At 33.8% G+C, this 68885-nt stretch overlaps 8 protein-coding genes across 15 annotated transcripts in view; 1 reads left to right on the top strand and 7 right to left on the bottom strand.

Moving 5' to 3' along the window:
- Positions 1 to 6317, top strand: part of LOC7486388 (MAP3K epsilon protein kinase 1) — a 13934-nt gene extending 7617 nt beyond the window's left edge. The window contains exons 15-24 of the mRNA XM_002307144.4: positions 336 to 515; positions 611 to 694; positions 928 to 1019; positions 1110 to 1193; positions 1745 to 2637; positions 2925 to 3313; positions 3408 to 3542; positions 4273 to 4679; positions 4889 to 5003; positions 5859 to 6317. Of these exons, the coding sequence (XP_002307180.3) occupies positions 336 to 515; positions 611 to 694; positions 928 to 1019; positions 1110 to 1193; positions 1745 to 2637; positions 2925 to 3313; positions 3408 to 3542; positions 4273 to 4679; positions 4889 to 5003; positions 5859 to 6035 (2556 nt within the window). The 3' untranslated portion in view covers positions 6036 to 6317. The remainder of the gene's footprint in view (positions 1 to 335; positions 516 to 610; positions 695 to 927; positions 1020 to 1109; positions 1194 to 1744; positions 2638 to 2924; positions 3314 to 3407; positions 3543 to 4272; positions 4680 to 4888; positions 5004 to 5858) is intronic.
- Positions 6318 to 7365: 1048 nt separating this feature from the next.
- LOC112323244 (MAP3K epsilon protein kinase 1) lies at positions 7366 to 11441 on the bottom strand. Of its 2 annotated transcripts, XM_024601604.2 has the most exons (5): positions 10808 to 11441; positions 10579 to 10713; positions 9431 to 9837; positions 8826 to 9317; positions 7366 to 7969 (listed from the first exon to the last, which is right to left on the bottom strand). In XM_024601604.2, exons 1-4 carry the CDS (start codon positions 11201 to 11203, stop codon positions 9173 to 9175), a joined length of 1083 nt encoding a protein of 360 aa, XP_024457372.1. In that variant the 5' UTR covers positions 11204 to 11441; the 3' UTR covers positions 7366 to 7969; positions 8826 to 9172. The 2 variants fall into 2 exon arrangements, with proteins under 2 accessions (XP_024457372.1, XP_052308973.1); XM_052453013.1 differs by lacking the exons at positions 9431 to 9837; positions 10579 to 10713; positions 10808 to 11441 and having other exon boundaries at positions 8826 to 9084.
- A 132-nt stretch (positions 11442 to 11573) lies between these two features.
- Positions 11574 to 16496, bottom strand: LOC7492084 (eukaryotic initiation factor 4A-3). The gene is made up of 8 exons (XM_024601603.2): positions 16104 to 16496; positions 14609 to 14849; positions 14396 to 14476; positions 13852 to 13959; positions 13637 to 13756; positions 12821 to 12988; positions 12190 to 12276; positions 11574 to 11950 (listed from the first exon to the last, which is right to left on the bottom strand). The coding sequence occupies exons 1-8, from the start codon at positions 16406 to 16408 to the stop codon at positions 11837 to 11839; spliced, it is 1224 nt and encodes a 407-aa protein (XP_024457371.1). The 5' UTR covers positions 16409 to 16496; the 3' UTR covers positions 11574 to 11836.
- Positions 16497 to 19187: 2691 nt separating this feature from the next.
- On the bottom strand, positions 19188 to 22878 carry LOC7492083 (probable metal-nicotianamine transporter YSL7). The gene is made up of 6 exons (XM_002306353.4): positions 22098 to 22878; positions 21403 to 21566; positions 21211 to 21308; positions 20982 to 21116; positions 20689 to 20878; positions 19188 to 20590 (listed from the first exon to the last, which is right to left on the bottom strand). Exons 1-6 carry the CDS (start codon positions 22495 to 22497, stop codon positions 19481 to 19483), a joined length of 2097 nt encoding a protein of 698 aa, XP_002306389.2. The 5' UTR covers positions 22498 to 22878; the 3' UTR covers positions 19188 to 19480.
- A 1422-nt stretch (positions 22879 to 24300) lies between these two features.
- On the bottom strand, positions 24301 to 31181 carry LOC7492082 (4-hydroxybenzoate polyprenyltransferase, mitochondrial). Of its 6 annotated transcripts, none has more exons than XM_024602137.2 (10): positions 30702 to 31181; positions 30434 to 30569; positions 30108 to 30229; positions 29910 to 29979; positions 29631 to 29780; positions 28827 to 28962; positions 28629 to 28725; positions 28301 to 28494; positions 27824 to 27938; positions 24301 to 24703 (listed from the first exon to the last, which is right to left on the bottom strand). In XM_024602137.2, the coding sequence occupies exons 1-8, from the start codon at positions 31082 to 31084 to the stop codon at positions 28425 to 28427; spliced, it is 1164 nt and encodes a 387-aa protein (XP_024457905.2). In that variant the 5' UTR covers positions 31085 to 31181; the 3' UTR covers positions 24301 to 24703; positions 27824 to 27938; positions 28301 to 28424. The 6 variants fall into 6 exon arrangements, with proteins under 6 accessions (XP_024457905.2, XP_052309261.1, XP_052309260.1 ...); XM_052453301.1 differs by lacking the exon at positions 24301 to 24703 and adding an exon at positions 27121 to 27348 and having other exon boundaries at positions 27824 to 27930; XM_052453300.1 differs by lacking the exon at positions 24301 to 24703 and adding an exon at positions 27122 to 27348.
- Positions 31182 to 31836: 655 nt separating this feature from the next.
- LOC7486384 (4-hydroxybenzoate polyprenyltransferase, mitochondrial) lies at positions 31837 to 34521 on the bottom strand. 2 transcript variants are annotated; one of them, XM_002306351.4, is made up of 8 exons: positions 34099 to 34517; positions 33787 to 33922; positions 33472 to 33593; positions 33275 to 33344; positions 32973 to 33122; positions 32426 to 32561; positions 32222 to 32318; positions 31837 to 32121 (listed from the first exon to the last, which is right to left on the bottom strand). In XM_002306351.4, exons 1-8 carry the CDS (start codon positions 34434 to 34436, stop codon positions 32052 to 32054), a joined length of 1119 nt encoding a protein of 372 aa, XP_002306387.2. In that variant the 5' UTR covers positions 34437 to 34517; the 3' UTR covers positions 31837 to 32051. The 2 variants fall into 2 exon arrangements, with proteins under 2 accessions (XP_002306387.2, XP_024457907.1); XM_024602139.2 differs by lacking the exon at positions 32973 to 33122 and having other exon boundaries at positions 34099 to 34521.
- A 7058-nt stretch (positions 34522 to 41579) lies between these two features.
- On the bottom strand, positions 41580 to 54313 carry LOC7492079 (uncharacterized). The gene is made up of 24 exons (XM_002306350.4): positions 54086 to 54313; positions 52948 to 53552; positions 52686 to 52810; positions 52457 to 52551; positions 52144 to 52371; positions 51555 to 51645; positions 51018 to 51069; positions 48396 to 48553; positions 48109 to 48179; positions 47824 to 48018; positions 47628 to 47666; positions 47385 to 47492; positions 46708 to 46797; positions 46468 to 46543; positions 46030 to 46126; positions 45884 to 45953; positions 45614 to 45790; positions 45415 to 45537; positions 45054 to 45137; positions 43568 to 43752; positions 43223 to 43361; positions 43077 to 43133; positions 42263 to 42334; positions 41580 to 42125 (listed from the first exon to the last, which is right to left on the bottom strand). Exons 2-24 carry the CDS (start codon positions 53517 to 53519, stop codon positions 42018 to 42020), a joined length of 3012 nt encoding a protein of 1003 aa, XP_002306386.2. The 5' UTR covers positions 53520 to 53552; positions 54086 to 54313; the 3' UTR covers positions 41580 to 42017.
- Positions 54314 to 58690: 4377 nt separating this feature from the next.
- LOC7486383 (glutamine synthetase cytosolic isozyme 1-1) lies at positions 58691 to 63632 on the bottom strand. The gene is made up of 13 exons (XM_002306349.4): positions 63461 to 63632; positions 63324 to 63363; positions 63131 to 63234; positions 62766 to 62814; positions 62540 to 62646; positions 60444 to 60531; positions 60064 to 60192; positions 59888 to 59962; positions 59756 to 59809; positions 59593 to 59630; positions 59311 to 59470; positions 59137 to 59197; positions 58691 to 59050 (listed from the first exon to the last, which is right to left on the bottom strand). The coding sequence occupies exons 1-13, from the start codon at positions 63532 to 63534 to the stop codon at positions 58959 to 58961; spliced, it is 1071 nt and encodes a 356-aa protein (XP_002306385.1). The 5' UTR covers positions 63535 to 63632; the 3' UTR covers positions 58691 to 58958.
- Positions 63633 to 68885: the final 5253 nt, after the last annotated feature.

Below are 68885 nucleotides of genomic sequence, written 5' to 3'. Positions count from 1 at the left end.
AATCCAATGGAGAAGAAAACATCCTGTTATACAAACTTGTAATCTGATGATTGATAAACTGGCTCCAATCTCTAAAATTTCTCTTTCATGTAATGGTTTGACCATCCTGATGATTTAGTGACATTGTGAAGCCAATTGATGCATACCATGCTGTTGTGGGTTGGAAACTCACAAACCTTTGCGAATTTAATCTTTAGATAATTTTGCTCATCAATTCCTGTTGTCTAATCATAGTGGATTATTAAAATAAAAATGACATTAATATTAGTTCTAGCATACTCATTGATTTTTTTCACCATGGATTGGTTGTAATGGTTATTGTTTTTGCTTGGTAGGCTGTTGAGTTTAGCAGGTTAGTTGGGTCATTAAGACCTGAGGAATCAGAAGATGTGATTACGTCTTCATGCCAGAAACTTATTAGCATCTTTCACCAGCGCCCCGAGCAGAAAATTGTTTTTATTACCCAGCATGGTTTGCTTCCTCTAATGGAATTACTTGAAGTTCCTAAACCTCGTGTAAGCCAGATAGCTATGCATTTCATTTTGTTGCTGCTGCTTGCTTTGAGCATTGCAGCTTATAATACAAGAGAAAATTGTTTCCTATTTTTCAGGTTATATGCTCTATCCTTCAACTTATAAATCAGATCGTGAAAGATAATACTGATTTCCAGGAAAATGCTTGTCTTGTTGGCTTGGTAAGTGAAGTATATCTCTGAGATTTTGTGTTCTCTTGTCTGAAGTAATTTGCTAAAGTTTGGAGTTACTGCAGGCAAGCATTCAGTATTGCTTGTGAATGGATTGGTCCATTCCATCCTTAATTGGGCCTTGCACTATGTTTTTACTTTTCTGTACTAACCCTTCTTCCAGAAATGCTTGGGTTAGAATATTACTTTCATCAATCTTTTTTTTTGCCAATTTTATGTGCCAGATCCCTGTGGTTACGAGTTTTGCAGGACCTGATCGCCCTCGTGAAGTTCGCATGGAAGCAGCTTATTTCTTGCAGCAGCTATGCCAGTCAAGGTGGAGATTTTCTCTTTTCATAATCCTCTTGCATTGATTTGTTAAACAAGCAAAGGGATTGGGATTGACATTGTTGGCTTTCTTGTCCAGCTCCTTGACATTGCAAATGTTCATTGCTTGCCGAGGAATACCTATCCTGGTGGGTTTTCTAGAGGCTGATTACGCGAAGCACAGGTGTGTAATTTCTTTCTGGTGTGAGTTGAAAAATTATGTTTTGCAAGGCCAGGTATTTTTTCCTTTAAAGATGACAAAAGAATTAGTATTTGCTTGAAAGTTTGAAATGGTGCTTTTGCATGCAGAAAGATAGGCGGTTTGGCTGCATGGTATGGATTTTATGTCACAATGCATGAGTATGAAGCTGGTGAATTTCATTAGAATTCATTTCTTAGCTATATTTTATTCATGCCCCTCCTCTTGTATCAAACCCCACCTTGGAATAGAAGTACCGACTATTCTATAATAAGCATTTTCCCAAGAAAAGCTTGATTTGTGCTGCTCAATATCACATTCTAAATAATTTATTGTCTTTGAAATCATATCTGGTCTCTGATTAGTAGACAAGGATGACACTGTACAAAAACTCTACAACTGACTGCACAAATTTCCAAATGCATATGGTTTTGTCATGCCAATTTTTGGAGCGTGCTTGTTAGTCGACACATAATTTCCTTTGAGTGGTCTTCACATCATCTTATAAATACACTGATTCAGAACTTTGCATCCAGGGACATGGTTCACCTAGCTATCGATGGCATGTGGCAGGTCTTTAAGCTTCAGAGATCAACCCCAAGAAATGATTTCTGTCGCATAGCTGCAAAAAATGGAATACTGCTCAGACTTATCAACACGCTTTATAGCTTGAATGAGGCAACTAGGCTAGCTTCAATATCTGTGGGAACTGGATTTCCACTAGATGGTTTATCTCAACGACCACGATCTGGTCCCTTGGATTCCAATCATCCTATTTTCATTCAGAGCGAGACAGCTCTTTCTGCATCTGATCAGCCTGATGTCTTTAAAGTTAGACATGGAATGATTGATCATTCCTTGCCTTTTGGGACACAAGAACCATCACGTGCTTCAACTTCACATTCCCAAAGGTTGGATGCCATTCAACCAGATGCCAGATTTTTTGGGACAGACACAGATGGATCTCAGGCTAGCAATGAAACAATCGAAGCTATAGCTGCTTCCAAGTTGTCAGATCCAGCAGCTTTAGGAAAAGCTCCAAACATGGCCACCAAAGAACCTTCAGGTGCTGTTTCTAAAGAGCGAGATAACTTGGACCGGTGGAAAAGTGATCCATCTCGCCCAGAAATTGACCTTAGGCAGCAGCGAGTCACTGGTTCCACACAAAGGACATCTACTGACAGGCCTCCAAAGTTGATAGAAAGTGCATCAAATGGTCTTACTTCTATGATATCTGCCCAGCCAGAGCAAGTTCGTCCTCTTCTAAGCTTGTTGGAGAAGGAACCCCCCTCTAGGCATTTCTCTGGTCAGTTGGAGTATGCACGTCACCTCACAGGGTTAGAGAGACATGAAAGCATACTGCCTTTATTACATGCATCTGAGAAGAAAACAAATGGTGGATTAGAGTTTCTGATGGCAGAGTTTGCAGGTAATTGGTTTTGTTCATCTCTCTCTCCTTTTCTTTAACATTTGAATTGTTCAAAATGACTTCATGTTATTTGAAGTTTTAATGGCATATGGCTCTTATCTCCATTCACTGTTGGTATTAACAACACAAATTTTGAAGTCTATTTTAGGGATTTTTAGTGATAATCTCTTCCCGTTTCTCGCTTGCAGAAGAATTTGAATTTCCAGCAATATTATTATGGAGCTGCCACTATATGAATTTCCATTGAGGAACACTTATATTAGTAACTTCTCTCCTTATGGTTGCAGAGGTATCTGGGCGTGGAAGAGAGAATGGAAATCTAGACTCCATTCCTAGAATTTCACACAAGACAGTGAGTAAGAAGGTTGGATCTCTTGCACCTAATGAAGGCGCTGCTTCCACATCTGGTATTGCATCTCAAACAGCATCTGGTGTACTGTCTGGTTCGGGTGTTCTAAATGCTAGACCTGGGAGTGCAACATCATCTGGGTTACTTTCCCAGATGGTATCAACTATGAATGCAGAGGTTGCAAGGGAATACCTGGAGAAAGTGGCAGACCTTCTGCTGGAGTTTTCTCAAGCTGATACAACTGTAAAATCCTATATGTGTAGCCAAAGCTTGCTTAGTCGTCTTTTTCAGATGTTCAACAGAATTGAGCCCCCTATTCTTTTGAAGGTGCATAAGAGAGTGCTCTACCAGCTTCAAGCTTAAACTTGTTGGAGTGATTTTTTTATGCTGTCTCACTTTGCTGCTCTTTATTGATATCCAGATACTTGAGTGTATCAATAACCTGTCAACTGACCCGAACTGCTTAGAGAATCTTCAGCGCGCAGATGCAATTAAGTACCTGATCCCAAATCTTGAACTCAAAGACGGGCCTCTTGTAGATCAAATTCATAGTGAGGTTGGCCTTCCCAACTTTCTTGCTATAATCTAAGCAGTTTGTGACTATGCTACAAGCTGCTCTTTACTGTATCCTTTTGATTTACTACATGAACCTTTCCTTATCTGCCGTTCCATTTTAGTTTTGTTTGTACTTCTATTTTACTACCGCACTTGTTGACATTTTGATAGTAGTCTTTTCTCGTGATGGTAAATAGTCTTTCACTAAATTACTGGTAAGAAATTCTCTAGGTTCTTGGATCATCTCTTTTCTAAACCCTGTTCCTGACATTGCTATTCTTTTGTGTGTGTAGTCAACTAGAGATTGAGTGTTAGGGAGCCCATTTCCAAAGCTTGTAGTAGGTTGCATCACAATGAAACTTTCATTCTATGCTTGCTAAAAGTATCATGTTGCAAGTTCTTGTCTTTCTCTATGAAGAAAGGAACTGGCAGGTGCACTGAATGAAAGCTTTAATTCTATGGTAACCAAAAGTATCACTTATCAAAATCTTGCCTGTATCTGAAATTTGGGAACAGTGTGGGTGTGTACATGTGAAATGTAAACTTAAATTTGTGTCAAAATCTGCTTAGATCATCTTTATCTCTTGTTATCTAGGTTTCATTGATAAATTGGTCAGGATTGTTTATGTTGTACAAGTTCTTTAGCAGTGGATTTAATTAGGTACAAGATTTTTAATTAGTGCGAGTATCCTAATTCTCACAATTCTTTTTCTGAATTTTATAATTTGAAGGTCCTCAATGCACTTTTTAACCTCTGCAAGATAAATAAGAGGAGGCAGGAACAAGCTGCTGAAAATGGAATCATTCCACACTTGATGAATTTTATTATGTCAGATTCTCCTTTAAAACCTCATGCATTACCTCTACTGTGTGACATGGCTCATGCATCACGTAATTCAAGAGAGCAATTGAGGGCTCATGGTGGATTGGATGTATACTTGAGCCTGCTGGATGATACGGTTTGGTCAGTGACAGCATTGGACTCTATTGCTGTTTGCTTGGCTCATGACAATGACAACCGCAAAGTGGAACAAGCATTGCTAAAAAAGGACGCAGTTCAGAAATTAGTGAAGTTTTTCCAATGCTGCCCGGAACAACAATTTGTGCACATATTGGAGCCATTCTTGAAAATTATAACGTATGAATTTTCATTCTTTCTATTCATTTCTTAATTAACAATTTAGGCTGTACTCTTAAGTTTAACTCACAAATGTTAACCTATTGATCTATTAAATTGTGAAAAATGAACTACGAATGAAAAACTGGAATGCTGCATATCCTTTGGGATGTGTACTGCTCAAATCATCAGCATTTTGGCAGCATTTCATTTGTATTTATTGAATGCAGGAAATCATCTCGGATAAATACGACGTTAGCTGTTAATGGCTTGACACCTCTGCTCATTGGGAAACTGGATCATCAGGATGCCATTGCTCGTCTTAATCTGCTTAAACTAATAAAGGTGAAATTTTTCAACCTCTCACCATCCCCTATCGCTTATGTCTTTGTAAATATTTATTCGCTTGTGAGTCATACTGTGCTTGATGAGATGGATGGAGTCAATTTACCCAAGCCCAGAAAAGAAGATCATCATTTGGTTATGGTTCCAATAAGTGGGTTCTTTGATAGAAGGATTAGAGGTAGCCCTACGTGTGTTTTTCATATTTTAGTGGCAACCATCAAGATTTGAACATCACACTTGTGGTTGCAAGCACTGGTTTTACCACTGCACAAAAGAATAACCTCTAACATGTAGATCAATGTTGCTTGAATTGTTGATTTTGCTGTTGCTATGGCTCTTCTCTTGCTAGGTAGACACATTGTTTATCTCACTTAGATTTGTTTAAGAAGTGCTTGTTAATGTATACCAAGGGCTGGCTCCTTTCCAGTTTATAAACCCTCCATTTTCCACAGGTATTCTTTTGGATTACTAACACGTTGTTGGTAGAAATCCAATGATTAGCACAATGATGGTCAAAACACCTCGTTTTAAATCATCTTTGTCTCTCCTCTCTCACCATGTTTGATATTTATGCTTTTCTTCCCATCTCTGTCACTTGAGTAGGTGTTTTGATTGTAATTTTTATAGGAAATCCCAATTAAAAGTGTGATATAAAAATTTATGGCTAGCGATAATGATGCATGAGGTATTTTATTGAAGAGCCTATAGCTTACCTTTTTTTCATGAAACTTCTCTTTTCTATTTGCTCCTCACTTCATTCATTCTAACATCTGTTTTTGTGCTGAAAGCTGCATCTGAAAGCAGGTGCTTGCTTGTTTGATCATATTAATTGCTCACTGAAATTTGTTTTGTCAGTCTGTGTATGAGCACCACCCCCGTCCAAAGCAGTTGATCGTGGAGAATGATTTGCCCCAAAAACTCCAGAACTTGATCGAGGAACGTAGGGATGGGCAAAGCTCCGGAGGCCAAGTGCTAGTTAAACAAATGGCTACTTCGCTACTTAAAGCACTTCATATAAATACCGTTCTGTAAATTCGTGTCTCATAGCTTCTTCTCCTCCAAATGTACATGGTTTTTTAGGAATTGTTTTTTGTTAGGGTTTTCTTCCCCTTGAAATATGGTTTGCTTGTGTATATTTCTTTGCATTGAGTCTATTATGCTCCGTTTGTTTGTTTTTGCAGTTGAATCCGTGTTTTGCATTAACCACGTGTTAATCCTGTTTGGTTACCAGTGCTTATCATGTGATTTTGTATGGGTTAACCGAAAATATTTTTGGATCTTAGTAAAAAAAAGAGTTGCAATTTATAGCTGTCATTTCTTCACCTCTCATTATTGTTCTTCATCGTATGACTTCGTTTTCTGGAGAAAAATATAGTAAAGGCTCTTTCTTGCATAATAGCTTCGGGTCTTCCCTCGACTTGCTTTTATGATTTTCACTCCAGGGTCGGGCTGCTATAAGTGAGTGCTGCTGCTTTTAATTCCGAACCTGTCAACAAATAATTTAAGTTTTAATTAATTAATTAAAATATAATAATTAATTGTAAGAAAAAAAAAACATATAAAAATAAATTAAGTTTTAAATAATAAAACATAAAACATAAGTTGAGTCGATTGACTGAATTTTAAATTTTAAAAATTTCCACCCACCATGATATTTATTTATTAGGTTTTTTTAAAAAATTTTATTTTAATCCATATTATAGATAGCAACCATCAGCATCTTGACATTTCCTAATAGAGTGAGATATGTCGAGGTCGGATGCTACTCAAGCATTCAGTTGTGAATTGAATGAGCGTATATTATGTGATCTTGAACCAGTGAAAACCCTTTGCCTTTTTTTGACACCACTCTTTGGTTTAGCAGGACGTGAGTGTTGGGTTATACAAATATGGGATAAAATCCCACGCTCAAAATTGATTATTTAGGTTAACTTTTAATTAGTAATCTTTTCCGTAAAATTTAATAAAATATCAAAGAATTTTCTTTAAATTTCTCTACAACTTAGAACATGTTTGGGCACCGCGTTTCCAAAAAATTCAAATTTTTTTGTTTTGCTAAAATTTAATATGGTTTGTACGTTTTGGATCGTTTTGATGTGCTGATGTCAAAAATGATTTTTAAAAAATAAAAAAACATCATTGGCATGCATTTCGGCATAAAAAGTTATTTGAAAAGCAACCGCTTAGAGTTTGGAAGCCTTAGTGCATCACTTAGTTGAAGAATCAAATTTCACCTGCATCGTGTACCAATATGTCTAACATCTAGCTGAAGAACTATACCCAGAAACATATGCAAGTAGCCTAAATCCTAATCTAGAATACATCAGTAGCTTTCACAGGCAAAGCCACGAGAAACTAAGCATGAGGTCCAAAGTGATAGAGTTATCCAATTGTGATGTAGTGCAGCAGGATCCAAAAGAATCCAAATCTTAATTTCCAGTCCATCGAGGAGTAAATAACTTAACTGAGCTTAATCCCAACAAACATTTGTTTTATCGACAACCTAAAACAACTGTTCCCCCATCTCAATAAGCCAACTGGACAAAATTGAAGAAAACTAGAACAGAAACCTGTCATAGGCTGAGACAATTCTTTGTTCGTGTACATCCCTTGTAACTGTCAAGCAAGGCATTTCAAAGTGTACAGTCAGGCGGTAGCCCTCATCAGAGTGGATTCCTCGTATTTGGGATCTCACCTTTTTTGAGGATGGAGAGAGCATATTCAGCAGTGTCAAAAAGGTCTTCAATGTTATGTACTGATGTCTCCTCAGATCCCAGCATAAAGATCGCACGAACTTCAGCCTTCTTAGCCAGTCTTTCTGCTAAATTAAGAGGCAAACTTGGCGAGTTAAGACTTCGCAGTATCTGACGATAAAGAGATATAACACGTCCTCTGTTCCTTGCCAAATCCTCTGCTGTCGCCCATATCAAACCTTTTGCCATCCGCTCAGTTCTTCAATTATCAAGCTAAGAAACAAAGTAACCCCACTTAGTTATTTCATACTGTAATAAGAATAAAAACTAGATTAACTATGACATTGAACTACAGCGCTACCCCCTTTCATTGCTTTAGACAACCACTCGTCTTTAAAACTAGAAATTGTCAGCTTGATTTTACTAAGAAAATTAAATCTTTGCTCATTTTTTGTTTAAAGCTCATGGTAAGGTAAAGTCCCAACAAAGCAGATACTCGAAAGAAAGGAAAAGAAGCCAATCCACGCACTGATCAAGCAAAAAGAGAGCATCCTCACTCAATGATCATACACTACAAAATAAAAAATAACAAATTGCAGTAAACTGCAATAGTTCCATCCTTTTCCATGCTACGGCCGAGAACCCATCTCTACAAACTAAAATTTAGATCGCAACAAATCATTAAACAATTCCATCTTGGCTCATTTTATTGTTTAGAAGTAACCCAGCTTCTCATGCCGAACTCCACCATAAGACACCTTACGAGAAGGAAAACTAAGCAAGTAAAAGCACACAAACCCCAAGAAAAAGCCTAAAACATAAGATTAACACAAAGAAGAAGGAGAAACGAATAAAGGAAATCACATATGCGCGCGCGCGTCATTGTTGATAAAAGAAACATAGGAGTAGCCCGGCCCTTGACAGACCGAAGTGAAAATCCCAAATGTTAAACAAGAGACGGATTTCTCAATTTTTAGACAGTAACTTTCTTTCTGGGTTTACCGATCGATCTAGGTTATTATTATTATTCCCAAAAAAAAAGTTTCGATCTTGAATTAGTTAAGGTCGGCCAAAGAAATAAATAGAATAAAAGAGAGAATTTTATTTCTTCTTGAAGAGAGAGACTTACAGCGAGGAAGCGAGAAAAAGCAGAAGAGGAGGGGAGGAATCTCTGAGCTTTGAGCTTTGAGCTTGTGCGTGAGAGAGAGAGAAGGTGACCTCTGGATAAAAGTGAGGGCGTGTGTCCGTGTTTTTATTTTTTTATTTTTAATAAAAGTGATTTTTGGATGGGGCCATGGAACTAGACTTCTCTCTAGCTTGGAACCTCTGTGATTTCCTTTCCCTCAACAAAAGCACCATCTTCTTGATTTATGAAACCAAAAATATCTAATGAAATTTAATCATTAAGTATCTCATGTATCATTATCGCGAGAGGGGACGGTGAGGGGTTGCAAAATTCCACCCACCTTCATTAGTTTAAGCATCCTGATGGTCCAGACTCACAATGAGCAGAGGTGTCAAGCCATTAACAGCTAACGTCGTATTTATCCGAGATGATTTCCTGCCTTCAATAAATACAAATGAAATGCGGATGATTTGAGCAGCACGCATCCCAAAGGATCTGCAGCATTCCAGTTTTTCACAATTTAATAGATGAATAGGTTAACATTTGTGAGTTAAACTCAAGAGCACAGCCTAAATTGTTAATTAAGAAATGAAAATGAAAACTCATACGTTATAATTTTCAAGAACGGCTCCAAAATGTGCGCAAATTGTTGTTCTGGGCAACATTGGAAAAACTTCACTAATCTCTGAACTGCATCCTTTTTTAGCAATGCTTGTTCCACTTTGCGGTTGTCATTGTCATGAGCCAAGCAAACAGCAGTAGAGTCCAATGCTGTCACTGACCAAACCGTATGATCGAGCAGGCTCATGTATACATCCAATCCACCATGAGCCCTCAATTGCTCTCTTGAATTACGTGATGCATGAGCCATGTGATACAGTAGAGGTAATGCATGTGGTTTTAAAGGAGAATCAGACATTATAGGATTCATCGAGTGTGGAATTATTCCATTTTCAGCAGCTTGTTCCTGTCTCCTCTTATTTATCTTGCAGAGGTTAAAAACTGCATTGAGGACCTTCAAGTTATAAAATTCAGAAAAAAAATCATGAGAACTAATATGTTCGCGCTGATTAAATCCACTAATTAAAAAACTTGTACCTTATTAAATCCACTGATAAAGAGCTTGTACAACATAAACAATCCAGACCGATTTATCAATGAAACTTAGATAACAAGTGATGAAAATGATCTAAGCAAATTTTGACACAAATTTAAGTTTACATTTCACATGTACGCACCCACACGGTTCCCAAGTTTAAGATACAGGCAAGATTTTTGATAAGTGATATTTTTGGTTACCATAGAATGAAAGCTTTCATTCAGTGCACCTGCCAGTTCCTTTCTTCGTAGAGAAAGACAAGAACTTGCAACATGATACTTTTAGCAAGCATAGAATGAAAGTTTCGTTGTGATGCAACCTACTACAAGCTTTGGAAATGGGCTCGCTAACACTCAATCTCTAGTTGACTACACACACAAAAGAATGGCAATGTCAGGAACAGGGTTTAGAAAAGAGATGATCCAAGAACCTAGAGAATTTCTTGCCAGTAATTTAGTCAAAGACTAGACACCATCACGAGGAGAAGACTACTATCAAAATGTCAACAAGTGCGGTAGTAAAATAGAAGTACAAACAAAACTAAAATGGAACGGCAGATAAGGAAAGGTTCATGTAGTAAATCAAAAGGATACAGTAAAGAGCAGCTTGTAGCATAGTCACAAACTGCTTAAATTATAGCAAGTTGGGAAGGCCAACCTCACTATGAATTTGATCTACAAGAGGCCCATCTTTGAGTTCAAGATTTGGGATCAGGTACTTAATTGCGTCTGCGCGCTGAAGATTCTCTAAGCAGTTCGGGTCAGTTGACAGGTTATTGATACAGTTAAGTATCTGGATATCAAAAAAGAGCAGCAAAGTGAGACAGCATAAGAAAATCACTCCAACAAGTTTAAGCTCGAAGCTGGTAGAGCACTCTCTTATGCACCTTCAAAAGAATAGGGGGCTCCATTCTGTTGAACATCTGAAAAAGACGACTAAGCAAGCTTTGGCTACACATATAGGATTTTACAGTTGTATCAGCTTGAGAAAACTCCAGCAGGTCTGACACTTTCCCCAGGTATTCCCTTGCAACCTCTGCATTCATAGTTGATACCATCTGGGAAAGTAGCCCAGATGATGTTGCACTCCCAGGTCTAGCATTTAGAACACCCGAACCAGACAGTACACCAGATGCTGTTTGAGATGCAATACCAGATGTGGAAGCAGCACCTTCATTAGGTGCAAGAGATCCAACCTGCTTTCTCCCTGTCCTCTGTGAAATTCTAGGAATGGAGTCTAGATTTCCGTACTCTCTTCCACGTCCAGATACCTCTGCAACCATAAGGAGAGAAGTTACTAATATAAGTGTTCCTCATTGGAAATTCATATAGTGGCGGCTCCATAATAATATTGCTGGGAATTCAAATTCTCCTGCAACCGAAACGGGAAGAGATATCATATGTTTATGGAATAGCACTCTCCTCTGGGGTCATGACCATTGAGAGTTCTTTTTCGGGGAGTCTCATTGGGGTTTGTATTACCAAAATTGAAAATACCGTCCATTTTTCACTGGAGAGATCGTTGGTGGTTAACAAGTATAAGAACAAAATGAATCAACATTCAAATGAAACTCGGTTTCAATTGATCCTTCTTCCATTATTGGGAAGCAAATGGAGTACTGGTTGAGGGATACTGGGGAAAAGAATTTCACAAGCAAGAAAAAAAAGGTTCATAAATTACTAAAGAAAAAATTAGTTCATCAACATACAATCCATCTAGTGTATAAATTCAATAAGAGAGCATCTTAATCACAATCTTATCAAAAGAGTTAAGCTAATCTAGCATTCTTCTTGTCACACAAAACCACCCACAATTTAAACAACGCCAAGCTTTAGTGTACAAGCTCATCACAAAGATGGGAAACCACACAACACGAACACCATCCACGGGCAAATAACACCAATCACTGCATGTCTTATATCAGATCACCGATGTTCATAGGCATTTCGTCAATCTGGGTGCTGTAATACTGTTCAATATCTCTTAAAATCCTGATATCATCACTTTTGACGAAGTTAATAGCAACACCCTGCAAACCAACAAAACACATTTAATTGACATTAAACAATCAGCTAGCAAAGGCTAGTCATCAAAAGGCAATACTAGCAGCAGGGATGAGCATCCACAATGTAGAATCTCTTCAAACGAAAATCAAAGGGTGTTTAGACCTAGGAAACAATAATTCAGTGAAGTCTTTTCTTTGTAGAGAGTTCAGTTCATGTTATAAGGATGCATCTCATAGCAGAAGTTTATAAACCAAACATATACCTTCCGTCCAAAACGACCAGAACGACCAATTCGATGAATGTAAAGCTCTCGATTGTTTGGAAGGTCATAGTTAATCACCAGAGAAACCTGAAGAGATAAATGCAGACAGTATGAATAAGATAGAACCAAACAGCAGTTTGCCCTTTCTGAATACAAATAAAAAAAACAATCTACAAATGAATGCAAGACTGACCAAAAAGAATGAAAAAAAAAAAAACCCCAAATTAATCAGATTATGAAAAAGCAAGCTCACCGATGTTGCATTAACTAGTTAACAAGAGATTTTGTAAGAATTCCCTATTATTACACAGCATTAAGATGATGCTAAAATGAATATCATTATTTCAGTGGTCAATGCAAGTGTGAAAACACATTTTAGTTGGCGCAGTAACAACAGAGCCAATGAAATGGTATAGTAAAAAAAGAAAAAAAATAAAGGAACAACACAATTTGGTCTTTCCAACCTCAGTCAAACCATCAACCTCTAAATTAGGCAATATGAGATGATAAAGGCATTAAACTCCCATCTTAACATCAATTCTTTTCATTTCAGGAAAGGAAAGCATCATGTACATGAAATAACTGCACCCAATGAAGACACTATAGATGAAGAGGAAGACAGGGAACTTGCCTGTTGAACATCAAGCCCCCGAGCCCAAACATCAGTTGTGATCAGTACACGAGTTTCACCAGACCGGAAATTAGACATAATTGCATCTCTCTCCTTTTGAGGCATGTCACCATGCATTGATGAGACAGTGAAATTAAATTCAACCATCTTGGCAGTTAGCCAATCAACCTGTCCCAAAAGGTAAAAAACTATTAAGATTACTTGTCAACAAAAAAAATAAAAAAAATAAAAACATCATCCAAAAGCAGGCACAAAAATTGGAAACAAGGGAACAGCCAACCCATAACACAGTAAACATCCATTACTAAACTAGATAACGTTTCCTTTACTAATTTAAATAGCATGAAAACCTAGTTTCCCTCAATTTCTGTGCCTTAATACACAATCACACATCAAATCCCAGTTTCCTTACATAGAGCAGAAAATAGGTATTGGAACTATGAAGAACATCCTTTTGTCATTCTGCTTCAAGAGATGTAGTGAATAACTTTGACATTGAAATGATGGTTTCTGTAAATAAGTTTGCATCTCACATTCTTAAGCAACTGGTTTTGTCCTAACACCTTCCGTACAGACAACATGCATATCACCAGCCAAATAATAGAACAGTCCATGTATCATTCAATGATGTGCAATCAAATGACAGTCCAATTGCTTTGTGTTGATGCTAGTATAGAAAGTCTAAAATCAGCATTTTCATCGCCTTGACTTTTTCCATGATCAACTACTTTCTATTTCAAGATGGTAACACCCAAGAAGGGAATTCTTCATAAGATACTGCTATCAAAAAGGAAATTATATAAGATAAAGCTTTACCTTTCGCTTTGTATTGCAGAAAATAACAGCTTGAGTGATGGTAAGAGTATCATAAAGGTCAGTCAGAGTCTCAAATTTCCATTCTTCTTTTTCCACGGCAACAAAAAATTGCTTGATGCCCTATCACCACAGAAACACAACAAAAGGAGAAGTTCTCATCAAATACCAGCTTTGCATCCATTGCAAGTTTATATAAAGCTCACATAATTGCTTACCTCCAGAGTCAACTCATCACGTTTCACAAGAATCTTTACAGGATCTGTCATGAACTTGCTAGTAATCTCCAAAATTTCATTAGGAAGAGTAGCAGAAATCAAGACAACCTGCAATAGTAATCACAAATTAGAGCAGGGCTCATAACCAATAGCTATAAGCTTGCCTATTATGCAAGAATGCACAATTAAACATAACATCAGCACAAGATTACACTGACACCAGCATGACAAAAGCTGCTTGCAGTAACTAGTAACTAATGCCCTTTCACCAATGAAAATGTTATGATCATCCCATATAGATGTACAAAATTTAATGTTTACAAACAAAACACCGGGGAGAAAGATGTGAGCAGAGTTAAATGAGGATAGGCTACTGACTACTAAACTAGTTTAATAAAATTCTTTTCCTCATTTTCTTTGATAATGGAGGGGTGGAGAAAGCGAGCCAAAACAAAATACCTTGACAGAAAAAAATTTGATGGGACCAGTAGTTAGCTAACATAAAAAAATCAATATATTACAAAAATATGGAGAGAGCACACACCTGAAGCTCGGGTGGGAGATATCTGTACACGTCATAGATTTGATCCTTGAACCCTCTGCTCAACATCTCATCAGATTCATCCTGCAGACAAATATTAGAACAAAATTCAGCCAGTAATCCCTCAAGGCACGGATTGCCATGCTATACCTTTAAGGACTGCACAAACAAATGCAGAGCAAATTGACATTTAAAGGAAGAAATCATCAAACTCACAAGAACTAGTACTCTGATGGCTCTTGTGCGTAATGACCTCCTCTTGATCATGTCACAGACTCTGCCAGGAGTCCCAGAAACTACATGAACTCCATGTTCTAGTTTTCGAATATCCTCGCCCACACTTTTTCCTCCAATGCATGCATGTACTTGTATATTAATGTTTTCACCAATTACAGTTATCACTCTCTGTGTCTGCTCTGCCAGTTCCCTTGTAGGTGACAATATCAATGCCTGGACCCTGTAAAATCAAGCCAACGTAAGCATGGCAGAGACATAAACTGCAATGTCAACCTGAATTAAACCAACCTCAAAAAGAAGAACCAGTAGTCCTTTAATTACTTGCAACAACTACAATAAGACTAAAGTTTCATGTTTTCAACTTGAACAATCTTGGAGGTTGTTTTGTTTCAAGCTTAATTTCCATCAGAACAATACCAAAATCAACTTAACCATGACAAAATTAAAAACCTTAGCTAAAATCATTGAAAAACTTCAGCACACATGAACCTAACAAAAAAAACATAACAAGAGAAGGGACAAATAAAATCATGGATTTTGCAGAATTAGGGTTCCCTTGGAAACAGCAGAGCATAAACAATAACACCAAACAACCAACTTAAAGTAGAACAAACAAAACCTTATCCATAATGACATTTAACATTAGAAATAATTCGTCAAACATGACTACAGAAAAAACCCATATTAGAGATAGAGAAAAAACACCACTAATTTCTACAATCATTGAAAAACTTCAGCACACATGACCCTAACAAAGAAACATAACAAGAGAGAGGGACAAATCAAATCTTGGATTTTGCAGAATTAGGGTTCACTTGGAAACAGCATAGCATAAAAAATAACATCGAACAACCAACTTAGAGGAGAACAAACAAAAACCTTATCCATAAAAACAATGACATTTAACATTAAAAATAATTCGTCAAACATGACTACAGAAAAAACCCATATTAGAGAGGGGAAAAAAACCCACTAATTTCTACAGTCAGGAAAAGCAAAACCTTAGCTATTCAAAATTTATCACATAAAAAATAGGGCTTGCCTAATGAAACATAATCTCTGACCTAATCACCCAACACTAACATAACCTTGTTAAAAAACTTTGGGATCACAAAAATTAGGTTTCGGTGAAATCTCTGATTTTACTACACATGAAAAACGAAGTCCACAATAAAAAACAACCGGGGAATTCAAAATTTGGTGAAAACACCAACCTTAGCAGTCTACAAATATGTCTTTTAAAATCAGGGTTTCTGTAATAAAACGCAATTTCAAGTCCCATTGCACGTCTAAGAGAAATCAAGTATTTCTACAATTAGTGTTAACAACAACCCTAATTATCTAGGAAAACAAATTAGGGCTCATCTAATCAAACACAAATTCTAACATAATTACACAAAATAACAAAACCCATATCACAAAATCTCCAATAATCAAAGCTTTTAAAAAAAACCACAAAAGGGCAAAATCTTACTCTCTGCTAGCAGTATCAACGAGCTGACAAACAGTAAGAGCAATCATAGAAGTCTTTCCAGTACCAGATTGAGCTTGCGCTATAACATCACGGCCTTTAATTATCGGCATTAAAGCTCTTTGTTGTATTGCTGATGGCTTTTCAAATCCATAATTATAAATCCCTCTCAATAAATCTTCTTTTAATCCCATCTCATCGAAACTTGCCACAGGTTCTACTCCCTCCGTCGTTTCAAACACCAGCTTTTCATCCTCCGCCGCCGCCCTCCGCGCGCTGCGCCCCGCTGGTACTACGCTTGTTGCCATCGCCGCTGATTTCAGAGAGAGGAGAGGAGAAGAGAGGAGAGGTTTTGGGCTAAAGCGAGTTGCGATTTATGAGGACTATTAATACGGTGTTTTATTTTTTATGTGTATGTAGGGGAGAGACTAGAGAGTTCGAAACTTGTTCAATGACAGAAATGAGCTTGGCCCATGAAGTTTATTTCGTGTGGGCTGGATTATATATTTCTTTTACAATACGTTTGTAACCGTAATTAAATTCAATTACATATATTATTATTATTATTTAAATTCAGTTAATAATTTTTATAATTTTTATATTGAAAATAAAATAATAAACCATATAATTAAACTCTATTTTAAATAAATTTAGAATTAATTTGAATTAACAACTATTTTTCTCTCAATTTAAATATCATTTTTATTACATAAATAATTTATTTTTGTTATAAAGAACCTTATATTTATTTAAAATGACATAAAATATAATTATTTTAAAGAATATATAAACAAAAATATCTCATATTAATTATTTATTTATATATATTTGTTGAGAAAATTTTAAAAAAATATTTGTTAAAAAAATCTTTCAATCAAATTTTTTCATTGGAATGTTGAGAAAAAAATTCTAGAAATTTTACAAGACCTATAACTTTTGTAATCATTATCACCAAGGACCAATATGTAAATCTAATATAACTATTATGAGCATAGATGAATGATTTTTAACTCTAGGGATTAAATTATCACTTTTCAATCTCAAGGGATCAAAGTGATATTTGTTCATAGTTTTCAATTCTCTCTAGCAACTTCGTGCGTGTTGTGTGCTATGCTGCCATAGTCACGATAAAAGGTGTGTTTGTTTTAGCTTTTGTGGTTGAGTTTGAGGTTGGGTATAATCTATTTATGCACAAAACTCAACCATAAAAACTACTTTTTATTGTTTTTTTTAGCTTTTTCATGAGTTCCACACACAAAACTCCACCTCCACCTTAAAAACAAACACTCTCGAAAACATGAAGTCAAAAGAAAACTCAGAAGTCCAGAAAATAAGGAAACTTGGCCCATCTTAACAAATTTACAGCAACAAAATCAATGCCAAAAAACAAGTTAAACCATTATGGAGCTAAGAAAGTCAGGGTAATGATAACCAAGAGAGCAATTAATGTTGAAGAAAGCAATGAGTGAAGATGGAGGAAAAGACAGGAAAGAGAAGGTGGGTGATGTTATGAACCAAAATTTTATCTTTGATTAGGTGTTTTTTTTTTAATATTATAAATAACTAAAAGTTTTGATGTGATGGTATCGGAAATAATTTTTTAAAATAAAAAAAATATATTATTTTGATGTATTTTCAAGCAAAAATATATCTTGAAAAACAACCATAACCACACTCTCAAACACCCCGAGTATCCTTTGCGAGTTAACAATATCATGTTGTCTCATTTATTGTTAATCACTGCAAAAACTAACATGTGATGTAAAGGCTGGAGATAGGTGCCCATGCTAATTACTGCGAATCATGGAACTCCCGTCGAGGAATAATACGGCGATTATAACAGGAGGAGGGTGGCTAGCACCATGGTTTAGGGTGGTGTCTAGAAAATGCTTTGGTTTTGCAGATTGAAAATTCAAGCAAGTATGCAGGTATTTGTAACTTGGAGCTTCTCTTTTTGGTCTTTTTTTTTTTTTTGTTACCATCCTTCTATTGGAGCCTAGGGTCCGATTAGGGCTCCAGGGTGCGGTTGGGACGAGGGTTCTCCTCCTCCTCTCACTGTTAGAGTTGCTAACCCTTAGAATTGGTAGTGCCTTATGGCATAAGCCTGGCTGGCTGGCGGGAATGTGTTTGGGAGTGTGGTTGTGATTGTTTTTTAAAGTACTTTTCACTCGAAAATGTATCAAAATAATTTATTTTAAAAAAATTATTTTTGACATCAGCATAACAAAATGATTTAAAAACATTAAAAAAATATTAATTTCAAGTAAAAAAATAAAAAAATTTAAATTCTTTTAAAAAATATTTTTAAAACATAAAATTAAACAAGACGTTAGACTTGGCTAACTGGCTGATACCGTTGGGCCTATTGCTAGTCTTAGTTTGTCTTCTTCCCTGCGTTAGGCGTGGAATGCCTTTTCCTTCTTCAGCCTCGGTTGAGCTTGCTAGGCTTAGCAAATTGCAGCCCAGCGAGAGACATGGTCCGATACGAAGTACATAAAATCCAGGTCTATCAATGTTGTATAGGTTTGGGAACCAGTTAAAACTTTATTTTTAAAATTTTATTTTTATTTATTTTTAGATTGTTTTGATGTGTTAATATTAAAAATAATTTTTTAAAAAAATATTATTTTAATATATTTTCAAACAAAAATTACTTTAAATTACAACCAAAACACACTCTTAAACAATCTATTTTAAATACAAACATGGATCTAATTTTCTTATTTATGTTAATCTTCAAATTAAACCAACTATCCTAAATAGTTATTTTGAAGAATAAATATAAGGTTAAATTACAGTAAACCCCTAGGATATCTTAAAATTACAAGGATAGCTAAAGACTGAGAATTATATATTTTTTTAAATTATTTTTTACTTTGAAGAAGAAAAATAATATTATTTAAGAGATAAAAAAATCTTTTTTAATTAGATACGAATTAAATTTGAACTTCAAGTTACCATACAAGTGACCTATAAGAAGTCATATTATTTTTTGAGAGCAATAATAGAATACCTAGTGGTAAATTTCATATCTTATTTTTCTTTGGAATTTAATTATATTATATTCGTTAGAATTCTAGCACCATCGAACAAGGAAGCAGTGCTTAATATTTCACTTAAAAATACAAATCTAATTTAAACTAATGGCAAAGAAAGGCTACAGCATGATTTAAATTTTAGGCAGCTAGCACATATGAAACTGAAAACTGAAAGCACTTGTGAAACTGAAAACTGAAGAACATCTGTCTAATTTAGAAAGGAGCTATAACTACAGAAAGGGTGATAAATGAAGAAGAAGAGAGCTGCTGCAATATTTACAACAAGTGAAACGGATCCTGCAGAGTCAAAATATGATCATAAACCCGTTTTTAACATCGCCATTAACCACTCAAGAAGCCATCAACCTTGCCATTAACAGCAGCTGTTAGGAACTTGATGCACATTGGAGGATTGACACCGGAAAGTGCAAGAATGGCCGCTGGGATACCCCACAAAGACTCGCCACAAATGAGGCCAGATGCGACAGCAGGACCAAAGTCACTGGCTTTTTGCTTGTTCCTTAACTCCAAGAGGAAGAGAATCAAACTTCCAACACACATGTCAATGGCAAAGTAGCCACCAAGATAGAACGGAATTGCCAGGCACATTGGGCTAGGAATGAACCTGTAGATTCTGTACTTGGTTTCGTATTTCCTTAACAACTCGGTCACAAGGTTAATAATCATGGCGGCGAAGAAGAATATGATGGAGAGTTTAAAGCAATTCTTGGGGAGGGAAGAAACACCTTCAGTACCAAGCATGGCAATCCCACGATAGACTCCACCATAAGGTGCAGGGTAGGCGCTACCTTCCTCACCGACAGGGTACGCCTGATAGAAGACCCAGAAGACTAATGGGGTTAAAACACAACCCATGGCGGTGCCTATGACTTGACTGAAGAACATAGAGCGAGGAGACGAGAGGGTGAGGTATCCTGTCTTGAAGTCTTGCATAAGATCAGATGCTGTTGAGACAATGCTCATCATCACACCACAAGAAGCAAGACCAGCAATGATACCACCATTCGGGAGGCCAACCCAAGCACTAAAGATGATGATGGCAAATTTGCCATAGTTGGAGGCAAGAGACCAATCTGTAAGACCGCATCCGTAGGCATTGCAGAAGGCTAAAACTGGGGCAATCACATAAGCAGCCAGAATTTGGTACCATTTCAATTGAGGAAAGATATGTGGCACTGCAATGATAGAAACGATTGCTAGAAGGATGTAGCCGCCACCAGCTACCCAATTTGGGATCTGGTCTTTTAAAAAGAATTCGGTTCTACGCTTTTCGTCATACTTCACAAGCTTAGAGTTCTCATCATCACCATAACCAGGAACCTCAGAGCCTTTCTTCTTGATATTAATTATTAGACTAATTGTGGTTTTGGAAAGCATGAAGATGACATGGAAAAGACCGTCGCCCAACATTGTGGCAATAGCCATAAAAACCTGAAAAAACGGATGACAGGATTAAAAATTTCTGAAACACGATAGCCCAACTAGAAAATGACCATAGCAGAATAACAGCTTGAATTAAGGAAGAATACCCTGTATCCCTGGATTCCATGGAGACTTGACGGTTTTTCGTCAGCGCTATACCAGTCACCTTTCTTAGTCTCAATAATTGGCCACAGGATTCCCCATGATAGGATGGCTCCAAGAAGCAAGGAAATGTTTACCATGTAAGGACAGATCATTCCAACACCAACATATGTTGCTGAGAAATCAAAGTAGAACCTGTTCGACAAATTTTAACTTGTCAGTATAAAGGATCATGAAGATATCACCCACACTTTGTTGTGCGGAACCGAAGATGCAATAGTGACCCTGAAAGACCTACCTGCGGGCGAAGGCTTGGGGTCCAAAAGTGGGGAAGCTAGCGAATCCACATCCATCTGCAGCAGTCCAAAACCACTGGAAACCGGCCCACAAAAAGCTGCCGGCGAAATATTTGAACAAGACAGAAACTTGCTTCCTGTACATGCATTAGAAAATGTTAGCAATCACCGACATAATACCATAGAATTCACAACCTCACCTTCCCCATCTCACCACTCAATAATGCTTACTTTGCTAGCTTGGCTCCTTTAGGTGTGTGAAAGCTGTTGATAAGGTATGCAGTGGCTGTTCCACTAGGATATGTTAGCTTGTACTTCAAGATCATCAGCTGCAAGATTAATTTAAGAATATCAGATGAATAATAAAAAGAAAATAAATACTAATTAAAAAACAAACCATAATTTACTGTATTTAATCGTTACCTTCCTCAGAGGCACAATAGAGAACAGGCCAACAAAGCTCACAGCAAACAGAAATCCAATCATCCAACCAAGATGGAGTTCTTTCATGTTTGCAGGTGTATTCCCTCCTTCTGATTGATTAGCTATCCTTGGTGTCATACCAAGCAAGTAACTTGCAGTCCCACCTAACAGTTATTATGCCACAAAATTAGAGAGAATTGATCAAAATTAGAACTGAAAGAACAAGATGGAATACATTGGGACTTTATGAAAATCATTCTCTAGGATTCTTTTTTATTAGTAGACACGGCTTTTCATAATCCTAATATCAACAAGAAAGCAACAATTAAAGATTTAAATGGAATGAGAATTTTTTCAAGTTTTGGTCCACAAAAATCCCATCAAGATCTAAATCAATAAAGGAACAACTAAAAGATCCAACATTTACATTCATTGTCCACAAACAATCATGCAGCATTTAATGTTTATCATCACAATCTGAAATCGCCATTGATTTACAGGTGTTTGGAACTCCAAGACCTGATTTTATTCGTCTATTTTTATCAAAGATTTGGTTCCAAACGTGCTGTTAGTGAATGAGGAAGGTGATATTTGGTCAAAAGTGATAGAATCTAATGTGATCTACGATGAAAGATGATGGAAAAAAAAACACAGAAAGAAACAAATAAATAACAAAAGGGCACGTAGAAACATACTGCTGAATGCAATGCCAGAAGAGGCAACCACGCATGTTTGCACCACGGTATTTTCTTGTCTAGTGAAAGGCTGCTTCAAGATTCCAGCTTTTCCAAGCAATGAAGTCCAGAATTTAAGGATGGCAAAACCCAACAAGCCGGCCGCAACATTAAGTGAAGGGATCACACCAGTTGTGAGATTAAGCTTGCAAACAATGAAGTTGAACACAATACTCAAAACCAGGCTTGTTAACATGGCCCTCAAAGTAATTTGCTTTGCCCATGGAGGAACTTCTGTGTCCTTGAATCCCTCTTCAACCATAACCTCCTCTTTCTCATCAGCGGAAGAGACCTGGTCTTCTCCATCAAAAGGGTTTGTGTAATTCTCTCGATGATCTCCACCACTCCTTCTTCTCTCCATGGTTTCCTTCCAAGGATAATATCTCTATACAAAGTGCAAACTCCTTGTGTTCTCTCTTTGTATAGAGATATAAATTACGTTATCTCCCCCTCTCTCCTCTTCTCACTTTTTTCTCCCTTTTTATCTCTATACATACAAGCGTTGGGGTTTTTAGGCCTGATCGAGATATTTATAAGCAAAAGAATCCCAAGAGATCCCGGAAGCTTGAAGTTGTTGCACATAAAACGGAAATAGTAAACACAGCTATTTTAAGTCGAAACTTTCCTGAGGTCCAGAGAGTTTTAAGTGCAATATGGATCCTACAAGTCCCTCATTGTTAAGAACAGGGAGGTCCTTGTTGTTAAGAACAGGAATGGTATAGTCCCTCATGCGCGCAGTTGTCCTGCCTCAGTCGTTGTACACAAATTGGTGCTAAACATACATGGCCTTATGAAGGGTTAAGATTGAATAATTTTATTAAGTGGTGATTATTCAAAACAGCTGTTCTTCAATTCATTACGTAAGCTGAGATGCTATATATAGTATGGAGGAATCTAAATTGTTGACTGGCTGGAATCTACTTAAGCCCACTCTCTGTCAAAGAGATAAATGGATTGTCTCCCTAAGTTTGGATTGTTACAGTTGAGCTCTACTAAATTTAGATGATTCGTCTAATGCCCAGTCAAATAATGATATAGCAGGAACTTGTGGTTAGGGAGCCAAGCAACATAGTTTGGACTTTGGAGGCTTACTAGATCATACCTACAGAAAGAATAGAGAAGTTCAATCTTAGATGTAAATTTAAGAGGACCATTATGCTCAATACAACATCTTTGGAGGCTTCAATTTCGCCTCCAACCCCTTAAACCTGACTCTACAGAAAGAAGAAGATGGAGTTAATCTTCAAGATTACAGAATAAGTTGTAGATACTTGCAGGTATTGTAGATATTAAAGATTAATGGTACATATATTATAGATACTGAAAATTAATGAAGCAGATACTACAGTATCAATAGACAATAGACAATATTTAAGATCATGTAGTAATTATTATAGTATAAGTTGTAGATTCTTGTAGATATTACAAATACTGAAAATTAATGATGCAGATATTACAGATATTGAAGATTAATGGAGCAGATACTGCAGTATCAAGAGATAATATTCAAGATCTTGTAGTAATTATATTACCTATATGTTATAACTATTGCCTAGTTTAGATAATTTTTAGAATCAAATCTAGTAACTGCCAGGAACTGATTCTAGTCCATACATACCTGTAACTCTGTCATCAGTATGATTATGATTGAGAGATTGTAATTCTCTAAATTTCTACAGTTAACTTCTTAAAATAGTCTAATGATACACCAACTACGCAAAAAAATGAAGAAAGGGATGAGCTTAGGCTCGTGTTTGAGTTCGTGGAGTGTCTTATGTTTCGTGAGATTTTTATTTTTAAAAAAAATTATATTTTTTATTGTTAAATATTTTTATTATAACTATAATTGTAATAAAATTGTTCATAAGAATGTAGTAAATGACCAATATACCACACCTATTAACTATAAATTCAAATTCTTTCATCAATGGGCCATGCGTCAAGTAATCTTAAATTTAAACTTGCCATGCTATAATATCACTTGTCAATTATTCAACCATTTTCAATGCATGCAATAAATTATGGTTGTGGCTTGTCGCTTAACACAATTTTCTCAGACGAACTAAAACCTTTCATGTCGACGAGGGGGTTGAATATTGCTATCAGAAACTCCTTCACAGGCAAACACCTCGAAAGCTAGTAATCAGATATTAGATGCTTGAAATAGTAAATAATTGATGGACCTTATCAAGACTTCAACTAACACATCCAAATGTAGGAGAAGAATTAATGGACCTTATCAAGACTTCACCTAACACATCCAAATGTAGGAGAAGGAACTTGAAGAAACGTTGAGATTTTACTAGTTTTAGGACCAAAACTATAAATTATCGAGGGAGGCCGGGAAAAAAAAGGTTTTCTTGCAAGGCAGGGCCCTTGCCAGCCCCCTGTCTCCTCCACTGCCAAAACTTGTACCGGCAAGGAAAAAGAAAATCCTACTTATTTGCTATATATATAACTTATCAAAGAAATAAAAGCTCGTTGAAGATTCACTATTGCTCCTCCTTAAACTTCGTCTCATTACCAGAAAGACCTTGTCAAGATGGATTTAATATCGTTATGAAAAGCTGCATGATGAAACCAAAATGGGTCATGTGCGCTATAAGAGTAATGACTCGGAAAACAAACCAAACAAAATATCATGAAATAAATATTTTATATTGATATTTAACCAATTTAATTTAATTCAAAAACAAAATCTCTATTAAAAAAAGGTAAATTTAACAAAGAATAACAAATAACAAGAGCCGAGATAACCTGGGTCACTTTCAAAATCTGCAAAAACAAAAATCATATAGAAAACAAAAAAAAATAATAGATATTGATATCCAATTAAATAAACACTGAAAGATGAAACATGAAAAACATGAGCATAAAAAATAAGGAAAAAACAAGCAAATTGAGGTGAATCTCCAAAACCTGAGTTAATCTCCTAAACTCGTAACATGTGAAATATTAGACCTGGACTCAATTAAGAAGTTTAATCCCCAACCAATTTAATGTTGAAGAATGAAATCAGAAAAAAAAATATCAATTTTAAAAACTTGCCAAAGTAAAAAAAATAAAAAGTAATTAAAAGAATGAAGATTAAATTTAATAGGAAAAACAAAACTAAAGGATAATGAAATCATAAAAAAATTCAATTCTAAAAATTATTTCAAACAAAACAAATAGTAATAAAAAAATATAAACCAAATTTTATAGAATAAAAATTTAAAGAATAATGAAATCAGAAAAAAATCAAATTTAATAAATTATTTTATATAAAATAAATAATAATTAAAAAATCAAGAATCAAATCTAAATAAAATAAGTTAAAGAGTTGTTTTGAAAATATAAAGGGGGGGAAAGAGTGAAAGTCAACGATATCCTAATTTGTCTACAACCTTCACTTGCAATCTCCAGATGGCCAGAAATCAGAATGCATCTTGAGAAAAGTGGACAGAAATCAGTTGTTAATGCGTGCTCTCAAGATGAAGAAAATCTCTGGGAAGACAGAAATGGGTAGCTTCGTATTATTATGATAAAATACTTGGTACAGGTGGTCAAGAGAATGTATTTAAAAAAAGTATCGAAGTATAAAGTATTTGTTCATAATTTTATTTTTTATATTTTTTATTTTTAGTTTAAAAAAAAGAGTTATTGAATTCTAGTATTAGATAAAAAAAAAAAAAAACCTCAATTAACATTAATTATAGCCTTGAAAAATATCAATATTAGTGTTAATAGGTTTTATTTAACGAAAAGAGTCTTATTTAATTGTTTTTTGTCATTTATATTGCATGAAATGCTAGATATGAGTTTGATAAGATTTTTTTTTTAATTCTAGATTTATGATTGTTATTTGGGTTATTTGAAATTATTTATAGGTTTATCACTTTATTGAGGTATATAAAGTGTTTTCTAGATATTTTAAGTTAAAAAAATTAAAAATCAAGTTTTTTCTTTCATAAAAATCATAGCCTGAATTTTCAACAACACTACATTTGCTTGGAAGTAGAACAAGCAATACATTATCTACAATAACATTTGACACATCACATGTTTTTTATAAAAAAAAAAGTTGTTTATCCTTTTATTTAAAAAAAAAATCAACATAGGCACATGGCCTAGATTGATAGGCCCACTTGCTTTGATATTTTTTTTCTTTTAATTTTTTATTATTTTTATCATTTAATATTAGATTTTTATTTAATTTTTTTATTGTTTATCTTTTTTAATTTTGAAAAAAATTATGATGCTTTTTTTTATAAGAATATGATTTAATTTTACTTGATTTATGAATAAATTCTTAACATTTTTTTTATATTAGGAGGTATTTTTTTTTGTGTATCCCTATTTATTTATTTTTCTTTTTTTAATTATCATTTTATTAAATAAAGCATGGGTTCCAAGAAATAAAGTTATTATATACAATTGAGTCTATGGTCTAGGTTTGAAGATCAAATATCTACATCAACATCTATTTCTCAACTTTTCAATTTAATCTTTGATTAAATATCATTTAGTTTTTACTTGATTTTTACATAAAATGAAAACATGTTTTTTTTTTACATAATATTTTTTTTATTTTATTCAATAGTTTTGTGTGTATTTATATTTATTAACGTTTGATTAAATAAAAAATTAATTTTAATAAACAAAGTTATTAAATACAACAAGATAAATAACTCATATTTCAATATCAAATATATTTATCTACATTTGTATATCAATTTTTTTCATTTCAGTTTTAGTTATCATTGACAACTTTCTTTTTCATTTACTAGCACAAATAATTCTCTTTTAGATTTATTATTAGAAAAAGGCTTTATATTCTTTTTTTGTTTTTGTTGTTGTTGAAAAAAAATTATGCGATAGCTAGTATCTTGTAAATCACCTTGTGTGTCTGTTAAGTTCTTCTTAACTTAAATTAGATAAGCTAGTGTGTGTGTGTGTGTGTGTGTGTGTAATTTCAAGAGATAAACTTCCCCTACTGAAAAGTTTCAAAATGAAAATTTGCCTCATCGAACATTCAATAATACATGTTGTCGAGGCTGAAGCGCATGTCCATCTTCATCTATCTACAACTCGTTCCAAAGTTCCTTGTAATCTTTGCCAGTGTTTTCAGTAGTATTATGCTCCGACAATATTGACCAAGTGAGAGGGTAACAAGTATACAAGTACCTGTCTACTTCCATGAGATTACATGAAGATTTGCTTGAGTTATAATCTATGAACAAGGTTGTAGAAATTTGATGTCAGAGACTTCTCCAGAGGCAGGCACGACAACAAAGCCAACAACTAGCAATCAGATAAATGCTTTTCAAGCAACCATATTTGATGCTTGATAATAAATGACGACTCATTAATTGCATTACGTCTTCAACCTTGAATCACATTTGCAATCAACAAAAGTCAGCTTGTCCTAGTTTAGAAGGAAAAAAGCAGAATCGAGAACAAGAAAACTCTTCTCTTGGGAAAAATATGAAATAGCATCATGTTGGAAAAGACTGAACCAGAAGCCCGATGCATAATAATAACTCTTAAGGCTTTTCTCTTCAATATCAACATATTCGAACAAAAATAAGTTGAGATGCTTACAACAACATTTCTGGCCAAAGAGAATGCTGTATGTATCTGTCTCATTCTAACTATAATACTGAATCTCAAATAGTGAAATTGAATTAAAAACGAAGAATGCCTACCTAATGGTTTTTATAACCCAAATGAACAAAATAGATCTAAACCCACCCCTCTGACTTCTAGCGCAGCCATATTGCTCAGTTCCTAGATGTCAGCAACAAAAGCTGTCCTCCAGTTCTGCAGCATGAGATGGTAAGAGCATCAAGATTCAAAACATTGTGGAGGAAACTAATAAACCTGCAAGCAACCTAAAACGATGGCCAAAAGAAAAATAATAAAACAAAAGGGAAAAGAAATAAAGATGGTGATCTTCTACTAAGAACGTTATAGCTTATATGAGCAGCACAGCTATCGATTATTAGTTGCTTCCCTATACTGTACTGAAAAAAGAATCTCTATTGATCAAAAGGATTACTCTGGCATAGTAGTTTTTTGGCTCCAACATAGTGCTCTAATTTGAATATTCAAAAGAATATATTCGACTAGCATGGAGAGAGAGAGAGAGAGAGAGAGAGAGAGAGAGAGAGAGATTTAATTACCACAAAAGGCATATCTTTTATGAGTTTGCCTTATCATCAAGATGATGTCAAGCAGGAACACCCTAAGAGGGTCAAATTCAGAACCACATTATGTTGTCAGCTTTACTGAAAAGTGACAATACCTCTATGACCAAAGTCTACCAAACAAAATGCCACTAAAAACAACAGCACCAAACCATTTGTTTGACACAAATCTGCAGCAAGAAAACAAATGCAATAGGAAGTAGTGAGTTGATCATATTACAAGCTTGAAAGTGGTTAAACGAATAATTTGAAGCACAAATAATGCTTCGCGAAATCATGAAACTCTTGTGAGCTATAGACATACTTTCTATTGCAATCAGCCCGGCATGATAGGTCAACTGTCCATATTTGCCAAGCTAATTGACCCGAAGCAGCTGCCAGAAATGCATAAAATGACCACCCTGCTCGTGTTTTGTAAGGAAAAGGAGAAGAAAATGCAGATTACCATGGGCAAAACTACAGTAAACAGGACATGTACATCAGAAGCATAAAAAGCAAATACCAATATCGGCATCGAATCCACAGAGGGCAAGACTACTAATGCATGCAGTTCCAAACCCAGTGATCCACTCCTTTGTTGAATCTCCAAATCTCAAGGCCGTCGATTTAACACCCACTTTAAGATCATCTTCCTTATCCTTAATATATATCAAAGTTGATTTTAGAAGAGCACAAAAATACAACTCTCTGCAAACTATAAATCAAACAAATTTAGTACACGACCTCAAAAAGACATGGACAGCAGAACACCACAAAAGGAAAGAAAGAAATATGTTTATATAAAAATTAAAAAACAAAAATCCATCACCTAAACTACGACAATTTTAAGTGGAAAAATATGAACTATTTGAAACAAAAAAAAGAGTGGATAATCTGCAAGTTGTTTAAAACAGAATAATCTGTGAAGAAGGACAATAGAGGCTGAAATAGAAAACAGATAAACCTTGTAAATCAGAAACAGCAGTTATTCAAAATAAGCCATCCAGTTAATAAAAAATAAAAATGAGAAAGGGAGAGTGCATTCAAAGCTCCAACATTACAACAGTTTGTATTACTGCAGTGGCCCATTGTTGAAAGCTTTTTGCACAAAAGAATGTACTATTAACTCTAGGAGCACCAAGAAGCATGGGCAGAAAACGAAGAGGTTTCACTTCACACAAGGAAAAGGCATGAGAGGGTTAATGGAATCTTACTATTTACAGTTCAGGAACCATATATTACATGGTTTTTATGAGTCAAATTTACTTGCATGAAATAGCTGGAAAATAAAGGGCTAACGAAATCACCTTAAGCTATGATGCTATACCTGATGAGCATATATTGTATCATACACCAGGGTCCAAAATACTCCACTAGCATATAGTGGTATCACAATAGCTGGATCCAGACTCCCCTTAACTGCAGACCATCCCAGTAAAGCTCCCCAGTTAAATGTTAAACCAAGATATGCTTGAGGCTGCAACCAAACAATTGCATTTAACAGGGTTATCACCAGATTTTCTTGAACTTGGCATCAAATGTCAAAAAGCAACAAAAACTTGCGCGAACATGAGAATACAGCAAGCAAATAGATAAAAATCTTTACCCAAAATGTAAATCTCTTCATAAGGGGATAGGAGAAGACTAGCAACAAGGATGAAGCTCCCAAAATACGGCTGTTAGAAAAAAATAAAGTAACAGTTAACCCAAATAATTATGCATGCTCAATGCAAGGTGACAACATTGAATTTGAATAGCTTGCAAACTACATGCAACTTCTAAGCGTGATTGGCGCAGCACTAACCTATAATTATTCAGTTGAAGAAGAATCCCAAGACCCAAAAACAATTGAAAACCAAGAAAACAAAGACCTTGAAATGGCGTCAAAAGACCACTGGCAACTGGCCTTAGCTTTGTCCTTTCGACCTACACACAAAAATTCCAACAAAAATAGTTACATTTTTCAAAAGGTGAAGCTGTTAGTCTAATTTTTTGGTGATTTTCTTGCCTAATTATGAAACAAAAATTCACAAACTTTATTGCATACACTAACAAGACGAGCAATTACAGCTAACCAAAACATCAGTTTCTCATTTAACAATACAGCACGCAGTTTCATAAAAACCTTACCTTCGTATCAATATCTCTATCAAGCAAATCATTTATAGTACACCCAGCTCCTCTTAAAAGCAAAGCCCCACAGCCAAATAACGCCATCATCTTAAAATTAGGTACACTTCCAGGTTCTGCTGCCAATGAGATTGACCTACATAACAAATTAAAAATGTTACAAAGATCCTAACACCTTCGCAAAATTTCTCAAATTCCTTCATTTTCTTTTCTCAGCAACCAAACAAAACCCAGAACAATTAACACAATAAAAACACAAAATCCTTACCACATACAAGGCCAAGCAAGAAGCCAGGTCCCAATGGGCTTATCAAGCCTAGCTAAATGTGCATAAGGCCGGACTTGTCTAGGCAAATAGACATCAATCCAAGACTTCTCTCCTCTCTTTGGCAGCTCTCCATTGTTTCGCTTGTGTTCTTTCTCTTCTTTTGTGCTTGGAATATTGGAGATTTCCTTAATGAAGCCTAAATAAGGGCTAGGAATTTTGTTTTGGCGGGAAAACTGAGTGAAATGGTGAAGTAAATAGTGGTGATAGATAAAATTAGGGCTAGGGTTTGATTTGGGGATTATTGTGGCGGTGGGCAGAGCGAGTGAAGAGGAGAGGATCCTGGTGGCGCTGCAGGAAGCGCGACGGAGCAAAAACGACGCCATGTTGAGGGGAGATAGCTTTAGTTTTGAAATGGTTAATTTATATGGCGCAAAATTTGACCTTGTTAGGCTTCTTACCCGCCTAGGATCCACATCTGACTGTGGCACCATAGGTTTGTAGACTATTCAGCCGAATTCATGATGGCTCGGGCTCGAGTAAAATCGGCGTGGGCCCAGTTTACCCCAAGTCAATAAAACCTAACTACCATAAATATAAAATTTAAGCGAACGGCTCAGCTCATAATTATGTAATTATTTCATTCTCCAATATGCCATTATTACGTTTTTGTTATTACATTGCACTATAAACTAAAACATCAATAATTATGTGATTGATTTGATTTTTCAAGCTCAAAAAACATGTTTTTCAATAGGTGGGTGACCAAACATACAAGGGGTGGTCTACTGATTACTTTTTTATATATAATAAATACCGGGCACGCCTGGTCTTTTTCCTTTCTTTTTCTCCCCCTCCAGAGAATAAATTATTAATTAATATAGGAACCTGTTTGCACTAGTTTCAGAAACCACAGGTGATTTTCTCATGCTTCCACCTTCTCCATGTACTCCTCCACTAAACCATTTCTTCAGCTCTGGTGAGTGATTACCTCACCTTCAAAACAAGTGATAGATGATGAATTTCACTTCCTATCATTGACTAGATGGGGTTGATTTTGTTTAACATTAAAAAAAAAAAAAAGAATTTTTAGCCATTGATGACGTTTTTTTCTAGCAGCAAGAAAAACCCATAATCATTAACTCAAAAATATAATGTATAAATTTAATAAAATAGATTAAGGAACAAGCTACGGACAGGCTGTTGCAGATTGACGAGACATAGTTATGATGTTTATGGTCTCAAAGATACAGAATGTTGTAATGACAGGCTGTTGAAGATTAAGCAACTTGGCAGCATCCATAGCAGCCTTAGCCTCAGCAGGTAGTGGGGAGAGATTTCTCAAATACACATCTACGACCAAAGTCTACCAAGTAAAACCCCACTGAATACAATTGCCCCAAACCATTTGTTGGACACAAATCTGCAGCCAAGATAATAATAATAATAAACAGCGAGTTAAATGAAGGGATTCAGAGAATAGTAATCGTTTGCAAAGACATGAACTCAACGCAAGGACATACTTTCTACTGCAATCAGCGGGGCAGGATAGGTTAACTGTCCATATTTGCCAAGCTAATTGTCCAGAACCTGCTGCCAAAAACGCATAGAATGGCCACCCTGCTCGGTATTTTATTAATGAAAAAAGAGGAGAAAGGGCAAATAGGTTACTTTCAGCAAGAAACAGACAGCGGGAGTTAGAAATCAGAAGCATATAAAGCAAATACCAAGATCAGCGTTGAATCCACTGAGGGCAAGACCACCAATGCATGCAATTCCAAACCCAGAAATCCACTCCTTTGTTGAATCCCCAAACAACAAGGCCGTCGATTTAACACCCACTTTGAGATCATCTTCCTTGTCCTGACCACATGGTTATCGAAGTCACTTCAAAAGGCAAGAGAAGTCATTTTTCCGGAAACTATGAACTTAGAGAACAGACCAGAAATTCCTCGTCTCTCCATAGTCCAAACTAAGCTAATGCACCAAAATTAAATTTTCTACAGGGTAAACAATTTCAAGTAGATGAAAGATAAATGGTTTGCAGAAAACAATCGGAAAGTAAGATTGATGCAGGCTGAAATGTCCTGCAGTCTGCAGATATACCTCAAAAAGCTCCACGAAGCCTTTTTTTTATGCGATGAACCAAGCGGAATTAAGCTAAATAAACCTTGGGTTTCAGAGCAGGACTTTCTATATAAAATGGTTCTTATGAGTCAAAACTTTTGTTGCATGAGAATGCTAACAATCCTTGAAGAAAAAATGAAGCTGTACCTGGTGTGCATATATTGTATCATACACGAGAGTCCAAAATATACCGCTAGCGTATAGAGGCAAAACAATGGCTGGATCAAGAGATCCTTTAACTGCCGACCATCCCAGTAAAGCTCCCCAGCTAAATGTAAAACCAAGATAAGCTTGAGGCTTCACCCAAAAATCAAATTTAATAGAGTTATCAGTCTATTGTCACGAACTCTACATCGATAGTTCTTTTTTAAAACAAAAAAAAAAACAAAAAGGTATGCACACAAGAGAAAAGCAGAGAAAAATAGATATTAGAAGGTATGTATCATTACCCAATAAGTAAATCTCTTCATGAGGGGATAGGTGAAGACGAGAAACATAGATAAAACTCCCAAAACTCGGCTGTTAAAAGTAATTAAGAAACAGTTACTGCAAATTATTACATGATCTTTATGCACAAGCTGCTGACATTGATTTAAATTCTCGCCAAGTACATGTGAGTTGTAAAACTGACTAACACAGTACTAACCTATAATTATTCAGTTGAAGAAGAATCCCAAGACCCAAAAACAACTGAAAACCAAGAAAAAGAACCCCTTGAGATGGCTTCAACACCCCGCTTGCAAGCGGTCTACGCTTCGTCCGATCAACCTACATGCTAACAAAGATTCCGGTGAAAGATATGAACTTCTTGATGAGAAACAGTTATGAATCTAACACATTAACAACTAAGATTTACGAACTTTACTGCACACATCAACAAAATAACTTCTTACAATCATTTTCAATTACAAAACAGAACATCAAACTAATTTAACCAACATTAATCATATGCAAACCTCACCTTTGCATCAATGTCTCTATCAAGAATATCATTTATAGTACACGCAATGCTTCTTACAAGCAAAGAACCCAAAGCAAACAGACCAATCATCTTATAATCGGGAAGATTTCCTGGTGCAGCTGCCAACGTTATTGACCTACACATAAATATCTAATAATGTTATAAAGATCTTAACCATTTTATCATAATCCCTCGAAGGAACCAAACCAAACAAAACTCACAAAAAGTCCAAGATTTTTAGAAAGTTTTTGAGCTTTACTTCATTTCCTCAGCTACCAGAATACTTATTAACACTACAAAAACACTCCTTACCACATGGTAGGCCAAGCAAGAAGCCAAGTCCCAATTTGCTTATCTATCCTAGCAAGATGTGCATAAGGTCTAACTTGTCTAGGTAAGTACACATCAACCCAGGAAACCTTTCCTCCCATTGATAGCTCTCCATCCTGTTGTTTCTTATCTTTTGAGCTAGAAAAGGTGGAGATTTCTCTCATGAACGATAGATTGGATGGAAAAGTAGGAATTTGGTTCTGTGAGAGTAAAAGGCAGTGGCTGATATAATAAGTGTTAGGGCTCGTGGTGGAGACATAGCGTGAAGCGGAGAGAAACCTGGTGGTTCCGGTGATGCTGCGACGGAGTAAAAACGACATTGTTTTTAGCGAAGAACGGGATCAGCTTGTGTGGCTGTCCAATTCGGTGAGTAACGACAAAATATATTATCTGCCGCGACAGCAGTTTTGTTTTATTAGAACAATTCGGTGGATTTAATAAATGCCGCTATTGATTGCTGAAAAATAATTCTTTTTTTACAAAGTATTTTTTTTTCTAAATAAATTTCTTGAAAATAAATTATTTTTTGATGTTTGATAATATTATCAAAAATAAGTTGAAAAATATTTTATAGTGTTTGGCTATATCATTAAAAATAAGTTAAAAAAGAACATATTTAAACTATGTCATGCTTTTTTAATAATATTAGAGTTTTTGTGTAATACTAGACATGATGTCCGCGTTTCAGGATTGAATTATTTTTTGCTCAAAAAATAATATTTAGCTACCATAAACCTGTTTAAAAAATATATATGATTAGGGTTAAAGACCTGAGTAGGTCAAATATGTTGGCTTTAATTAAATTAGATGAAAAAAAATATAAAATAACCGTAAATGAATCAATTTTTTTAAAAAAAATGATTAGGATACCTGAAAAAAAAATTCAAAAAGAGACAAAAGATATATCTCAATTTACAATCCATTAAATTTGGAAGAACAAAACAGGATAACAAAATGACATAAAATACCGGTCATGGTTAACATGAGTTAGCATGACAAACCTATAACCTGGTAATCATGGTCAAGTCATCTCGGGATATTCCGCTAAACCCGCAACCTAGATAATGAGATTGGAATAACCTGATAAAAAACAAATAAAGAGAATTATAAAGCACTTTTTTTAAAATAAAAAAACTTGTATTAACTTTTCAAACTTATGACCTTGATCATTATATTCAAAATATCCTATTTGAAAAAACCATGAGGTTCAATTCCTAATCAATCAAGTATTGAAAGATGAAATTGAAAAAAAAATTAATTATACCAAAGGATTCTAAAAAAATAGCAATTAAAAGAATAATAATCAAAACTCAAATACCAAATAAATGTTATATTTGATTGAAAGGTGAAAGTTGAAAAGAAAAATTAATTTAGGAAAGGACCAAAAAAACTAAAAGAACGAGGATCAAAATAGACATAAAAAATAAAAACAAATTCATGTTGAAGGATGAAATTAAAAAGAATAACAACTTTTATAAAAGGGTCAAGAAAAATATCAGAAATCAAAATAATGAATAACAAATTGGAAAACATAATACCATCAATTTGGATTGAATGATGTCATTAAAAACAAACAACACTTTTACAAAGGGGTAAGGAAAAAAATTAAAAATCAAAAGAATGAGAACCAAATTTAAAAATATAATAATTGTAAATTGAGATGGAACGATGAGATTGAAAACAAATAAAACTTCAACAAAAAAGTCAAGAACAAAAATTAGAAATCAAAACTATAATGGTTGAAGTTAAAATACCAACAACAAAGAGGGTGAAGCTATAATTTTCAAGGAAAGGAGATAAAAGGAGGAAAAAAAAAGGTTTACAGGTGACAAACTGGACCACCAAAACCAATATGTGCCACACCAAATAAAATAGGACACGGTAGCACTTCCAACGATATGGAAGAAGGGTATTTTTGGACACCGAGAGGTGTTGCACACACTTACCAAGATGCGCAGGTGTCTTCCATGTGCCTCTCGGTTATGTAAATACTCACCCACATTATTATTATTTTTTTAGCCAAATGGTAATTCGCTCCTGAACTGGCTAAGTAATTATAAAAAACATTTTGAAAATCTGAAAACACCCTTTGACTCCATGATTAAAACTTTTTTTTGTTCTAAGGTATTTTCTTTATTTTAGTGTGTATTTTAATTGTTTATTATTTTTATATTTGAACAAATATCAATTTGCCCTTTGTTAACCAAAGTATCAGTATAAAAATATAAAAATGCCCTTTGATTCAAGGTTTAATGTTTTTGCTTTCAATGGTATTTTTATCATTTTATTGTATAATTAAGATGGGAAAATACTTTTTATCTTCTATTTATTTGCCAATTACAAATAAACTATGTAAAAAGACTTAAATACCCTTAAAAATAAGTATTAACTTTTTTACAGGTAGAGAGAGGGAATAGTATCATTATATTTTTCCGGTGAATAATGTTTTTTAGTGTGGAGATACCTTGTTTTTCAAAAGGGTTTTTAGATTCTTTCAATTTGCACCTTTTTTTAATAGTTATTTATATATATAAAATTCATATGAATAACTTCTTGAAAAACATTACTCTTGGATATTCTATAAAATTTAAATTTATTTTTTTCTATTTTTTATTGTCAGTATATTGTTTTCTTGAATTAATTATTCTTTTATTTTTTATATAATTACATAAAAATAAAAAATAAAATATTTTTTGTTTCTTTGTTGAAGATTGCTTTACAAGACATGACAAGTTTTTATTTAGAAAATCATGTTTATAATTAAAAAAAAATGTTTTCTCAAAATATAAGAGAAATATATAGCATCCTGTCTTTATTTTCAAATGTTATGTGCATAAGCTTGGTCTTAAGAACCTAGGCGTGCATGGACACCATTCACACGACCCTTCATTTTTTATTTTTTTAAAATAAAATTCTCTTTAAGTAAATACTTACAATGACATTTAGAAAAATATTCAATTATTCCAGGCTTTTTAAATGAGATTAGAGTTTTTATGGTAATATTTGCAATTATTTTATGAATAAGTAAATTTGAATCTAATATGTAAATTTTTCTTTTTTAAAAAAATACACATGAATAGTCAATGATAATATAGTATATTTTTTCTATTTTTATTGTTAATATTTATATAGTTTTCACACAAAATGTTTTTCATACAAGAGCATAAAAACATGCTTCAAATAAATAAATAAACATTATTGCATCAAAATAAAAAATGAATGAATCAGTAAAAGGTTGCTTTGCTTCAAGAAATGCATTTTGTTCTCCTGAATTTAAATCTTTAGTCTTTACGCAATATTTATTTTAATTACCTTAAGTTTTTATTAAAAATACCATGTTGTTAATAAGAAAATTGTTTTTTCAAAACAAAAAACAATACATATTTAAAACAGTGAATTTTTCTTTTATTTTAGAAATACATTTTTTTCCTCTAGAATTTAAATTCTTTGAACTCTTTTGAACATTTATTTTAATAGCTATAAAATTAAATAATAAATAGCTTTTAAAATGGTTTCACTACCTTTGCTCTTTCCTTTATATTCCACAATTATGTTTTTTTAACCTGTGCTTGTAAAATATTTACATGAGTATCTTTTTTCTTTTTTTCTTTTTTTTTCAGGAGTGCCAGCTCTCCGCTTTAGCTTAATTAGCGTTCACAAATCTTTGAATTCATTATCTTGAGTTATAAATTAACTTGGAATTATATCCGCCAGGCATGATAACTAGTCTAATCTAAATCAAGTAATAAATTCAGAATTATATTAAGAATCTAATTCATTGGATTTTTGGCATCTGGCCATAGGTCATTAGAAATTTTATGAACAATGCTGTTATAAATACAACGGACATAACTAGATTATTGATTCACGCTATGTTACGAGTCAGATTATTTTTTAAAAAAATATATAAATTAATATTCAGGCATTAATAACATATTTTTTAATGAAAATAAATTTTGAATCTTGTAGGGTTTGATTTGATGTGACATGGTCGACTTTGCAGATAAAAAAAAAATGGAAGATCGATAAAAATATAGTTTGACAAAAAAAATTCAAATCATTATCTTTTTTTAAATATTAAGATGATAAAATATTAGATTGAACTAGTTCAACTCAAGGTAACATTTCAAATCCATGATCTGAGTCATAAAATCAAGATAACCCTATAAAAAGTAAATCGAACCAAATTATGAACCTCAATTTTCAATCAACTCAATATTGAATGTTAAAATCTTAAAAATTTCAATTAAAAAAAATATAAGTCAACTCGGGTTAATCAGTCGAATCTGTGACCTGAGCATTAGACAAAGATACTTTATAAAAAGTAAATTAAAAAAAATCACAAAACCTAATTCATAATCAATCTAATGTTAAATGATGAAATTAAAAAATATATATTTATATTAAAAAAAAAGACCCAAAAAAGTGACTCGAGTCAACCATGTTAGTTAACCCACAAAATCCGCAACTTAGGATATGAAACCAAAATAACTTTATAGAAAGTAAATCAGAAACAATTATTAAGTTTAATTCTCAATAAATCATTGAAGGATGAAATAGGAAAAAAGTTCAATTAAAAAAAGGATAAAAAAAACTTGAGTTAGCTAGGTTAACCCATCAAATCCATGACCCGAGTAATGATACCAGGATAATTTAATATAAGAAAAATCAAAATAAATATGAAGCTCAATCCCTAGTAAATCACATGTTAAAAGATGAGATTGAAAATTAAAAAAAAAAGGTTTTAGTAAATGGTAATTCGTGAGGAGAGGAATAATGATTTCCCCTACTCAATTAGTTCTTGTTAACTAAATCATTCACTTGTGCTATGTTGTGGGTCAAATCAATTTTTTTTAAAACGTTAAAAAAATATCTATACATTGCTAACATGTTTTCAAGAATAAAGAATTTTAACTGTGTAGGGATTGACCTGTTATGACTCGTTCAACTTGGCAAGTCCAAAAGCAACATGGACAACTGGAATAAAAAAAACATAGGTCGACTAAATTTTTTTTTGAGATGACATCTTTTTTAAAAAAATATTGAGACGACAACATATTAAATCAACACGGGTCAACACAGGTTAACATATAAATCCATGACTTGGGTAATGAGAATGTGACAACTTTGTAGAAAGCAAAATAAAAAAATATAGTAAAGTTCAATTCTCAATCAACTCAATGTTGAGGAATGAAATTAAAAAAGTCAATTAAAAAAGATAAAAAGAAAACTCGGGTCAACCTGGATTAACCTACCAAACCTGGATTATGATACTAAGGTAGTGTTTGGGAACGCAGCCCAAACGCCGTTTGGCAAAAAAAAATGATTTTTTTGTTTAAAAAATTATTTTTATGCATTTTCAAGCGAAAAAACATTTTAAAAAGCAACCACTACCACAATATCAAACGCTACCCAAGGATAACTCAATAGAAATAAAATTAAAACAAATTATGAAGCCTAATTCTCAATGAATTCAATATTGAATGATGAAATTGAAAAAATAAATTAAAAAAGGACCTAAAAAAAACTGAGTCAACCTGGGTTAACCCGTCAAACCCTTGACTCGGGTTATAAGACTAGGATAACTCTATAGAAAGAAAATCAAAACAAATCATGAAGTTTAATTCTCAGTCAACCCAAATGTTGAAGGATAAAATTGAAAAAAAATCAATTACAAAAAAGGACCAAAAAAGCCCGAATCAACTAGCTTAACCCGCAAAACTCGTGATCCAGATTATGAGACTAAGATAACCTTATTTCAAGTAAACTAAAATAAATTATAAAGTTGAATATCCAATAAATATAAAATTAAATGATGAAATTGAAAAAATAAAACTAAATTTAATTTCTTTTTTGTTTAATCAAAGTAATATTCAGTTTAAGAGTATTTTGTGAGAGGAGGTCAACAATGATTTCTCATCGTGAATTAATTCTTGTGAAATTGTACACACAAGTTTTATGAAATTAAGCAAACATTGACAAATAGTTATTTTGATTAATTATTTGCGTGTACAATCTCTATTAAAATCCTTAATTACTTGAGGAAACTTCATGTCCATGTAGAGAAATTGCAAGCTTGGGAGCTTCTAGGTAGAGTTACTGTGCCTTGAGAGTTTGTTTTCGTGAGATTAAAGGCCTTTATTTATAAAGGGATCAGATGACCTATTTCATTAATAATACAGAACTCTCATTTTATTATTTCTTTTTATGTATTTGCCAATGAGCTTGAAGCCCCATTAATGCCACATGACTATTTCATAAAATAAAATAAGGTAAGCAGAATTTCCGTACGGCATGAGGCTATTTTTAGTTGGCAATAGGGTAAGACTCTTGACAATGACAAGAGGACACAGGGAGGGAGGAGAGTGGTTGATGTCTAAAACCACCAGATACGCCTATGATACTCGAAAGAGAAAAAAGCAATCTTGTCTTTTGGATAAATGGCGGATTACAGAAAAATCTAGATCAAATGGTCTCTTTTGTGGAACCAAGGATGAGGATTCTCTAATCTCTAGCTTATCTTTTGATCTCGATCCATCCCATGAAGATGCTGCCATGAACTCGTTTCGCGTTCTTCTGGCAGCTTCATGCTCTAAAGAACCACTACGACCCAGCACCAAGCAAACTGTCAACCTGCAGACATACAGAATCCAGCAAACGAAATGTAAGAGCAATTGATAAGAGATGAACTCCGAAAGAGAAAGCAGCACTGTATGTTGTCACCATGACCACAGACGACGAAGGAAAAGAAAAGGGAAAAAGGTTATTTATCGAAACACCATTCTCCCCATCCTCATCTATCTGTGGACAATAATGAATGGAGAAAATTGAGGGAGCATATCATTAAAATTGACAACATTTTTTCTATAACATAATCTCCAGCTGACGAAAGTCTCCCGACGATTCAGATTTTCGTAGGACAGTTTTTTACGCCGGTGTTCACCTACTGTTTTGATAGAGGAGAAGATGTGTTCTCTCCGTAGAAAGAAACTGTCTTATAAACAAATTTATTTTTATACAATCTTAATCTCAGAAAATATTATGACAAAAAATAAATGTTGTTTTCACACTTGTCATAACAAAAGATACTGTAATAAGATCAATGGTCACAGTATCTGTTAGGGGAAAAGAATTGCATCCCAAGCAAAGAAGTAACACCGAGGACAGTGATCTTTAAGTTTAAGAGTACAAAAACAGGAAAGGGAGGTTAGTTCATCGTTTCACAAGTTTTTTACTAAGGTCTTCATCCTGAAACCTAAACAAAAGCCTACTCCCTTGAATGTATTGAAGGGTAATCTAAGCACGAATCAACAGAGAGAAAAAATAAGAAAAACAAGTATTTGGCCCACAATTGAGATGGAGAAATCCAACATCTGCTTACACGTCGGGAATATGGATCCTTAACGTGAAGCATGACTGCATGAATTAAATGCTGACAGCCTAATACTATTTTACGCAGTAACGATAAAAGATTAAAAGCATTGATTTGAAGAACTAACACAGCCATTTACATATCATTTTCACAAGTAATTTGTTGGAAACTACTGAAACTTGATTTAAAGACGCCCACTGCAAATGTTTGCATTTGGCTTAACCAGCTACTTCGGACTACAATAATGAGAATCGCTGAATACAAATGTAAAATTTATGTGATGTCAGTACTTCTGGAAATATACATGGCAGGAAAGTAGCCTGTAAACTAGGGCAACGGGAAGCATGTTACGTTGCATTATATCATCCTAGGCTGCCTCCTTCGCCCAGTGCACACCATGTGCAGAAGGTTGAAATGAGGGATCTGTTTAGATAATCCTCCACTAACGGGAAAGCGTACTTTGTTTCTTTTCTTCACCTACTCTTTTCCCCCAGGAATAAATTAATGTAGAAACCTGATCGGAGTAGTTTCAGAAACCAAAAGGTGATTGTTTTCTGCTTCCACCTTCTCCATATTGCTCGTTCCATTTCCTCAGCTCGTTCATACTAGCTGCATCGAAGGAAACTGAAGGCCCCACCTATAAAACAAGTAATAGATATCAATCTACATTAAAATTCCATAATCTCAGCATGAAGGAGAATGTATATGGTTTCACCGCCTGGCTTTATTCTTTGTATCAAACTGCTAAGAACAGTCAATTAACCAAATTGTTACCTTTGCTTTTGACTGAATGAAATCATTCAAATTAAGTGTTCTTAATGCAGGAGCTGCACCATTCTTGCCGCCCTGTAGAAAAAGTGACCAGAGGGAAAAAGAGTAGAGTCAAATACTTGGCCACAAATCAGAAGTAAAAATAACTTCAGGCAACACAAAAGGTACGAAGAATTCAAAGTTTGCAGCTGGGGGGAGGTTTTCAGTGGAAGGGGACAGGATGCACACGTGATACAGTAGCAAACACCAAAGGTATTTCTGAGGTGCTTTGCAAGTGCATTTGGGGTGGGGTCTAAAGTTCAGGAATCAGGATAACTTCTGCCGTGTAATCTTAATAGAAATCAGTGAAATATTTCTGCTAATTTACAATTTTCACACTGTATACAACAAACAATGAGCATTACTTAAAACTAATTATATTAAAGGAACAGTTTATTATTTTTGTTACATAGGGCACAACCTCTTGCACACCAGCATTATATTGTTTTCTTATAAATTGAGCTAATCATTAATAGTTGATGAAGGAAACTTCCATCGATCATATGTTCTCAAAAAGGCAGGGGAAAGGGAAATGTGGCAGAAACATGAACTTGTTTTGCACGAAAAGACTATATATATTCACTTTTTGTAGCTAACCAAACAGGTGCCCTAGTTTCAAAATGAAAATGACGTGACCAAACGCAAGAGAGCAAAATTAATATCAAAACACACTGCCAAGAATAAGCATTCAAACAAAACCAGACACCTAGTGTGCACAGGCCCCGGTATTAAAGGAAGCACAGTGTACAACGTGAAAAAAATTATTAAACTCAATCACCTTTTCTTCTTCTAAAAGTTCTTCGACTGGTCTATATGCTGCAGCAATACATAGGTTCTGAAAAACAAAATTTGACACGGTCAAGGCGCTATATTTTTTCCAAGAAACTCAAAATTTGACATTCGGAGCAACCATTACTGCATTACCTTCAAATCACTTCCAGAGTATCCCTCGGTTGCATTTGCAAGTTTGTCAAACTGGAAATCAGGTTCTAAATTTTCTCGACTCAGAATTATTCTGAGAATCTTCATACGATTTTCAGCATCTGGTAGGTCCACAAGTATTCTATAGGCAGTGATATAGCACAATTTTAATAGAAACATTATTATTGCTTTAAATAGCAGCAGACATGACATATGGAAACATGGAAAATATAACTTCTAAAACCAGCAAAGCACACAACATATGGATACATGGAAAATATGATATCTATAACCACCAGATAGGCTGCAATACTCAAAATGACAAGCAAATTCATATAGCAAACTTGCCTTCTAGGTAACCGGCGGATTACAGCATCGTCAAGATCAAATGGTCGATTTGTGGCACCAAGGATAAGGATTCTCTGGCTATCTTTTGATCTCATTCCATCCCACGCTGCCATGAACTCATTTCTCATTCTTCTAGTAGCTTCATGCTCGAAAGAACCACCACGAGCACCAAGCAAACTGTCAACCTACACATGCAAAATCCAGTAAATGAAATAGCATTCCCAATGTAAGAGTAATTGAATCCAGGGGTGTTTAGGAATGTCAAAAGAAAGCCATGTTTGCACTGTATATTGTCAAAATGACCACAAACCTAGATCCATGAAGAAAATGAAAAGGGAAAAGAAGATTATTTATCAGAACACCATTCACCTCATCATCACACAAACATCTACAGGCAATAAAAGGAAGAGAAAAATAGAGAAGGATGCAATTTGCTTTTTCCAATCATTAAAATTGTGAACAATGATACTCCATTCGTGGTTGCATATTAGTATGGATTTTGTATTAGGTTTACCCCTTACGCAACGAGCCATTGATTTTATTTTTGTTGTTGTGGACAGGTTCTCAAAGATGACCCCTTTCATAGCCTGTCGAAAGACCATGGATGTATCCTGAATAACCTACCCATACTTCAACGAGATGGTTCGTTTACATGACATTCCTAGATTCATCACTTCGGTAAAGATGTGAAATTTATGAGTAGCTATTATGTAAATGGCCTAAAAAATGCTTTTATAGACTAGGAGGACAGGTCTATTCCCAAGAAAAGGCCTTATCACGTCTGACTAGGTTAGCACATTAAAACTAAGATAATAGGAGATCCAACAATTGATCCAGACTTAAATTTTCCTAGTGATTTACAAACAATTTTCCTATAAAGAACTACTGTGTCGCTTATTGGGCCGTTAGATCTTCAAGAACTAGGCATAGAAGTTGTTGTTTGAGCCAATTTTGTTGTTTTCCTAGCATTTTTCATATTTTTTATTTTTATCTTGGATTGCATTTTAATTTCCTAAATGTTTTCGGACTTTAGGTTGTTTCTTGTAAACTTTTTAAAGAGGCAATAACCATATATTTAAATTATAAAGAATAAAATTGCAAATTTAGAATTCTCATCTGCATCTAAGCCTCACCAACATTGGAATTGAAGGGTTTAGATTGGGAACTGGAAGAGAAGATAAGGATGAAGATTGTGAAGATAACTTCCATATTTCCCTAGCATTTTTATAGCAAGAAAAAGAAGCGAGATAGATTTGTTTCTGGATACTTTTTGTGTCCTACAATAGATTTTTTCTATTATTCACATCCTACCTTTTACTAAGGGTAAAAATTGTAAACTGCACGGTATCATATCATGAATTTAAATTTAGAAGTAAAAAGTCGGTTTCTTCATGCTAATGCAGCAGTTTATTTCACTGCAATTGTCAAGTGTGTGAGCACGCACACACCCACACATGCACGCCCACACTGAAAAGGAGAAACTAACCTCATCAACAAATATAATGACAGGAGCCAGCTTGCTAGCAAAGGAGAAGAGAGCCTTGGTGAGCTTTTCAGCATCTCCGAACCACTGTCTCAGGAAACAGGAAAACATTAACATGCAGAAACAGAGCGACAAATGACTACACAAACTGAAACTGCTCAGCTAAATCAATCATGATTGAATTTAGAACCCAATACGTTTGTATAGAAGATATTTGTTACTGACAAAACTACAAACTTATACATATCAGTGCTAATTTTGTGACCTTGATTATTGTAGGCAAGAGAACGTGAAACACGGCTAAGGTCTACATCTTGGAACTTAAACCTAAATAAGTGGATACAGCATCAATTTCTTAATGTACCTTTGAAGTAAGAGTTGAACCAGTAATACTGATAAAGTTTGCCTCTGCCTCTGTAGCAAGTGCTTTGGCAAGAAGGGTTTTCCCAGTTCCAGGAGGTCCAAAGAGCAAAATTCCTTTGCAAGGCTGGAAAAGGCTTTACAAAATCACGCACTGAAAAATGGCTAACAAGGATTGTGCATATTAGGTGTAAAATCAGTACCCGCAACAAATTTCCACGAGAGAAAAGTTCTGGTCTCCTCATAGGAAGAATGACGAGTTCATTCAAAGCCTTCTTCACATCTTCAAGAGCACCTACATCATTGAATTTGACACCAATTTCACCCGGAGCTACCACAGCTGAAACAAAGTTGCTTTCATACTCATCCATGGCCACGTTCTGCTGATATTTCTATTCATTAGCGATGAGCATATAATATGTAAAGCTCTCAACATTCTCAAACCACTGAGAAGACCGAATTGTTACACATGCCTTCAGATTCTGTGATGGCTTTTCAGATATGGTTTCTTGCTCCTTCAACCTCACGATTGCTATCTCAAGGCTTTCCATGAAAAGAATAGATATCAGCTTTAACATCCCAAAACTTTGACTAACATACAAGCATGAGGTAGGTATACCTTTTACGAGGCAAAGACAATCGGTCCCCCTTTATGCATGGGAGCGGGCAAGATGATAAGTAATGATTCTTCGCCCAGCCAATAACCTTTTCAGCCTCTGCAAAACAAAATGACATGTCAATTTACAGATCCAAAAGGTGTATCAGAAAAAAAAAAAAATTGTTCAACCTTCATTTGTAAAGTTTAACTTGTCAAACTAGTTAGGCTTGTAAACGTTTTTACAAAACCAAAGGTAAAGGTTATCATATTGATATTTAGACTTCTTTTCTGGTGAAGAAAACTTTCATTCCTTAAACTTTGATTTGTAAAATTGAGCAGCTACATTTTTTCCCTAAAAACTTCACAGTCAACATACAGATTTTGTGATGTTAGATACAGAACCAACAGTTTGATAATAAGCAGAAATCAGCTAAAAATATGTTATTTTCAGTTTCTTACTCCGCTTTGTTAGAATCAGACCATCAGTGTTTACGTGCAATAGGTCCATGCATGACATCTCATTTTCTTCGAGAACCTGCATTAGAATTATATCAGCAAATTCCAAAGACAAATGGTGCACAAAAGCATGGGTATCAAATTACCTAGAGCAACTTGGAATTTAAAAAGTCCACTCCATCTAACAAGTAAAGCAACTATAACACTGCCATGGTGAAACAACCTTTTACAGTGAGTCCCTACCTTGTGCAGTTCATTTAAATTACTCCTCGATATAACAATTTTCCTGTCCTCTTCAACCTGTTTATTGAATGTTCTAAGAAGATCTTCCTCCTGTAAGCAGCAGGCAAAAAAATATACAATCAAAATGATTAAAAAAAACAGAGAGATAAAGCCACATCAGAAATATAGTAAAGCGCTAGATCTCATCAGGACAGAAGCCAGTGCAGTTTGACAAGAAGGATTTCATGTTCCAACCCTACCATCTAAACCTCAAAGTAAGCTTCAGTCATGATCTCACTAGACACCCAGTAAAAACATGCTACCATCACAATTTCCTTCAAAGGAAAGCACATTTACTTAAGCACAGGCAGACCTGCAAAAAACACTTTTGTTCCATTCTAGGCATTAAACGGCATACATTACATTTTCATAAAATTGTGTGGGTTAACTACTTGGCTCCAAATTTAACATTTGGTTTGTGTAGAACACTGATCACTCGTACACATACACACTTATTGAGGTCTAAACCATACATTAAGGGATCCCAAGAAAGAGGAGGGGGCTAGGTAAAAAGGAAAAAGTACAACAAAAACTTGAAAAACAAGACAGTATTACAACTGCAGTTACTCTGGAATACAGCATGCGTCTTTTTGTTTTTAAAAACATATCAGAATACAGAATAAACACAACAGTCATACCTTTGGGGGATTGAGGCACAAAATATTGGTGAAGAGCTTGTATATGTCATTTTCATTGGATCTCTTTGCCCCTTTGAGTCCCTCAGTGAGATGCGTCAAGGAGAGAGGCTGGAAATTAAAATCACCTTTGGGTTAATTACATAGAAACAATAGCAAAGCTCAAAGCTGCCTTTGATAAATATGATACTAATCTTAAGATTTTCTTTCAAATTCTTAAAATTTTAGAAGTTTTGCAAGCCTTACCAGCTTTGCCAGATGACCCAAATTTGGAAGAACCATTGTCTGTTGAATACGAGATTCAAAGGAAAAAGATACAAATGAGAAGAAAATGGAGTGAATGTTATCCACAGATTGAAAAACAATTGAAAGGGAATCAAATGCTTCCAACGTGTATGTATGTGTATGGGTGCATATAACTTGATAAACTTTTGAAACTTACAAATCTTTCTTTCTCCTTTGACCCTGTTTCAGCTTTGTTCTGTCCACAAATCAAAACAACAGGTCCTGGTAATTGGTCAAACATTTCCTGTACCTTGCTTACAAAATCCTTGTGGTTTGACTTGGGAACCGCCCTAGACAACCACTGTGAAGAATCTGCAAAATAGACAATAATGGGTTGCATGGAACACAAAACCTGCAAATTAGGGAAGACCAAAATTAATCTTAACAGCAAAATCAAGACAAGTAGCAATGGACAGCAAAAGAAAATATCAGACAATAATACCTCACACAGAACCTCCATCGCAATATAGCAGTCTTCTGTCTCGGTGTCAGGATCATGCTCAATATCCTTAGCTGTACATCAGCCAAAGTTCGGTTATTTACACCCATGCAAACACAGGCCACATATATAGTTAAAGGGGTAAGCCAGGTTTTAAATTTCCAGATTGGGCTTTTTAATTCAAACATCCAAATGATGCTTGAACACCTCATACAATTTTCATAAAGCTGATGACCTTAATCAACTTTAACCTCATTTCGATTTAAGTAGTTACCGATGCAAGGAATTACCATCTATCCAACAAACTGGTGCTTTTGCAGGCTGCTCTTGGAGTTTCTCATCCTTCTCTCCTTCATTTGATTTGTTATCATTACCAATATCCAAAATAACAGCGACTTGATCTCCATTCATCTCATATACTTCCCCACGTTGACCACTTGATAAAGGCCTGAAAACATAACGCTCTCTGATCAAAAGTTCTACCTGCCAATGTCATGAGCGCAGGAATATGAAAGTGCATGCACTCTAATGTCGATTGAATTAATGTTCTTCCAAAGCCTATAACAAAAATTTTCTTAGCTTTGTTAGTCCAAGTAAATGAGTAAGTCTAATGAGACTAAAGGTGATCTTATGCTGTTTTAAGAAAAATAAGAGCTTATATCTGGTTAAAGCTATTGCAAAGATAATTTATGGTCAGAATAACTTATCACAAGTTTCACTTGACATGAGTCCAAAGCATAGCATGTAAGGCTAAATCATAACATATGCTGAAGATCATGCACTACCTCATAAAGTTGACATTTCAGTGTTAGAAGACAAAGCCTTAGAAAAGCAAAAGACTTTTTATTTATTCACCACTCTTTCTACACTTTCAAACAGTCAAATGTAATAAATCAACACATCTGAACGCTTCTGAATTTCCGTGGGGCATCTGAACTTGAAAGAAACAGGGTAAGCAATGCTGCAAAATATTGAGACAGCAGCAGGCCACTTTATGACCTATATCTAGCAAGCACCACCAGATGGGCAGCGCCAACAAATGATCATCTAGAATTGTGTACCAAGAACACACTGCTGGTCAATGAAAACTCCACCAGAATCATCCACTCTACCTAGGACAATAGTTGTTTCTTAACTAAGTAAATGAATATTGACCAAAAGCTGTTTTGTTAATCAATTCAAAAGTGCTGATACTATACAACTTTGTGTGTTGTCTCATCCATCTACATGCTGCAAATTTGCTAAAAGGAAATTATCAGTTTCCTACAGATGCCTAAAAGTTCTATATGTAGGCAAACATGCATTACTTGAATTTCTTTTTTTACGTTAAAAATGGCATGCAAGTATTACCAGCATGACCAGTGATGTTTTTAAGCCTCCTTAAGCATCTATATGTTTGCTTAAATTTGTTAAGTATGTAGATATTTGTGTCTTTATCGCTGTAAGTTCCTCTGAACTTAATTTTTTCTCTGAATATCAATATGTGGAATCCCTGGTGTAGAATATTTGAAATGCTTCGGGAAAAGAAGATGCGGTGGATACTTAAAGTGCTTGACAAAAGTTACCGGGTTAGGTCCCCATCCCAAACAATTAACCTTTAAAAGAAAATTTATCGTGATTAGCAGGGTAGTTGGAGAATTTTCTGAAGGTAGGAACCATGCTGAGTAGTTGGAACTGGCATTTAACATGCAAGTACTTAACTGTTTAATACAAGATAACAAAACATCTACGCTTGCTCTCTAGAATGGACCAGAGTAGGAATTGCTAGATCCAGGACACAAAAGCAGAAGCACATGCCAAAATGTAAGAACCTCTAATATCCCCAGGTCTGTGAAACATGTAATACCGCCCACCAAAGAAAATAATTCTGTGTGGTACAGTATTCACAAAAGAGAAAGCAGAAAATGAAAGGAAATGCCTTGGTGAATTGTATCCTGACAGAAAATGAAGCCACCAAGGACAGAAGCAGCTCCAATAAAATGTCAACAGTGCAATGTCATCTATATCAACGTTCACAATAATTATCACATTTGAATTGGGTATAGCTCAATAATTTTTTGAAACAAGCATTGCCTTTTTCAGCTACTTTACTTCATCAAGGTGTTCAGTGCAAATTTTTTCAAAGGAATATCCTTAGCAGACAAGTAAAGAGATTGGGGAGAGCTCTTTTGTTCTAATTTTTGTACCACAATCAACCTCTCCTAACTTTCCCCCATCTATCAACAGCAAAAAAAACAGTGCCATCTATGTGGTTTGGTTCTGCACAACAGGACAACTAACCGACCCACCAGCCACGGATAGTGGTATAAGCATTTTTCAGACCATCAGATATAGGTATCTTCCCCAATATAAACATGTGATGTCAAATTTTATGTGGTTGATGAGGTTAAGCACAATGATTTTTTTAAAAAAAATGACCAGAATACCCTCTGACCATGATACCCGTGGTCTTAATAGTCATGTATCAAACCAATCATTTGATTGCCACCATCTTATTTTCAAATCTGAGCCTTTCGCAAATAAGTGGTTTTGTTTGTTTTGAATACTGTTATTGTATTTCTGCATCTAACAATTTGTATTTTGTATGCATGGTCAGGACAATTTCCTGTCTTTATTCTTTTTTAGTTTTTTTTCCCCCTTATTTTGGTTCTCTTTTCTTTTAGAAAGCATGTGATTTGTTAAGAACAGCACACATACACAAGCAACAAATATAATGTCTAGCAAAGCAGCGAGTCAAACTCTTAGATCTGTAACAGGTCCTTCAATAGATCATTGAATGATCTGCATCCTTGTATGTATGCATTTTGAAAATATTTAATTATGACATTGAAATTTCTATTTTGCTAATGCCTAAAATGAGGAAAGATCTATTATGTCTTAAATGCGACAAAAGGGAGATAAAGAAATAGTACCTATCATCAGCCTCAATGCGTATGGATGGCCCCACATACTTCACCCGATCCCCTAATAAAAGATGACAAAGCAAGATAAATGGATGAATGGAGAAAACCATAAAAAAAATGTCAAACTTCCTTTTAAAAAAAAAATTCAGCAATGCGAAATGCGTAAAATCAACAATAACACAATAATACTGTAAATATTGCTATTTAAATTTGTTCAAATTGAACATGAAAACCATCAGAATTCAACAACCATCATAACATAAAATAATCCAAGCACGGCCATGAGAGCATCTTCACTCAAAAACATGCAGTAGCTACTACTACTACTAGAAACATTACCACCACAAACCAACCTGCAAGGACTGCCTTAAAAAATACAAAGGAATGGAAACAAAGCTTATCAAAGAAATATGTTTGCACTTATTTGAAAAACAGAAACTAGTGAAGGAATACATTGGCAATTAGGGAAAAAACATGTTACAGAGCATAGTTCTAAAATGGAAAATAAATAAAAGCACAGTGTAAGGATAGTTGGAAAAAAGTTACCTTTATTAAGTGGCTTTTTGAGGGTCTCAGAAGTGTCTTCAGCCTCATTCTTTGAGGGCTCAGAGGAACTGTCACATTCTCCAGAGACTCTCTGCCATAATATGAATACACAATCAGAAAGTCTACCATGCTCTTCATTAAAAAATAAAAATTCTGATAACCAGAAATTAGGAAATATTTACAGTTTGCCACGGCTGTCCACAATCCACAAAATAAAAATTAATTATGAAAAATTAGAAAGCCATAAGTTTTAATTGAAAAAATTTGACAGCAGCCATAAGTTCATAAAGGTCCATAGCAGCAAAAGGAATCAGAAACCAATGGCCAAGCATATTAAAACATCAAAAGCATCATTCTGACATCATCATCACATGTCTCCTTCCTTCACACATTCTTGTCTGTATCAAACAAGTGGAACTGCTTTCCGAGTCACTATATTATCCCCAATTCAAGACCTAGTGTTGATGAGATCAAGTTAGCATCTCACAGAATATTTTCCTAATCCACTCCATTCCATTCCTCCAATTTGCAACAAACAGTGAGTGGTAAAATACCTTGTATCAGACAGCTGATACTTTAGAAAACATACCTTCTCAAATTCTTGTAGGCTGAAGGGAAGAAGCTTCTTCAGGGCTGCCTCAGCAGTTGCCTCTACATCAACTGCATCATCATCACTAAAATCTGATTTAGCCTCAACACTGCTTGTCCACTCCTCTTCATTGACTGCGTCATTTTCATCCTCAACTTCTGACTCTGAAATACCATCCTCCACAGCTTCTGCACTATCATCTGATACACACTCATCATCTCCAAAATCCTGGTACAAGATCAAAATAATGATCACTAAAACTTAGTTTGGATATCAGAAATACAGAAATATCCAGAAATTATCTTAATCTTACATAATGCGCAAGAACGCCGCTATCAAGCACCAGCAGGGGAACCTGTAAATCCTGTGCCAGTGCTTTAACAGTTCTTTCCCGATAAAGCTCGGTTCCTGTAGATGGCATCAAGACATGGCTAACTGATTCAAAAGCTCATTTTTTGTTTTACCAATAGGACTCAAGAATATAAAACAAAAAATGAAACAAAGCAGCAAACACGTTTTAAAACAGTTGGTTGGTAATCAACCTGGAACACTCTGGAGCAGAATTCTCCCACTCGAAGATGTCAGACGAGCCCCATAGGAAGTGGTGCATTTTTTATGTTTCAAATGGGAAGCAACGCATTCCACCAGAGTATTTTTGGTGTGCTCACTAGAAGAGAACATAAATCATTAATGAATTTCCCAAACTGAGTGATTTAGTAATAGCCAAACCTAGTGACTTTTAAGAGTAAAAAAAAAAAAAAAAGAGGCTGGTGATAAATAACAGAGACTAGTTGGGGCAATTACTTGATGTAGTACGGAAAATTATCCCAGGAAACATGCAGCTTCTCCCATGGAACAATTCTCCTCAAGAATTCATTTTTAAACTTTTCTCTTCTAGTCAAAGATGGAGATTCCTTCTTTTTAGCTTCTATAGCAAGCTTCTCATTATGAAGCCACTCCTTTTGATCTTGTTCCCCTAGTCGAGCATGTGCATCACAGTGCTTTGCATCTTCACTAACTGTTTCTTGCCGGGTTTTCTCATTATCAGAGCTAGCTCCATCTTTCACCGGGGCATGTTTATCCTCACTCGTATTCCTCCCATCCGATCCTGAACTACATGCACGGAATTGAATATCCGTCCAACACGTATTAGACCTTCTAAGCAAACCACCATCACTATTTCTGAAGGCAATGCTCCTTGATGAAAGTGAATATAATAGCTTTCTTTTAATGAAACCAGCATGCAAAAAAGGGCCCCTCGCTACTATTGAACAGCTCATAGACCGGTCCTGGCAGTTTGGCCTAATGAAATGCTTTGATGGATGAAAGAAAGAACCCCATCTCGGATTTCTACACTTAATTATTCCTGCATACATTGTAGCTCCTTGCTCCTACTAGCTCCTGCAGTACTGCAAAAACAACGAAACTATGTTCACATAAAATCATAAACAGCACCAAAAACAAGAATTTGATTACAAAATCTGCCATAAAACCATTACCCATACACATTCAGCAAAAAAAAGGGCACTCGACAAAACCTAAAAAAAACTCGAATGTATCAATGCATATACATGAATGGCAAGGAATTATCAAGATATGCGCAGCAAAATTTTACCCAAACAAAACTGGTCCTTTGCTATTTCAATCATTCCATTCAAGGTTCACATTTTACACTTTATAATCTTTTTAACAATAAAAAACACTAACAAAAAGGCCATGGTTATAAAATCTAAGATGAGCCCATTAACCCTACACATTCAACTGAAAAAGGGCAGTCAACAAACCCTCCAAAAATTCTAATGTAGAAATACACACACGTGAATGAAAAAGAACTCTTGCCACTTGCTAAGTAATTTTACCCTTATATAGCTAATTCTTTAACATTTCCAGTCAATTAACTGCAAAAAAAAAAAACGAAAAAGCTTGATAAAAGATTACTAACGTTGATGAATTAAGAACTTCAAAACCTAGTTAAAGTTCAGTCACGTGCCCATAACAAAGTTACATACAAGCTCTCTCTTTTTTTTCCTCTCCTCTCTTTTTCGAGAGAGAGAGAGAGAAGAAAGCGGTAAAAGTGGAAGCGAGAGGAGATGCGTAAGTGTTGTTAGTAAGAGGGAGAGATTAGATTTGGGGTCGATAAAGGATATGAAGGTAAGAGTGTTGTGTTTGCAAGTTTTATGTTACAAACAACATCTGTTGTCCGAGGTTTCACTTCTCTTTTTTTCTTTTTTCTTTTTCTTGTTTTGTGTTTTGCGTTTTGAACATAATTAAAAAAAATATATGCTTTAAAAAAAAATTCGAATTATTTTGATGTCATCTTGTTAAAAATAAATTTAAAAAATAAAAAAAATATTATTTTAATAAATTTTCAAGTGAAAAACACTTTAAAAAATAATCGTTATCACAATATCAATTATCATCTTAGTGTCTGTTACGGACATGTTTGGGATTATAGTAGCGGTTGTGGCTCAGAGTATTTTTCATTTAGAAATGTATCAAGATGATATTTTTTTTATTTTTTAAAAATTATTTTTGATATCAGCGTATCAAAACAATCCAAAAACAATAAAAAAATATTAAATTTAAGCAAAAAAAAAATTCAAATATTCTAGAAACGTGGGTTGGACCGCATTTCCAAACGGGTCCTGAGAGTGTAGTAGAAGTTGCATTTTAAAATGTTTTTCGCTTAAAAATGCATAAAAATAATATTTTTATATGTTTTAAAATTTATTTTCAACATCATCACATCAAAACAATCCAAAAACACAAAAAAAAAAATTAAAGCTAAAAAAATTCAAATGCGCGATCCAACCGCAATCTCAAACACCCTAGTACTTGTTTTGAAATATGGTTGAAATTACTTTTCATAGTATTTTTTACTTAAAAATGCATCAAAATACTATTTTTAAAAAAAATTAAGTTTATTTTTTACACCAGCATATCAAAACGATCAAAAAACATAACAAAGTTAATTTGAAGTCGAGAAAAAATTTTCAAAAGTACAATTGAACCGTTATGTCAAACACTACCTATTTTGACACATTTTGGATGTTATGAGCTTGCAACACTTGTGTTTCGGCCCATATTTTAGAACTTATTTATTTTATCAATAACTAAATAGGTGTTTCGCACTACAACGCAGATCAAGTCAAATTTTTTTTAACATAAAAAATATTGAGACAATGTGATGTTTTTAAAGAGGCAAAAAGAATATGGGACTCGAATCGTTGATTAAATGGGTTTAAAAAACTTAGTTAATTTAATAATATGATTGTAAAACAAAAAAATGGCAATAACTAATAAAAAGATCAATATCATGAAAAGATACCCTCTAAATATTCCTAAAAGTTTTCAATGATCTTATTTGATTACAAACAAAAATTGAATGAGAACGAATAACCCTATAAAAAAGAATATTGAAGAAATATGAAGCTCAAGCACCAATCAAGCAAATGTTAAAGGATGAGTTAGAAAAAAAAATCAATTTTAAAAAATGATAAAAAAAAAAACCTTGACTTGAGGCAGCATACCAAATTCACAATCCAATCGTGAGACTAGGATAAACTCATGCATAAGACATTGAATAAAATAACGGAGATCAACTCTCAAGCACACTAAATGATGAAAGGTAAAAGTAAACAAAAAATATCAATTTAAAAGAAAAACATCGAAGACAAAAAACTTAAGTCAACTCGGGTTAACTCGATCAACCCGTGACTTAGGATGTAAGATCAGGATAAGCCCGCATAAAAGAAAATGGAAAAAATATGAAACTCAAGGCCCAATAACCCAGTGTCGATTGATGAAATTAAAAAAAAATCATTTTTTTTACAAAAAAAACCTAAAAAAATCAAAGTTAAATGAGGTTAATCTTTGAAACTCGTCCCCCGGGTCATCAGATCGAGATTATCCATAGAAGGCAAACACAAAACAAATCACAAAGAAAATTTCCTAATGATCCAAAATTAAAAAAATAAAAATAAATTGCAGTCAAAACAATAAGAATCAAATTTAGCATAAAAACTAAATGAAAGAAAATAATGAGGAACTAAATAAAAAAAAGATAAATCAAGAAAAGGATAAAAAAATAGCAATCATAAGAATGAGGACCAAATTATATATAAAAATTAAATAAAATAAAATGTCCAGCAATGAAATTGAAAAATAAAATAAAAAATAGTAATAAAAAAATAATGATCAAATTTGTTACAAAATTCGAATAAAATAAAACCCTAAGGGACAAAATTGAAGAAAAAAAATCAAAATAAATTAAAAGTAAAACAAATAGCAATTAAAAGAATAACAACAAATATTGATACAAAATACAAGCTGACAAACACATTTGATTTTTGAAAGGATCGGCATGAAATACAATGCGAAAATAGCTAAAAGAAGCATGAAAAGACAAAATTTGACTGAAGCCTAATTGTTGCTCTATTGTGCACACACGTCTTCCTATCGAGAAGACGATGATGCGGTGCTTTCAATATTGTCATGAAAAACAGAGTTTGGCTACCAACAGGTGCCTTGTGCACCGCTTAAAATGAATAAGCACCTCTCACTCGTAAAAATATTATATTTGTAAGAATATTAAATTTCTATTATTTTTTAATTATATGTTGAAAATGATACACATTTTTATTTCCGCATTAAAAAAAATATTTGAACCGATTTGCGATGAATTGCATGCTAAGTAGTTTCTTTTCTAGTTATTTGACATACACTTCGTTGTGGGTAAAATAGTTTTTTTATTAAAAAAAGTTTGTATGCAGACTTTCTCGGCATGTTTTTGTACATAAAATAAACCAAGCACAATTCAAAAAGTTTATACATACGTATAATTAAATAAATTGAAAATTATTTTTACAAAAAAAGATTATGAAGTCCGATCCCTACCAAGCTGAAGTTAACCAGCTAAACTCGTAACCTAGATCATAGATTCAATTAGGTTTAATAATTATTTTTTTTATAATTTATTTTTATCTAAAATAGACATCTATAAAATTAAGAACCAACTCAATATCAAGGTGACTGGAAAAAAAATCATATTGAAACAAATTACGGTGCCCCATTTATAACCAACCAAATATTAAGAAATGAAATTGAAAAAAAAAATCAATTGTAATGTAAAAAAAAAGTCTATAGTCTCTCGGGCTAGAAAGGCCCAAGCGCGTGGGTCTAGAGCATTCCACACTCTCGGGCATTTTTTTTAATTTTCTTATTGTTCGCCCTTAATTTTTTGAAAAAAAATTGCATGCAACACATTATTTATCCTGCCTAGATTCAGACGACCTCTGGTCATTGAGAAATCAAGTTAGTTTGTTTGAAATCAAGAAAAATCCATTTTCAACCATATATTGATTCTAAAAAAACAAAAAACACCTTAAACACTTTGTAAAATATATTTATAACCTCTAACAACCTAAAAATTGGTTCAAAGACCCACAATCAACCTGAAATCAAAAATCTTTTTGAGTTTAGATATACTATTCCAAGCAAGTTTAAGGGGGGAAAACACATTAAATAAATTATTCTTATCAAAAGAACTCATTGACACCGAAATCACCTGTTTTCATAGCCATAATCGGTTGCAACTAAGATTTTCTCTCTTTATCACTGAAATCCATGTACTTTTTCTTTCACGGAAACAACTAAGGACCAAAATAAGTAAAACGAAGTTTGAAATTAAAATTGAATTTTATAAATTGTTAGGGATAAAAAGTTTATAATTGGAAAAGTTGGAGGATCAAAATGTATGTTTAGCCCTAAGTTTAGAAAAACCATCTTTTTTTGTTGTGTTTTTCATTTTAGTTATTTATCTTTAAATCTTACCTTTTCTTAATAAATATGATTTAATTGGTCATTAATTTGGATATATAAAAGTGTAATTAGAAAGAAAAAAAAGTCTAAAAACCAAATCACTGTGGTAATTCAAATTAATTTATATATTTACTGTGACAATCCATGATTACCTGTTTCTGGTTGAACAATGACCGTATTTTCCTCACGCTTGTTAGAGTATTTATTTAATAATAGGTGACTTATTATTGAGATGGGCTCTAGTCTCTCTCAAAAAAGAACAAAAACACAGAGATCGGTCTTGGGAGTGTTAGCAATGCAGAAGCCAGTTTCGTTGGGTTTTTTTTTTTAGCATTAGAACGCTGAAGCTCTAGTCTAAGATTTTTCTTCTGTAATCTTCAGCTCGAATTTACATCGAAGTAGCATCAGTAAGGGAAAAAAAAATTCAACGTCTCAAAAGGGATGTCTGAGAAGTTTAGACTTAGGGATTTTGACAAGAATTTTCATCGATTCAAGCATTCTTTCTCATTAGTCGTGGATAGAAATATATATCAAAAAAATGAAGAGCAGGACAGCACATTACAAAAATTTGCAAGAAGGGATTCCAGGTAGTTGCCTGGATTCATGAACCATTCCATGCTATACTTTTCTTGTCGATGGAGACATCATGCTCAAGAGTCAAGGGTTTGGTCGGAATTTCTGATAAGATAAAGTGGTTATGCAGAAATCACTTGAAAAATGCAGAGAATTGTGACTAGCTAAACTACTCTTTATTAAAAAGGAGTTGAACATGTTTTCAAATGATCAACAGCCAACACTGGCATTTACAGAAAGCTATAAGAAAATGGGAACTAAACGAAAAGCAAGCCATCAATCCAAAGCACACAAACAAATCAAGCACGTCAAAGAAAGATATAAAGCGTTATTTAATATTCCTCGGTTGAGAGAGGAGCAGTTTAAATTTAGAAATCATGGGCCTGTGGCCATCCATCATCTTCCAATAATCAATTTCTTCTCTATGGCCTCCAGATAATGGTGGTTTCGGCGATCATTGAAGTGACCACATAGGGATCCATGTTGGATGCTGGCCTTCTGTCTTCAAAGTAACCTGTCAGTCATGACAAAGAGACATAAGCTGATGCCATGAATTCGCAACTGTGAGGTCTGGGATGAGAGTTAACAGAGAGTACTTACCTTTTCCTTCTTTCTCAGTATCGCGACCAACACGGATGGATGCTCCCCTATTCGCTACGCCCTATATGATTTGGACAGTGCATGTGTTACTAGACGAAATCCAAAGTACAACAATGAAACGAGTTTATATTCTTTGAAGAAAATAAAAAAAAGCAACCAAGGAGCTGAACTCACCCAGGAGAAAGTGTTGATATCAGCAGTCTCATGGCGACCTGTCAATCTTCTCTCATTGCCCTCACCATAGGCAGCTATGTGCTCCTTGTGTCGGAGGCCTAGTTTCTCAATGGCTTTCTTGATCACAGCAATTCCACCCTCATTTCTCATTGACTTGGTGCTGAGGGGGGGATTTAGGGAAGACCATCAAAAGATGTATTTTTTACACGTTTACGTTCTAAAGAATCGAAGGTCCATGAGCATATAATGAGGTTCTTATAAGGTTCTGGTCTGGTGGATTACCTGTAGTTAGTGTGAGCTCCGGCTCCATTCCAGTCACCCTGCATACGAATATGAAAAATGAGTAAATTGAAAAATGGACAGCATTTTGAAACAAGCTGACAAAACAGGTTTAAAAGCTTCAAGATTTGAAACTGAAAGGCAAATTTGCTGCCGGAACACAAACCGGGATTGGTTTTGGGTCAAAAGAAACCACAACGCCAGCAATTTCAGCGATTCTCTGCATGACCGAGCAGAATAAAATGTTAGAAGATACCACTGAAGAAGAAAACAAATTGACAAGAATGGCAACACATACCTCGAGGATGTATCTGGCAACCCACACTTCATCACCAGCAGAGATTCCAACGGAAGGACCAACTTGGAATTCCCACTGTTAATTAACCCAACTCGTTAGCACATATATAAGCAAAAATAACAGAAACAGAAACCTTGATATCCAAACGAGATTGATAGATTAAAACAAAAGCATACCTGACCAGGCATAACTTCACCATTGATACCACTAATGTTAATACCAGCATACAAGCATGCCTTGTAGTGGGCATCAACAATGTCACGGCCGAAGGATTTGTCAGCCCCTACAGAACAGTAGTATGGACCCTGCAAACGTATATATGTTGACAGAACTTGTCAAGAGGCATCCAGGTAACATATCTGACAAGCATGTTAACAGGTATTGAAACAAATTTTCACAGCAGGTCTCGAGTTCGAGTCAGGACGTGCATCTCTTGTAAGAGCCTGGAACAGCCGGGGTTTTACTCGTTCATCTAAGCCCACAAAGTGCGCTTTCCGGGGGTGGGGTTTCCTCGAATCAAAAAAAAAAAAAAAAAGTATTGAAACAAATTCCAAACCTGAGGACCGGGGAAGCCACCGACGGGCCATCCAAGGGGCCAGTTGATGTCCTTCTGGAGAAGAGTGTATTCCTGCTCGATTCCATACCTGCTCATAACGTATAGGACATCCACAAGTAAGTATCAAATGGTAGTTAACTTCTGGATAGATTTTAAACCAGTTTATGATGATTGACCTCTGTTGCGGTAGAGAATTTGACAGACCACCTGTGATATAATTAGGTTTTTTTTTTTTAATTATTTAAGGATTCATTCATGATAATCCCAACTGATTCTTGCATGCCAGCATATGAACAACCAGCTGCTAAATCCTACAACATCGTTATTGCAAGGGGGTAGGTAAGCACTTGATTCTGTCGCAGTAGCTGACACCTCACAGCAATGGCCTACTTTTTTCAAACATATACTATACCAAAAGAGTTTTCCTGAAATTATTATTTTCAGAATGTTTATTAAGAAAAAGTTGACAAAATGCTAGCATAGCCAAGGGCAGTTTGTGGGCCTTACTTTATAAGACTCTAAGGCGCAATGTTGACTAATTCATGCCCTCATAATTGACTCCAAGAGATATTTGAATAATCAACTCCAAAGTTACTTGTAATATTTTTTTCTTTCTACGTAAAAAGCCACCAAACATTGACAGGTACGGTTAGGTTTCCATGCTATATCAAACATTGACTCAGACCATCACCTAACCACTAACACAATCACTTAATTGTGACAACCCGTGTGAATCATGCAAAGAAATTAATACTCCAATATTATTTTTCAAAACTTTTGAGGCTTTTTTGCTTTAATTATTAATTTTTTATATATATTTTTAGACTATTTTGATGTGCTAATATAAAAAATGAATTCTTAAAAATAAAAATATATATCATATTTTTATATATTTTTAAATAAAAAAATATTTTAAAAAGCAAACTTTACCAACCAAGAAATATTAAAAAAAAAAACACGATGCCTAACATGATTATTCCAGCTCAAAATGTACATAGAGGACAAATAGTTGCTTGGTGCATGCCGTTATCGCATTATAAGCTAGCTGAGTAGACGACTACGCATGGTTCCAATTGCATCAAGAAACTTTGGAAAAGATGAGCAAGTTGTCTACATAAACAAATTAATAAGGTGAAGGGTTTTTTTAAAATAAATAAATTATTATGATGATGATAGCAAGAACGTTTCCAACAACAACAAGGCAGAGCAATTTATATGTAAGCAAGATCCAACAAATCCTCAAAGAGAGTGAAAATTCTGTATCTTAATCCATCAATTTATGGTCCGTATTCGGTAATGGAAGCTTGGCAATAATTTAAAATTTTTTTTGTTTAGAAATATATTAAAATGAATTTTTTTTATTTTTTAAAAATAATTTTTTATATCAGAACATCAAAACAATCTAAAAACATAAAAAAATATTTTAAATAAAAAAAATTTAAAATTTTTTAAAATATAATTTAATTTTCAAAGAAACTAAATCTAATTCAAGATCCTTAAAATCACTTTGACTAACAAAAAGATTCACCCAACTTCTTGCTGGACAAAAAATACCCTTCTTTTCCAGCTTTCCAAACCTTACTGGGCCAGGTCAACGCACTTCTAAACCACAAATTAAGCTGTGGGCAAATCCCACCAACTCCATTTTTCCTGGACGAAGACTTTGACCTGCGTGACTCCTTGAGTTTAAGCACCAACTAAGGCCACTATTTGTGTCAAGTTGGGCTGTGAAGGAAGAGAAGCTGATGCATGAACTTGGTATGGTGTTGAATCACAGGACAAGCGCATGGGTCCTGTGAGCTGTGGCTGATATGCAAAAGCCAGAGTAATATCATTTTAAAGGGAGGAAAAATAATGTCTTGGGCCACTTGAAAAGGACAGACACCCTTGATCACAACCAGACTTGACAAGGCAAGTTATATCACTGCGGCAGAGTAAATTCCATGCCTATGATGACCACAAAACCATATGATATAACATGTCGATGGAAAATATAAAAAAGCTATCTCTGCTATGAAAAGAACAATAGATGAGATTTCTTTAAGGAGGAATGAACTGGGTATGTTTTCTTCTTGAGAATTAGGTGAGATACTTACCATGGCTCCTCGGCGGCAACAACAGGGTCGCTAAAGATCTGGGCAGCATTGAACCTCTTGTTTGTTGGAATTGGCTCCCCAGCTGGTGTGTATGCATCGCACATCACCTAAAGCCCAGAAGACATTATTTACCCTTTTGGATTTTATACTGAATGTGCTAAAAATATCTATATAATCTTTAAGTCACGGGAATAATTTGAGGAAGCCAAGAGCAAGCATTAATTACCAAGATGTTGTTTCCTTTTCTAAAAGGATCCTTGAATATCGATTGCGGGCTGATCCAGTCAAGAAGATTCAAGAAGAAGAGAACCGAAATATCAGATATGGTTGAAGCTAAAATCTATAACAACATGGAATCTTCAAGAAAATCTAAGAACAACAAGAGATTATTCCCAAGAACACTCTTTTCAACCATTCATATATTCAGAATCCATTTATTTAATGTATGGAAAATATTCATTAAAACTAATATTACTGACGAGTAAATCTTGAATTTCTTTACCTAATACTGGAATCAGAGTCTGGACACAGATCAGGATCAAAAGTAAATTGGTATGCAAATAAAAAGATGGTGGAAAGATTGGTACATACTATAAAATAACCTCACTGTCATCACCAGGTGCTTGGCCTGTGCTAGAACCATCAAAGTTCCACTTCGGAAGTTCGGCAGGGTCAGTCACCGGCCCTGGTAAAGTCTGTTGAAAATATAACAGAACTGAAAGTGAAACACTGATCACAAGAGACCCATAATTCAAGAGGATTAAAAGAAAAGAAAAAAGCTCACCCTTGCTTTGCTTCTCAAGTCCATTCCCGACCCACCAATCCTACACGCACAAAGGAAAAAAGAAGAGTTTTAACACAGGTTAAGTGACTTGGTGATCATATATATGATTATAGACAAAGGAGAAAGAGAGGAGGTACCATAGGTATTCAGCTATGATCTTTTCAGTAGTATCAGAGAGATTGATGTTGATGAGATCGTTAAGGAGAGACATGGCTGAAAATCTCGTACGGTAGATAGACAGTGACAATACTTCAGACTCAAGAGGAGAGGGAGGGAGGGAGGGAGGGAGGGAGGTAGAGAAATGAGGGGGTGGTGAGGGTAGTTAAATAGAGGAGATTCTTTTTGACTATGGCACCTCATTATATTGCCAATAAAAACGGAAAGAAAAATATGAATACAAGGAAGGTTCTTGGAAGAATATTCAGCAAGAAAACTGGATGCGAAAAGGCAAATAGTAGCAATCACGGTATCTACAAAGCTCGTTGATGTGTTTACACTTGTGAAGGTGTCTTTTGTACTTGTTTCGTCATCTTGAAAAATTTATGACACTAGAGTTATAATTAATAATTTTTTATAAATTATAGTTTGAGTTATTATTATATTATTATACATAAAACCCTTGGGTGTGAGGAATCATTATTTTCCACACTCAAATACACTATAGATTACAACATATTGCATTCTCTTTTTTTTTCACTTTTTCTTTTTCTTTTTTCACTTTTTCTTTTTTTTTTCCAACTTTACCCTTTTTTCTTTTTCTTTTGTTTATTTTTTTCATTTATTTTTTGTTTTTTAAAAAAAATTATCTTCGATGATTTTACTTTTTAAATATTGAGCTAGTTAAAAATTTCGGAAAATAATTTTTTTCCTTTAAAATATTGTGAATTGTTACGGTGTTTTCCCACATAGTTTTCTATTTTATTTTTTTATTTTTCAAAATTATATTTGTCGATTTTTTTTTATATTGAGCTGATTGAGAATTTAGTTTTGTAATTTTTTTATTTAAAATATTATTGATTGCTATAGTGTTTCTCGGCATAGTTTTTTTTTTGTTTTTTTATTATTTTCTCCAAAATTATCTTTTTCGATTTTATATTTTAATATTCAGTTGGTTAAAAATTACAGTTACAATATGTGAGGAAAGTACTGTAACTTCCCTCGCAAATTACTATGGACTGCTACAGTGTTTTTTCCCACATGGTTTTTTTTCTGTTTTGTTATGTTTTTCTCTAAAATTGTCTTTGTCAATTTTATTTTTTAAATATTGAGCTGGTTAATAATTGCAATTACAAGTAAATACAAGTATTTCCTCACAAAACACTATGGATTGATACAGTTTTTCCTCACACGGTTTTTTTCCAGTTTCTTTTGTGTGTTTTTTTTGTAATATTTTTTTCTAAAATTATCTTTATCGATTTTATTTTTTTAATGTTGAGTTGCTTAGAATTTACCTGCACTATGGATTACAATTCCTCTTCTTCTTCTTCTTTTTCACTTTTTCCTTTTTTTCCATTTCTTTTTTCTTTTTTTTTCAAAAATTATCTTTGTTGATTTTACTTTTTAAATATTGAGCTGGTTAAAAATTTCTTTTTGTAATTTTTTTCCTTTAAAATATTGTGGATTGCTACGGTGTTTTCCCACATAGTTTTTCTATTTTATTTTTATTTTTATTTTTCAAAATTATATTTGTCATTTTTTTTATATTGAGTTGATTGAAAATTTAGTTTTGTAATTTTTTTATTTAAAACATTGTTGATTGTTATAGTGTTTCTCGGCATAGTTTTTTGTTTTTTTGTTTTTTTATGATTTTCTCCAAAATTATCTTTTTCAATTTTATTTTTTAATATTCAGCCGGTTAAAAATTACAGTTACAATATATGAGGAAAGCACTGTAACTTTCGTCGCAAATTACTGTAGATTGCTACAGGGTTTTTTCTCACAAGGTTTTTTTCTGTTTTGTTATGTTTTTCTCTAAAATTATCTTTGTCAATTTTATTTTTTAAATATTTAGCTGGTTAAGAATTGCAATTACAAGTAAATACAAGTTTTTCCTCATAAAACACTATGGATTGATACAGTTTTTCCTCACATGGTTTTTTTCCAGTTTCTTTTGTGTTTTTTTTGTAATATTTTTTTCTAAAATTATCTTTGTCGATTTTATTTTTTTAATATTGAGTTGGTTAGAATTTACATTCACTGTGGATTACAATAGTAATCCACAGTGCATTCCTCTTCTTCTTCTTTTTTTGCACATTTTCCTTTTTTTCGTTTATTTTTTCTTTTTTTTCCCAAAATTACTTTCCTTTTTTTTTCAACTTTCATCTTTTTTCTTTTTTTTCCGTTTATTTTTTTTTCCTTCCAAAATTATCTTTGTTGATTTTAGTTTTTAAATATTGAGCTAGTTAAAAATTTCGTTTTGTAATTTTTTTCATTTAAAATATTGTGGATTGCTACTGTGTTTTCCCACATAGTTTTTCTATTTTATTTTTTTATTTTTTAAAATTATATTTGTCGATTTTTTTTATATTGAGCTGATTGAGAATTTAGTTTTGTAATTTTTTTTATTTAAAACATTGTTGATTGCTATAGTGTTTCTCGACATAGTTTTTTTTTTGTTTTTTTATGATTTTCTCTGAAATTATCTTTTTCGATTTTATTTTTTAATATTCAGCTGGTTAAAAATTACAGTTACAATATATGAGAAAAGCACTGTAACTTTCCTCGCAAATTACTGTGGATTGCTACAGTGTTTTTTCCCATATGGTTTTTTTTTTGTTATGTTTTTCTCTAAAATTGTCTTTGTTAATTTTATTTTTTAAATATTGAGCTGGTTAAGAATTGCAATTACAAGTAAATACAAGTTTTTCCTCACAAAACACTATGGATTGATACAGTTTTTACTCACACGGTTTTTTTTCCAGTTTCTTTTGTGTGTTTTTTTGTAATATTTTTTTTCAAAATTATCTTTGTCGATTTTATTTTTTTAATAATAAGTTGATTATAATTTAACTTCACTGTTGATTACAATAGTAATCCATAATGCATTCCTCCTTTTTTTTTTTTTTTTTGCACTTTCCCTTTTTTTTCATTTATTTTTTCTTTTTTTTTTTCAAAATTACTTTCCTTTTTTTTACCAACTTTCTTTTTTTTTTTCCGTTTATTTTTATTTTTTTTTCAAAATTATCTTTGTTGATTTTACTTTTTAAATATTGAGTTGGTTAAAAATTTCGCTTTGTAATTTTTTTCCTTTGAAATAGTGTGGATTGCGACGGTGTTTTCTCACATAGTTTTTCTTTTTTTATTTTTCAAAATTATTTTTGTCAATTTTTTTTTATATTGAGCTGATTGAGAATTTAGTTTTGTAATATTTTTTCTTTAAAACATTGTTGATTGCTACAGTGTTTCTCCGCATGTTTTTTTTTAATGATTTTCTCCGAAATTATCTTTTATAATTTTATTTTTTAATATTGAGCTGGTTAAAAATTACAATTATAATATGTGAGGAAGACACTCTAATTTTCCTCGCAAATTATTGTGGATTGCTACAGTGTTTGTTTTTCTAAAATTGTCTCTGTCGATTTGATTTTTTTAATATTGAGTTGATTAAGAATTTAACTTTGTAATTTTTTTTCTTTAAAACACTGTGAATTGTTGCAGTGTTTTCCAATATGATTTTTTTATGATTTTTTTCCAAAATTATCCTTGTAAATTTTTGTTTGAAAATTGAGTTGGTTAAGAATTATAATTACAATAAAACGAAATCATATGGGGAAAATAATGTAGTTTTTCTCACAAAACACTGTGGACTGCTACAGTATTTCTCTAAATGGTTTTTTTATTTTATTTTATTGGGAAAAACACTGTAGTTTTCCTTACAAAACATTGTCAATTGCTATAGCGTTTTTTTTCATGGGTTTTTTTCCTTTCAATATTATCTTTGTTGGTTTTTTTTAATATTAAGTTGGTAGAGAATTTAACTTTATAATTTTTTTTGCTTTTTATTAACAGAAAAGCTAAATCATGTGGCGAAAGCATTGTATCTTTCCTCACAAAATACTATGGATTGCTACAAATCATTTTGTTCAGTCTCTATGTTTTTTTATCACCAACACAACTTTTTTTTTCCATCATGAAATATTGGCTCAATCATACCTTTAGTTTCTATTACTTATTTAGCGTTGTTTCACAATTATAATACTATCAAGTATATTTGTTTTATAAGCCCGCGGCAGCGTGTGGGCTTGCCATCTCATTAATTAATATATCAAGTCATCGGTATGTATCAACAAATCTAAAAATCATTAATTTTGTTATGCAATTAAATGGAGATAATCATCAAAATCAATGTAATTATTATTAGTTTTTTTTTTAAATCATTCTTATTTAATTAATGGTTAATGTATTATCAACACGAGAAGATTAAAAAAAACTTTTTGAGTTGTGAAATTAATTGGATGAAAAGAGATTATGAGATTTTCTTTCTATGACTTTAAAGTGATTGCTTCTTCATATTAAATTTATTTTATTTTGTATAATTAAATTATACAAACATTTTTAAAGTAAATTAATCATAATAATCACCCTATTATCACCATAGAAATAAGAAATAAAAGATTAAAAAAAAACATCATCTCTTATTTATATTGCTAATTTCTTGCTTTTCTAGACGAAATAATTTTTATTTTTAGGATCGGAAGGAGACAATATTACAATATGCAACGATTAATCATATTAATTTCAGGTTTCAACAGAAAAGGTTAATTGACAAGTTCATTTAAAACCATCATCAATGTTAATCTTTACTGGAAGGAAATAATTACATTAACTTGCTCTTTAGAAAAATGATTCTTTCCATTTAATTTCTCTAATTAATAGTTTCCATTTAATCTCATGATTTGTGACTGTTAAAGATATAGCTAGTGGAAGATCCACCTTGCATCTTTACCTTGAGCTTTTAAGATTTTCGTGGAATTGTAATAATATATATATATATATATATATATATATATATATATATATATATATATATATATATATATAATAAAAGGGTTTTCTAGCTATTTATCGACTAGGGACAAATTGGGATTTTCATCCAAAGCGACAAGGTTTGCTTGGGAATTTTAGACTCTGAAGATCGAGGAAGAATATCGCAGAACCAATAGGAACTGAACATAGTTTATTGTGCAGTGTATTTGTATTTAAGACAAGCAAGAAAAACGCGAGAGAAAAAAAATCGAAAAAATGATTAAATTAAAAAAATTAAAAATAAAATTAAAAAAACTAAACCGTGAAAAAATCGATTGAAATTTTAAAAAAACAGACCGGTTTGATTCGGTTTCGGTTTTATAAAAAAAAATTATATCAAAACTTATCAAAATGTTAAATTAAATATTTTTTTCCTTTATAAAGGATTCATGGTTAATGTCTTGTGTTAAATTTTTCTTAATATTCTTTTATGATGACTACATTAAAATATTTGATGAAAAACTATATTAATGTTGTCATGACTCAATTTTAATCCCCTCTCGAAAACAAAAACAAAAAAGAGGAAATTTTCCTTGT

This window comes from Populus trichocarpa, chromosome 5, assembly GCF_000002775.5.
Source record: "Populus trichocarpa isolate Nisqually-1 chromosome 5, P.trichocarpa_v4.1, whole genome shotgun sequence".
Taxonomy (NCBI): Eukaryota; Viridiplantae; Streptophyta; class Magnoliopsida; order Malpighiales; family Salicaceae; genus Populus; species Populus trichocarpa.
The sequence above is the reverse complement of the archived record's forward strand: the minus strand, read 5'-3'. Positions and strand labels throughout refer to the sequence as shown.

Excerpts from the sequence above, each read along its gene's own strand:
- LOC112323244 (XM_024601604.2), bottom strand. The coding sequence starts at position 11,203 with ATGGTTGCAGAGGTATCTGGACGTGGAAGAGAGTACGGAAATCTAGAC. Across the intron at positions 10,714-10,807 it reads AGCCCCCTATTCTTTTGAAG|ATACTTAACTGTATCAATAA; the intron begins GTGCATAAGAGA and ends TTTGATATCCAG. Across the intron at positions 9,838-10,578 it reads TAGATCAAATTCATAGTGAG|GTCCTCAATGCAGTTTTTAA; the intron begins GTTGGCCTTCCC and ends TATAACTTGAAG.
- LOC7492084 (XM_024601603.2), bottom strand. The coding sequence starts at position 16,408 with ATGGCAACAAGCGTAGTACCAGCGGGGCGCAGCGCGCGGAGGGCGGCG. Across the intron at positions 12,277-12,820 it reads GGGGGCTTGATGTTCAACAG|GTTTCTCTGGTGATTAACTA; the intron begins GCAAGTTCCCTG and ends TTATCTCTTCAG. Across the intron at positions 11,951-12,189 it reads CTGGTCGTTTTGGACGGAAG|GGTGTTGCTATTAACTTCGT; the intron begins GTATATGTTTGG and ends GTTGGTTTGCAG.
- LOC7492083 (XM_002306353.4), bottom strand. The coding sequence starts at position 22,497 with ATGGAGAGAAGAAGGAGTGGTGGAGATCATCGAGAGAATTACACAAAC. Across the intron at positions 21,117-21,210 it reads AAAGGAGCCAAGCTAGCAAA|GAAGCAAGTTTCTGTCTTGT; the intron begins GTAAGCATTATT and ends ATGCATGTACAG. Across the intron at positions 20,591-20,688 it reads ATGGAATCCAGGGATACAGG|GTTTTTATGGCTATTGCCAC; the intron begins GTATTCTTCCTT and ends CCGTTTTTTCAG.
- LOC7492082 (XM_024602137.2), bottom strand. The coding sequence starts at position 31,084 with ATGGCGTCGTTTTTGCTCCGTCGCGCTTCCTGCAGCGCCACCAGGATC. Across the intron at positions 28,726-28,826 it reads TGGATTCGATGCCGATATTG|GGTGGTCATTTTATGCATTT; the intron begins GTATTTGCTTTT and ends AAACACGAGCAG. Across the intron at positions 28,495-28,628 it reads CGGGCTGATTGCAATAGAAA|ATTTGTGTCAAACAAATGGT; the intron begins GTATGTCTATAG and ends TTCTTGCTGCAG.
- LOC7486384 (XM_002306351.4), bottom strand. The coding sequence starts at position 34,436 with ATGTCGTTTTTACTCCGTCGCAGCATCACCGGAACCACCAGGTTTCTC. Across the intron at positions 33,594-33,786 it reads ATAGAGACATTGATGCAAAG|GTTGATCGGACGAAGCGTAG; the intron begins GTGAGGTTTGCA and ends GTTAGCATGTAG. Across the intron at positions 32,562-32,972 it reads ATACAATATATGCACACCAG|GACAAGGAAGATGATCTCAA; the intron begins GTACAGCTTCAT and ends CCATGTGGTCAG.
- LOC7492079 (XM_002306350.4), bottom strand. The coding sequence starts at position 53,519 with ATGTATGCAGGAATAATTAAGTGTAGAAATCCGAGATGGGGTTCTTTC. Across the intron at positions 48,554-51,017 it reads CGCATTGAGGCTGATGATAG|GCCTTTATCAAGTGGTCAAC; the intron begins GTACTATTTCTT and ends TTATGTTTTCAG. Across the intron at positions 47,493-47,627 it reads TGGGTCATCTGGCAAAGCTG|CCTCTCTCCTTGACGCATCT; the intron begins GTAAGGCTTGCA and ends TTTAATTTCCAG.
- LOC7486383 (XM_002306349.4), bottom strand. The coding sequence starts at position 63,534 with ATGTCTCTCCTTAACGATCTCATCAACATCAATCTCTCTGATACTACT. Across the intron at positions 62,647-62,765 it reads GAAAAGGAAACAACATCTTG|GTGATGTGCGATGCATACAC; the intron begins GTAATTAATGCT and ends TCTGGGCTTTAG. Across the intron at positions 60,532-62,539 it reads GTTGCCGCCGAGGAGCCATG|GTATGGAATCGAGCAGGAAT; the intron begins GTAAGTATCTCA and ends CGTTATGAGCAG.